Genomic DNA, 72,089 nt, shown 5'->3' with positions numbered 1-72,089 from the left:
GTTCTGGACTTGGGGACTGTGAAGAGACCACTTGTGGCATGTCTTGTGTGGTATGCACAAAACAGTAGGTACACACAAAACAAGGGTTGTTTGGGAAGGGTGATGGCTCTATGTGGAACCATGCTGACCCAAAGAACCCTTGGAGCCCTTCAATGCTTCTTTGCAGTTCAGAAAAGGGTTATTTCCTCTTTTAGTGAGCATTTAAATGTAGGGGTGGTGGCTCATTAGAATAATTTGTGGCATGGTTTAGACACAACTTTTTTTGTGCAACCGTGAGTGAGAGAGAGTCATTCCAGTTGAGTTAATCTGTTGTGTTATGCTAAATCATGTTATATATGACTATTGCTAGTGAAGGTGTATTGTGAAAGACCCAAGCATGGCTTTGGGTCAGTTGTGAATGGTTTACTAACTTAAGTCAGTAGTTCTCAATTCTCTCCTCAGGGGGACCCCCTGCTATTTCAGAGCTAACACACATGATTCAACTTGTTAATAAACAACAATACAACCTATAGAATTTGAACAATATAATATGGTTATGAAACCAGAATTAAACAGCCTGTATGGTTCTACAAAGAACCTTTGATATTGAGAAAAGTTCTTAATGAAACCATTCTCCATAAAGGATAAGTAAAGAACCATAAAAAAGGGTTGTAACCATAGCAGAACCCTATTTTTTTGGTTCTATATAGAACCTTTTTTTAATGGCTCTTTATAGAAGCTTATTAAATGGTTCTTTATAGCACCATTCAGGTTCCATTTAGAACCTGATGAGCATGGTTCCTTATAGAACAAATAAAAATATAGTTACAAGCAAACTAACCTTTATTTGGCACTCTATAGAACCATTTGTTTTTAGTGTGTACTAGGGAAGCTTTAACAACCACACCACTTACTGTAACCACTCCTATGGTGGAGCAATCATACTGTTAGAGTTTTGTTTAAATGCACCATGAGAAGACCAGTAGTGACCCTTATAAATAAGAGTTGTCCACGCTTTGTGTCTTTGTCTCCATGTTCTCAACCCAGTGTCTCCAATGGGTGTGTCTCCTGGTTCTTTGTTGTTTGAGTTGTACTCCATGTCCATGTTGTCATCCCTCAAAGACTGAAGGCAGGCACTTTCAACTTTCCAGGTCTGTCATGTTTTTGTGTAGTGGTGATGCAGTAAAAAATACAACATTTAAAAAACGACATATGTACACTAGCGTTCAAAAGTTTGAGGTCACTGTTTTTGAAAGAAAAGCACTTTTTTTTGTTCATTAAAATAACATAAAATGGATCAGAAGTACAGTGTAGACACTGTTAATATTGTAAATGACTGTTGTAGCTGGAAACAGATGATTTTTTATGGAATATCTAGCCTTCATTTCTCAGAACAAGAATAGATTGACGAGTTTCAGAAGAAGTTGGTCATTTTGAGCCTGTAATAGAACCCACAAATGCTGATGCTCCAGATACTCAATTAGTCTAAAGAAGGCCAGTTGTATTGCTTCTTTAATCAGGACACAGTTTCCAGCTGTGCTAACATAATTGCAAAAGGGTTTTCAATTTGCCTTTTAAAAATATAAACTTGGATTAGCAAACACAACGTGCCATTGGAACACAGGAGTGATGGTTGCTGATAATGGGCCTCTGTATGCCCATGTAGATATTCCATTAAAAATCTGCCGTTTCCAGCTACAATAGTCATTTACAACATTAATTAACAATGTCTACACTGTATTTCTGATCAATTTTATGTTATTTTAATGGACAAAGAATGTGCTTTTCTTTCAAAAACAAGAACATTTCTAACTGACCCCAAACTTTTGAACGGTAGTGTACATATTTATATATGCTGTATAATTCCTAATGAAAGTTTACACACACTTTGCACAGTTCTCCCATTTTGCTGCCGTAAATTAAAATCTAAAAAAGGATTAAGTAAAACAAAATCCCACTGATCTACACAACTTACTCCACATTCTTAAATACCATTTTATAAATTAAAAATGAAAAAATAAGTAAAAGATGACTCGATTGACACAGCAAATTTGAGATCAGAATTGTAATGTCCACATCGTTCTATTGAACACTTTCTTAGAAATTAAGTGCCCCACAGAAATAGTTTTAAACAAAAATCTTTCAGTGTTCACAAACTCACACCCCTAGAGTGTTGGTCCCTAACACCGCGGGTGTTGCAAATTCCGACTTAAATGAACGCTTTATTAGAGTTGACGCTGACACACTTTTTTACTGTTAGGAAATAACACACGCAGTTTTACACAGCTTGTTTTAATACTGCAGGTTGTAAAGTCACATTTGCATAATTGTGCAGCTGTTAAACAAAACTCTATCCCCAGGTTAAGTCTTCAGAAGACTGGGGCATGTTTTCCTCTAAGTTTTTACCTGGACTTTGTTCCTTCCATATTTATTTTTTCCTGTTGGTGACAAGCAGACCCATAACAAGATGCTGCCACCACAATACTTGAAAACACATAGGGTTTCACTCTGATGTGTTGTATTGGATTAGACCCAAACCTGAAGTTGTCATTTAGGCCAAAAAGTGAATTTATTGGCCATGTTGTCTTGCAGTATTATGGGCATTGTTGCAAACAGGATGAATGATTAACTTTGTCATATAGGCCAGTAATGTGGAGTGAATGCAATGTTGTTGATCCATGCACAGCTCTTTCACCTCAGCCATTACATTCTGTGGCTGTTTTAAAATTATCTTAAGCATCATAGTGATATCCCTGAGCAGTTTCCATTATCTCCCGCAGCTCATTTAGGAAGGATGGCCAGATCTTTTCAGTGTCTGGATGATATGATACACCATCCACAGATGAATTACCATACTGAAAGGGATATTCAGTGGGATATTTTATTTGACCTCCCCTGATCTATTCCAAACTAAATGTATCCCATACATACTTGCAAGGCTCATTGGTGGCTCTGAGGTTGTATGTACAGTATGAGTTATTCTTAAATCATGACAACTACTACTTCTGATAACATATGGACTTCATTCAACAAATTGTGTGATTTTGTTTCTGAAAATATTATCACCTGAACATATCTAGAAGTGCCACAGCAATGGGTGGGAAGACCTTTTCAAAAAGCACTTATTTGTTTTATTCATTTCGGAACATTTCTATAGTTTTTAGATCAGTGGAAGAAAACCCCAGTTGAATCCCTTTTTAGATTGGAATTTAAGGCAGCCAAATGTGAAAATTGTGCCAGGGTGTGTAAACTTTGAATAGGCACTGTATGTAACGGTTGAATTTCAGATTATGTTTAAAATTAATAATCTTTCTGAATCATTTAACTCCCTCCAGTGATATTTATATGGAATATTGGCAAGGTATATTTTGAATGCTTTCATTTTTCATGGTTTGATGTTACATTATAGAGACTGAGAGCCAAAGTGGCATTGCATTGTTCCTGCCCAAGGGCCTTTTCTGCCCTGTGTTTTACAGAATCATTTATTTGATTTTCAAATAGTTAGATAGTATGTCTGAGTCCAAAATGGCAGGGTATGATGACAACACTTTGTCCCTCAATGTGGTGCAGTGTAATCTTAGTGTGTGCTTTGAATAACTGTTTTGTTAAAATAGTGGCATTTAATTAAAAAGGTTTGATCAGGCATTAACAATATTCTTCTGACAGAGCAAAGATTTAAAAAATAGTGTCTCGAAATTCATTGGACCAATGAATGATATATGACAAAATGTAAGACATATTCAGTGCGTATCATAAGTAAGTATTCTCCCGTTGGATTTTATCCCATTTTGTTGACTTACAAAGTGGGATTGAAATACAGAATATTTCATTGTGATTTGTCATTGATCTACACATAATACTCCATAATGTCAAAGTGAAAAGAAGATTCAACACATTTTCACAAATTAAAATATTGTTGTTGCATCAGTATTCATCACCTTTGTTTAGGCAAGCCTAAAATAGTTCAGAAGTAAAACTTGGTGTGACAGATCACATAATAAGTTACATGGTCTCAATCTGTGTGAAATAATAGAGGTTGATATGAATTTTGAATGACTACACCTTCCTCTGTCCCCGATTGAACAACATCTGTAAGGTCCTTCAGTCAAGTATTGAATTTAAGCACAGATTCAATTACAAAGACCAGGGAGCTTTTCGAAAGCCTCAAAGAAAGGCAGTGATTGGTACATGGTTAAAATGAACAAATCAGACACTGAATATCTCTTTAAGCATGGCCAAGTTAACAATTATGCTGTGGATGATAGGGATGGTGCAAGGTTTCCTCCAGATGTGACGCTTGGCATTCAGGCCAAAGAGTTCAATCTTGGTTTCATCAGATCAGAGAATCTTGTTTCTCATGGTCTGAGACCTATATGGGCCTTTTGGCAAACTCCAAGCAGGCTGTCATGTGCTTTTTACTGAGGAGTGGCTTCCGTCTGACCACTCTAACATAAAGGCCTGATTAAGTGCTGCAGAGATGGTTGTCCTTCTGGAAGGTTCTCCCATCTCCACAGAGGAACTCTGGAGCTCTGTCGGTGTGACTATCTGGTTCTTGGTCACCTCCCTGACCAAGGCCCTTTTCCCCCGATTGTTCAGTTTGGACGGTTTGCCAGCTCTAGGATGAGTCTTGGTGGTTCCAAACTTCTCCCATTTAGGAATGATGGAGGCCACTGTGTTCTTGGGGACCTTCAATGATGCAGACACTTTTTGGTACCCTTCGCGGATCTGTGCCTCAACAAAATCTTGTTTCGGAGATCTACGGACAATTCCTTTGACCTCGTGGCTTGGTGTTTGCTCTGACACTGTCAATTGTGAGACCTTATATAGAGAGGTGTGTGCCTTTCCAAATCATGTCCAATCAATTGAATTTACCACAGGTGGCCTCCAATAACATTGTAGAAACATCTCAAGGATGATCAATGGAAACATGAAGCACCTGAGCTCAATTTCGAGTCTCATAGCAAGGACTATGAATAATTATGTAAATAAGATATTTCAGTTGAAAATGTTTTGGTTTTTTTTAACTGTTTTTTCTTTGTCATTATGGGGTATTGTGTGTAGATTGATGATGGAAAAACATTATTTAATCCATTTCAGAATTAGGTTGTAACCTAACAAAATGTGGAAAAAGTAAATTGGTCTGAATACTTTCCGAATGCACTGTAAAGTCCTTTTTACATCAGCAGATGTCACAACGTGTTTATACAGAAACCCAGCCTCAAACCCCAAACAGCAAGCAATGCAGATGTAGAAGCACAGTGGCTAGGGAAAACTCACTAGAAAGGCAGGAACATAGGAAGAAACCTAGAGAGGAACCAGGCTCTGAGGGGTGGCCAGTCCTCTTCTGGCTGTGCCAGGTGGAGATTATAAGAGTACATGGCCATTTAGGCCAGATTGTTTTTCAAGATGTTCAAATGGTCATAGCTGACCAGCAGGGTCAAATAATAATCACAGTGGTTGTAGAGGGTGCAACAGGTCAGGACCTCAGGTGTAAATGTCAGTTGTCTTTAGTTTTTTACATTTGCCAGGTCAAGGTTTGACTTTTTCAGGAGAGGCGTTTTACTGCCACTTTTAGTGGGTCTGGTACAAATCCGGAGGATAGGGAGCTGTTTATTATGTTCAACATAGGAGGGCCAAGCACAGGAAGTAGCTCTTTCAGTAGTTAAGTCGGAATAGGGTCCAGTAGGCAGCTGGAAGGTTCAGAGGCCATGACTATTTTTGTGAATGTGTAAGGAGATATAGAATTCAAAAACTTGAGTGTCTCCATTGATCTTAGGTCCTGGCATTCTGCGAATCCTCAGGACAACTGAGTTTTGGAGAAATACACAGATTGAAAGAGGAGTCCGTAATTTGCTTTCTAATGAAAATTATATTTTAGAATATACTTTAGAAGTGTTTAATGATTATTATTTTATAAACTGTCCAATTAAATCAATTTAAATCCCACTTTGTAACACAGTAAAATGTGAAGAAATCCAAGGGGGATGAGTACTTACGATACCTACTGTAATATCAAAAAATCTGATTGATTGATCTAATATGTTGGTCAGAATTTGTCCACATGGTTTTTATAAAGATGTATATAGATCAGGGGTGGGGAAAAACGTTTTGACTCACTGTTGAATTTCTGAATCCCAAAGTGGCCCCCAAATTATCTCCCATCTATGATGCTCATGTGCAAATAGGTTATGCATGTATATGTTAATGATTCTCTCTCTCTCTCTCTCTCTCTCTCTCCAGCTATGTGGTATGACCCTTTCGATGTGTCTGTATAGATGGACCAGCCTGGATTACAGCATGCTGATGCAATACTCAAAGTAGGACAGAGTGCTGCATAAACATCTGTGAATGATATAATTGGTGTTTCTATGTTTATAAAGCGAAATAAAAAATAGATAGTTGCATTATTCATTGTTAAAATTTGAGTGTACTTAATTAATCGATTGCTTTGATATAACCCCTTCATTCTTGATAATTTCTTCATTCTTCATCACTTTATTTTTTGTATTGATACATTACATTGCTGTGTCTATTACTACTATTTCATAACCATAAGTGCTTCAAGACAAGCAAGTACGCACATTTACTTCGGTTAATGTGCTTTTGTAGTTTATAGCTAAATTCATCGCAGATTATAGAAGCTTCAAATCATGCATCAGTGGTAGTAGTATTGATGGTAGAAGTAGTAAAGGTTTTAATAGGGTTTTCAGAGGCTATGTGTTAGCTATAGTGACCTATTTTGGGCTGGTTTGTAAGTACTATATCATCATAAGCCGTAGAATGTTTTTTAAGCTCTCAAAATTTGGAACATTCTGAATGTTTGTGGCAGTGATTTCAGTTCAGAATGTTGAAGATTGCATTCCGCCATTAAAATGTATGGGATACAACAAGCTTTATAGTTTATGGAATATGAATGGTAGCAAAAAGCTGTGTTGAATCAATTTTAGTTGAATCAGTCTCCACATTTCAACGTTGGGTTGGTGTTTGCAGCTTTGAAGCCTATAGAGATTTAAACACATTTAATATGGTTATCGTTCAAAAAGTACAATCGTATCAAAAATAATTTGAAAAACATTGTAAGTTGAGTTAGTCTGCACATGTTAACGTTGGGTTGGTGTTAGTATCTGAAATGGATCAAGAGCAGTGTTGAATCCACATTTTGCCTTAGAAGTGTATGGAGCTTTTATGCTAGTTTAAAATGTTTATATTTCAAAAGTACAAATAGCATCACAATCTTTTGACAAGCAATCTAAGTTGAGTCAATTTGAACATGCCAACATTGGTTTGGTGTTTGTAGATTTAACTGTTCAAGAGAATTAGCGAATCCAAATACTTCCCATTCAAGCCTATGGGGCTTTTATGAACATTAAAAATGGTTCTAGTTAAAAAAGTATCAATGGTATCAAAAAGCTTTATACAAGCACACCATTATAAACCGGTCTGTACGTTTGAATGGCGTTTCTAGTGAAGCCCTTTCATGCAGTCAAATGACCTAGTGGCTTCATGGGTGGAATGTTAATCATATTCTTCATAATTTCATAATTAATAAACATTATTTTTTTGAAGATGCAGAAAATCCGGTGTTTCTATGTTAAACAGTTTTGTTATATTTCAGTGTTCTGTCAGGTATATCAAGTTTAATATTAGGATGCAAACTAAAAATGTAAAACATTTCAACACTATATCTGACATGTTACAAGTGTCTTCTTTTTATTTAGCCAATAACCATGCCTGTGAGGTATATACTTTTGTTTCAAAGTAAAGTTGTTTAAGACTACCAAGAAAGACTCTGATTTAGCCGATGTTGGGATTTGTTTCCTTGTCAATCATTGGCTCATTGGTGAAATTAGCATTATGTCAATATCTTTAATGAAATCATTCAAAACCTTTATTAATGCAATTGCAGACAGAAGTTGACAACAGGAACATTATTACGCATGTTTCCAAGTAAGTTCTGTATCAAAGAAAATGTCCCATGTTATTTTATTAAACCCGAAGTCCAGCCCTAGTGATGTCACTGCCTACGTCATTACCTTCTACTCATGAGACCAAAACCATGCCAACACAGCTATATAAACAATACTTTTAGTGTTATCTAAAATCATAGGAGTAAATGTCCAAGTTGATTTATAGTGGAATGTCTGACTAGTCTCCTATCTCTTACACTCCCCTGCAGAGTTCTGTCTTCACAGTCACACATTTCTCAGACAGTTTCTTCATAAGAGGCAGAGAGCCTAGAAAAGGACTGTGGAACAATATTAAACCTCATAATGTATATATATTGTTAATCTGTTGTCTAGGACCCTATAAATGTAAGGAGGGCGGGGTCTTATAACCCCTCCCCTTCTATTAATACAACATAAGCATAATCAATTATTCTAATACATTAAACATTTGGTAGAGCCCCAATCATGACCCCTAGGTGAACCTCTAACACCCACTGCAGTAAAAGATAAAATGATTGAAGACTAGTTATGACCAGAATATTTACCATTCATGTCTATGGCCATTGAAATGCATAGGGATTTATGCAAATATGGTTGTAGTGTGAAAAGTACAAGTAGTATCAAATAATTGTATTCAATCAACCTGATCAGTGGCAGTATTGGTGTTTTAAAGTTGTTTTGGTGTTAGTAGCTTTTATGGTTTTGGCGCTACAGGTAGCAGTGGAAGGAGAATAAGAAGAAGACGAAGTATGAACAATTTCCAAAGTTCAGCAAGCACGCCTGATAAATGCACTATAAATAAAGTCCACCATTTTGTCCCTAATCTTCTGTGGCTTAACTATTGTTCCAATTTTTTTGCTCTGATTGTAAAATGCACACATGCTGCATGCTGCTCTCTGCTGGCTACATGCTGCTGTCTGCTTGCTGCTGGCTGCTTTCTGCTGGATGCTTTCTGCTGGCTGCATGCTGCTGGCTGCTTTCTGCTGGCTGCTTGCTGCTGGCTGCATGCTGCTGGCTGCTTTCTGCTGGCTGCTTTCTGCTGGCTGCATGCTGCTTTCTGCTGGCTGCATGCTGCTTTCTGCTGGCTGTTTTCTGCTGGCTGCTTTCTGCTGGCTGCTTTCTGCTGGCTGCTATCTGCTGGCTGCTTTCTGCTGGGTGTTTTCTGCTGGCTGCATGCTGCTGGCTGCATGCTGCTGGCTGCATGCTGCTTTCTGCTGGCTGCTTTCTGCTGGCTGCATGCTGCTGGCTGCTTTCTGCTGGCTGCTTTCTGCTGGCTGCTTTGCTGCTGGCTGCATGCTGCTTTCTGCTGGCTGCATGCTGCTGGCTGTTTTCTGCTGGCTGCTATCTGCTGGCTGCTTTCTGCTGGCTGCTTTCTGCTGGCTGCATGCTGCTTTCTGCTGGCTGCATGCTGCTTTCTGCTGGCTGCATGCTGCTTTCTGCTGGCTGCTTTCTGCTGGCTGCTGCTGCTGCTTTCTGCTGGCTGCTGGCTGCTTTCTGCTGGCTGCATGCTGCTTTCTGCTGGCTGCATGCTGCTGGCTGCATGCTGCTTTCTGCTGGCTGCATGCTGCTTTCTGCTGGCTGCTTTCTGCTGGCTGGATGCTGCTGGCCACTTTCTGCTGGCTGCATGCTTCTGGCTGCTTTCAGCTGGCTGCTTTCCGCTGGCTGTTTTCTGCTGGCTGTTTCCTGCTGGCTGCATGCTGCTGGCTGCATGCTGCTTTCTGCTGGCTGCATGCTGCTGGCTGCTTACTGCTCGCTGCTTTCTGCTGGCTGCATGCTGCTGGCTGCATGCTGCTTTCTGCTGGATGCATGCTGCCTTCTGCTGGCTGCATGCTGCTGGCTGCTTTCTGCTAGCTGCTTTCTGCTGGCTGCATGCTGCTTTCTGCTGGCTGCTTTCTGCAGGCTGCTTTCTGCTGGCTGCATTCTGCTGGCTGCATTCTGCTTTCTGCTGGCTGCTTTCTGCTATCTGCTGGCTGCTTTCTGCTGGCTGTTTTCTGCTGGCTGCATGCTGCTTTCTGCTGGCTGCTTTCTGCTGGCTGCTATCTAATGGCTGCTTAATGCTGGCTGCTTTCTGCTGGCTGCTTTCTGCTGGCTGCATTCTGCTGGCTGCTTTCCGCTGGCTGCATGCTGCTGGCTGCTTTCTGCTGGCTGCATGCTGCTGGCTGCTTTCTGCTGGCTGCATGCTGCTTTCTGCTGGCTGCTTTCTGCTGGCTGCTATCTGCTGGCTGCTTTCTGCTGGCTGCTTTCTGCTGGCTGCATGCCGCTGGCTGCTTTCTGATGGCTGCTATCTGCTGGCTGCTTTCTGCATGCTGCTTTCTGCTGGCTGCATGCTGCTTTCTGCTGGCTGCATGCTGCTGGCTGCATGCTGCTGGCTGCTTTCTGCTGGCTGCTATCTGCTGGCTGCTTTCTGCTGGCTGCATGCTCTCTGCTCGCTGCATGCTCCTGGCTGCATGCTGCTGGCTGCTTTCTGCTGGCTGCTTTCTGCTGGCTGCATGCTGCTGGCTGCTTTCTGCTGGCTGCTTTCTGCTGGCTGCTTTCTGCTGGCTGTTTTCTGCTGGCTGCATGCTGCTTTCTGCTGGCTGCTTTCTGCTGGCTGCTTTCTGCTGGCTGCATGCTGCTTTCTGCTGGCTGCTTTCTGCTGGCTGCTATCTAATGGCTGCTTAATGCTGGCTGCATGATGCTGGCTGCTTTCCGCTGGCTGCATGCTGCTGGCTGCTTTCTGCTGGCTGCATGCTGCTTTCTGCTGGCTGCTTTCTGCTGGCTGCTATCTGCTGGCTGCTTTCTGCTGGCTGCTTTCTGCTGGCTGCTCTCTGCTCGCTGCATGCTCTCTGCTCGCTGCATGCTGCTGGCTGCATGCTGCTGGCTGCTTTCTGCTGGCTGCTTTCTGCTGACTGCATGCTGCTGGCTACTTTCTGCTGGCTGCTTTCTGCTGGCTGCTATCTGCTGGCTGCTTTCTGCTGGCTACTTTCTGCTGGCTGCATGCTGCTTTCTGCTGGCTGCTTTCTGCTGGCTGCTTTCTGCTGGCTGCATGCTGCTGGCTGCAGGCTGCTGGCTGCTTTCTGCTGGCTGCTTTCTGCTGGCTGCATGCTGCTGGCTGCTGGCTGCTTTCTGCTGGCTGCTACTCTAATGGCTGCTTAATGCTGGCTGCTTTCTGCTGGCTGCATGCTGCTGGCTGCTTTCTGCTGGCTGCATTCTGCTGGCTGCTTTCCGCTGGCTGCATGCTGCTGGCTGCTTTCTGCTGGCTGCATGCTGCTTTCTGCTGGCTGCATGCTGCTTTCTGCTGGCTGCTTTCTGCTGGCTGCTATCTGCTGGCTGCTTTCTGCTGGCTGCTTTCTGCTGGCTGCATGCCGCTGGCTGCTTTCTGATGGCTGCTATCTGCTGGCTGCTTTCTGCATGCTGCTTTCTGCTGGCTGCATGCTGCTTTCTGCTGGCTGCATGCTGCTGGCTGCTGGCTGCATGCTGCTGGCTGCTTTCTGCTGGCTGCTATCTGCTGGCTGCTTTCTGCTGGCTGCATGCTCTCTGCTCGCTGCATGCTCTCTGCTCGCTGCATGCTCCTGGCTGCATGCTGCTGGCTGCTTTCTGCTGGCTGCTTTCTGCTGACTGCATGCTGCTGGCTGCTATCTGCTGGCTGCTTTCTGCTGGCTGTTTTCTGCTGGCTGCATGCTGCTTTTTCTGCTGGCTGCTTTCTGCTGGCTGCTTTCTGCTGGCTGCATGCTGCTTTCTGCTGGCTGCTTTCTGCTGGCTGCTATCTAATGGCTGCTTAATGCTGGCTGCATGATGCTGGCTGCTTTCCGCTGGCTGCATGCTGCTGGCTGCTTTCTGCTGGCTGCATGCTGCTTTCTGCATGCTGCTTTCTGCTGGCTGCTTTCTGCTGGCTGTTATCTGCTGGCTGCTTTCTGCTGGCTGCTTTCTGCTGGCTGCATGCCGCTGGCTGCTTTCTGATGGCTGCTATCTGCTGGCTGCTTTCTGCATGCTGCTTTCTGCTGGCTGCATGCTGCTTTCTGCTGGCTGCTTTCTGCTGGCTGCATGCTGCTGGCTGCATGCTGCTTTCTGCTGGCTGCATGCTGCTTTCTGCTGGCTGCTTTCTGCTGGCTGGATGCTGCTGGCTGCTTTCTGCTGGCTGCATGCTGCTGGCTGCTTTCTGCTGGCTGCTTTCCGCTGGCTGTTTCCTGCTGGCTGCATGCTGCTGGCTGCATGCTGCTTTCTGCTGGCTGCATGCTGCTTTCTGCTCGCTGCTTTCTGCTGGCTGCATGCTGCTGGCTGCATGCTGCTTTCTGCTGGATGCATGCTGCCTTCTGCTGGCTGCATGCTGCTGGCTGCTTTCTGCTAGCTGCTTTCTGCTGGCTGCATGCTGCTTTCTGCAGGCTGCTTTCTGCTGGCTGCATTCTGCTGGCTGCATTCTGCTGGCTGCATGCTGCTTTCTGCTGGCTGCTTTCTGCTGGCTGCTATCTGCTGGCTGCTTTCTGCTGGCTGTTTTCTGCTGGCTGCATGCTGCTTTCTGCAGGCTGCTTTCTGCTGGCTGCTATCTAATGGCTGCTTAATGCTGGCTGCTTTCTGCTGGCTGCATGCTGCTGGCTGCTTTCTGCTGGCTGCATTCTGCTGGCTGCTTTCTGCTGGCTGCATGCTGCTTTCTGCATGCTGCTTTCTGCTGGCTGCTTTCTGCTGGCTGCTATCTGCTGGCTGCTTTCTGCTGGCTGCTTTCTGCTGGCTGCATGCCGCTGGCTGCTTTCTGATGGCTGCTATCTGCTGGCTGCTTTCTGCATGCTGCTTTCTGCTGGCTGCATGCTGCTTTCTGCTGGCTGCATGCTGCTGGCTGCATGCTGCTGGCTGCATGCTGCTGGCTGCTTTCTGCTGGCTGCTATCTGCTGGCTGCTTTCTGCTGGCTGCATGCTCTCTGCTCGCTGCATGCTCTCTGCTCGCTGCATGCTCCTGGCTGCATGCTGCTGGCTGCTTTCTGCTGGCTGCTTTCTGCTGACTGCATGCTGCTGGCTGCTATCTGCTGGCTGCTTTCTGCTGGCTGTTTTCTGCTGGCTGCATGCTGCTTTCTGCTGGCTGCTTTCTGCTGGCTGCTTTCTGCTGGCTGTTTTCTGCTGGCTGCATGCTGCTTTCTGCTGGCTGCTTTCTGCTGGCTGCTATCTAATGGCTGCTTAATGCTGGCTGCATGATGCTGGCTGCTTTCCGCTGGCTGCATGCTGCTGGCTGCTTTCTGCTGGCTGCATGCTGCTTTCTGCATGCTGCTTTCTGCTGGCTGCTTTCTGCTGGCTGTTATCTGCTGGCTGCTTTCTGCTGGCTGCTTTCTGCTGGCTGCATGCCGCTGGCTGCTTTCTGATGGCTGCTATCTGCTGGCTGCTTTCTGCATGCTGCTTTCTGCTGGCTGCATGCTGCTTTCTGCTGGCTGCATGCTGCTGGCTGCTTTCTGCTGGCTGCTATCTGCTGGCTGCTTTCTGCTGGCTGCTCTCTGCTCGCTGCATGCTCTCTGCTCGCTGCATGCTCCTGGCTGCATGCTGCTGGCTGCTTTCTGCTGGCTGCTTTCTGCTGACTGCATGCTGCTGGCTACTTTCTGCTGGCTGCTTTCTGCTGGCTGCTATCTGCTGGCTGCTTTCTGCTGGCTACTTTCTGCTGGCTGCATGCTGCTTTCTGCTGGCTGCTTTCTGCTGGCTGTATGCTGCTGGCTGCTTTCTGCTGGCTGCATGCTGCTGGCTGCTTTCTGCTGGCTGCTTTCTGCTGGCTGCATGCTGCTGGCTGCTTTCTGCTGGCTGCATGCTGCTGGCTGCTTTCTGCTGGCTGCATGCTGCTTTCTGCTGGCTGCTTTCTGCTGGCTGCATGCTGCTTTCTGCTGGCTGCATGCTGCTGGCTGCTTTCTGCTGGCTGCTATCTGCTTTCTGTTGTCTGCTTTCTGCTGGCTGCATGCTGCTGGCTGCATGCTGCTGGCTGCTTTCTGCTGGCTGCTTTCTGCTGGCTGCATGCTGCTGGCTGCATGCTGCTGGCTGCTTTCTGCTGGCTGCTTGATTTCTGCTGCTTTCTGCTGGCTGCATGCTGCTGGCTGCTTTCTGCTGGCTGCTATCTGCTGGCTGCATGCTGCATGCCGCTTTCTGCTGGCTGCTATCTGCTGGCTGCATGCTGCTTTCTGCTGGCTGCTTTCTGCTGGCTGCTTTCTGCTTGCTGCATGCCGCTGGCTGCTTTCTGATGGCTGCTATCTGCAGGCTGCTTACTGCATGCTGCTTTCTGCTGGCTGCATGCTGCTTTCTGCTGGCTGCTTTCTGCTGGCTGCATGCTGCTGGCTGCATGCTGCTGGCTGCTTTCTGCTGGCTGCATGCTGCTTTCTGCTGGCTGCTTTCTGGGGCTGCTTTCTGCTGGCTGCATGCTGCTGGCTGCATGCTAAATCGCGATCGGTTGACTAGTATTTACTTCCTTCATAGTGGCATTCAGCGTTCGGTTTACAAGGTGATGTAATAGTGAAATAGGATTATTCAACCTCCTAGGTCCATTATTGTGTCAAAACTGTCAAGAGGCTCTCCAGGGGCAGACTATTGTTAGACAGACAATACATGACCTGGAATCTGTTCCAAAGATGTGTCGATACTGACTTGTTATTTCGGTTATCTTATTGTTCTACTGTGTATTTCTCAAGCTATTCTATTTACCAGCTCAGACATTTTAGTTGCAACCAGTTCTCAGAAGTGGGACAGCTTTTGTCAGGAGATGTGGAACACATGTTTAAGCTTAAACAGTGCTGTATAACTATAATGCTAAAATAAATGTAAGATAAGCAACTATTATTCACTAAAATGTTTTATAAACCTGGCCTACTATTTTTAACAGTCCACACGTGAAGGGAAAAAGTGAAAGGGGGAGAACGCGTAGATACTAGAAAAATTATACAACGAGCAAAGTGATCATGCTGTTTCTATGTGCTTGCTATGAAAGTGAACTGTGTTTGCGTGTGATCAGGTGTGTATTCATTATGTTTCAAAAACGAATCCTAGAGGGAATGAAATGGAATGAAACAGTGATAAACATACCTGAATTTGTCCAATAGAAACTCTCGTTTACAACTGTTGGACTAACGATTACAACCTAGATCGGCTGGATGCAGGTAAGAGCTGCAAAGCTGTATTGAATGTGTCACTGTCACCTTGATTACTCAATTATTTTCTCTCTACCTGTGCACCTACATTGTAAACTTTCATTCATAGGCTAGGTTGGAGCAACCTCATGATAGGGAAAATGTGAGTATAATGTAGTAGTCTAAACCTATCTATGTTACATTGAGCTGGGTGAATGGGAATATGAACGACAATCATCCAATATGTCATATAATTTATTTTTAATTTGAACCTTTATATAACCAGGCAAGTCAGTTAAGAACAAATTCTTATTTTCAATGACGGCCTAGGAACAGTGGGTTAACTGCCTGTTCAGGGGCAGAACGACAGATTTGTACCTTGTCAGCTCGGGGGTTTGAACTTGCAACCTTCCGGTTACTAGTCCAACACTCTAACCACTAGGCTACCCTGCCGCCCTGCTCATAAAAAATGTAACATTTCACCAACTGCCACTGGCCTGCAGCATGATGGTGAACTGAGCACGTCTCCAGAGCCACTGAGCTGGAGGAGCGAGTATTAATCCTGCTGTAGAATTCATTGCAGTCACTCAGAAAAAACAATAATGAAACTCGAGAATAAAAAGAGTAGTTAAAAAAAGAATGAATCGTTAGCGAACTGCACATCACTTCTTCACTCACGTAGTAGCCTATTCCTGAACAAAAGCCTGTGACTTGTCTGATAACGTGATTTTGTTTCACTGAATCTCCATCTGTATAGTTGGTTAATTTTTCTCTGAATGGGCAAATAAGCGGAGGTGGTAGCTCATCTAGTCGGCCGCTCATCTATCACTGATCAGAAACATTTAGCATGCCATAATGTAGCCTAAATCAAGATTATTATTTTGCTATGGACTCGCGGATATGTAAAAGAGTTAAGAACGTACCAAAAGTTCACTCCACAGCTAGCTTGAAATGTTGCCGATGGAGCTATCAAATTTTAGATTTTTCAAAAGCTCAAACTGTTGGTACGTTGTAAAAGAGGGCGGTCATGTGTGCTAGCAAGGCAGAGGTCCCAGGTTTGAGGCTCGGTGTGAGCTAAGCAAGCAGCGTGATATCTGTAACACATCGTAGGCAACTCCAAACGCCCGCTGAGTTTGGAAATTATGAACACCAGACTCACATGCTTTTGAAAATATAGATTGCTATTATTTTCTACAGGTATCATGATGAAGGTAGTCCAAATTAAACACCCTACGCCTGCTCCCTACTAGGCGTAGAATTTACACCCAGGTGTGCTCATAGAAGGCTTTTGCCGAGGTGGTGCAACGGGTAAAATTCTTTGGTCTTCATTCTTAGCATCGAGCGCATTTTAGTATGGCACCCGGCCAGTAATGCTTGATGTACTATCTAATATTAACCCCCTAAGGTCGATGTCTGCGCCTCTACAGAAATCTATTTAGCATAACACAAAAATCCCCATACAAATCTGTGAGATGAAGCTAGAGATATGCATCTCAATCCAGCGCATCTGCCTACGTCGCACTTCCTCATCTGCGTTGAATGGCGACAAGCTAGAGAAGTGTCTGTCAGACCACGCGACAGCACAAAATGATCTGTAGTGTCCAAAACGGTTTGGCCTACAAACTGTTATGACCCCTCTATGGAAAGATGAGACTCTCATGAACAAGACGGAGTTCTCCGTTTTGCTCTCCGACCCGTCTGAAGTCAGGATAGCCGATCTGCCAATTTCTGTCTGTAGCGTCCGAATAGTTTGGGCTACACACTAATACCCCTTCGTGCACAGGCGAGACTCTCACGAACACGTACATGTCGGTTGTTCTGCTCTAGGATGCCCACAAGGCCTCACACGACCAGTTGAAAACATGTATGGAAGTATACAGTGCATTCGTAAAGTATTCAGACCCCTTGACTTTTTCCAAATTTTGTTAAGTTACAGGCTTATTCTTAAATTGATTCAATCGTTTTTTTCCCTCATCAATATACACACCATACCTTATAATGACAAAGCAAAAACAGTTTTTTAGAATTGTTGCAAATGTACTAAAAATAAAACACTGAAATATCACATTTACATCAGTATTCAGACCCTTTACTCAGTACTTTGTTGAAGCACCTTTGGCAGCGGTTAGACCCTCGAGTCTTCTTGGGTATGATGCTACAAGCTTGGCACATATGAATTTGGGGAGTTTCTCCCATTCTTCTCTGCAGATCCCCTCAAGCTCTGTTAGGTTGAATGGGGAGCATCGCTGCACAGCTATTTTCAGGACTGGGATACTAGTCAGGATCGAGGCAAAGAAAAACGGAGCAAAGTACAGAGAGATCCTTGATGAAATCCTGCTCCAGAGCGCTCAGGACATCAGACTGGGGTGAAGGTTCACCTTCCAATAGTACAACGACCCTAAGCACACAGCCAAGACAACGTAGGAGTGGTTTTGGGACAAGTCTCTGAATGTCCTTGAGTGGCCCAGATAGAGCCCGGACTTGAACCCAAACGAACATCTCTGGAGAGACCTGAAAATAACTATGCAGCGACGCTCCCCATCCAACCTGACCGAGCTTCAGAGGATCTGTGGAGAAGAATGGGAGAAACTCCCCAAATACAGGTGTGCCAAGCTTGTAGCGTCATGTGCGTAATGTAAGTGACAGGTGTGTGTAATGATGGGCAGCCTGGCGCCCTCAAGCACCAGGGAGGAGGAGCGGGAGCAGGCGTGACAGAGAGATGTATTATTTTGACCGAACAAGTTAAAAAGATCTGAGTCGGTATAAAGAGTCGAACTTGCCATTGCTAAAGTGAATAGCAAAATAATCCAGTTGTTTTAGGCTATATAACATGCTAGAAAAATGGTCTGATCAGTGTTCATACACTCTAAAAAATGCTATGTTGTTTGGTTGACCCAACTGCTGCGTTTGATCACTTAGTTGGGTTGTTTTCTTTAAAAACTGCTGGGTTATTGATGCTGGGTGCTGGAATATTGGTACTGGGTTATTGAGATATTACCCAGCGGGTCAGACCAGAAGATTGGAGGTGTGGTTTAGTTGTGGTGTGGCATTCAGCTACTTCTTTTAAGCTACCCATCTGTTCTGATGCATAGTTATCACGTCTAGGTAGCTTCAATGACACTTACAGAAGTGTGAGTTTCCTAAAAGCTGTATGGTGGAGATTTTCTAGGGTTGTTTCCTTTTCTCTACTCTCTCTCTCTCCTATCCTTTTCTTTGAACGGACCAGGAGGCAGCAACAGTAACAGTGGCTTAATTAACAGCGGCTGGCGGTGCCTTTCTGGTCCAGTGGAAAGGGCAGAGAAGGCCTGAAGGACTGGGAAATATGGAAGGGTAACAGTGTCCTGTCTTGCCCGACCTGGCTCTTCAGTCCCCCAGACAACTCGGAACTCCCCAGCATCCAGAACCAGCAACGTACCAGCTGCCTAAGGAGGAGACGACGGACTGCAGGCCTTAAGGGGAGAGGACAGCGCCACCAATCGCCAGAGAGGTATGAGCTTTGTGCCGTCTGACCTGAACTTCCTGGTGAAAGCCCCAGGGCCACAGGAATCATTTGAAGCCAGTTTCAAGACCCCACAGTTGCAAGAACAGTTTTGGTCAAAATTCAGAACATGCAAAGATTCAGCCCTGTTTAACAAACTCCAAGCATTCCTCCTTTCTGACACATTCTCCACTTATGTGAGAATGCTATTCATTGACTACAGCTCAGCGTTCAAGACCATAGTACCCTCAAAGCTCATCACTAAGATAAGAATCCTGGGACTAAACACCTCCCTCTGTAACTGGATCCTGGACTTTCTGACGGGCCGCCCCCAGGTGGTGAGGGTGGGTAGCAACACAGCAACATGCTAATCCTCAACACTGGAGCTCCCCAGGGGTGCGTGCTCAGTCCCCGCCTGTACTCCCTGTTCACCCACGACTGCATGGCCAGGCATGACTCCAACACCATTAAGTTTGCAGACGGCACAACAGTGGTAGGCCTGATCACCGACAACGATGAGACAGCCTATAGGGAGGAGATCAGAGACCTGGCCGGATAGTGCCAGAATAACAACCTATCCGTCAACGTAACCAAGATTAAGGATATGATTGTGGACTACAGGAAAAGGAGGACCAAGCACGCCCCCATTCTCATCGACGGGGCTGTAGTGGAGCAGGTTGAGAGCTTCAAGTTTCACATCAGTGTCCACATCAACAACAAACTAGAATGGTCCATAAACATCAAGACAGTCGTGAAGAGGTTAACATCTTTAGGGCACAGGCACTAACCAACTTGGTCACCATCATTCATAAGACCGACAAGAAAGTTTAACCCGTGCAACTGGCCCCAGTATGCCTCACACCCTACACCCTATAACTGTCCCAACCCCCCTACCCGTGCACTTTGAATAGATTGACACACAGCCTCATTTCATAAATGCATTTAAGCTACACTAGATGACAAAAAATATATGGACACCTGCTCATTGAACAACTCATTCCAAAACCATGGGCATTAATATGGAGTTGGTCCCCCCCTTGCTGCCATAACAGCCTCCAGTCTTCTGGGAAGGCTTTCCACTAGATGTTGGAACATTGCTGCAGGGACTTGCTTCCATTCAGCCACATGACCATTAGTGAGGTCGGCCACTGATGTTGGGAGATTAGGCCTGGCTCACAGTCGGCATTCCAATTCATCCCAAAGATGTTTGATGGAGTTGAGGTCAGGGCTCTGTGCAGGCTAGTCGAGTCAAGTTCTTCCACACTGATCTTGCAACCGAGGACAGACGATTTTAATGTGCTACGGCTTCAGCCCTCAGCTGTCCTGTTCTGTGAGCTTGTGTGGCCTACCACTTTGTGGCTGAGCCGTTGTTGCTCCTAGAGGTTTCCACATCACAATAACAGCACTTACAGTTGACTGGGGCAGGTCTAGCAGCGTAGAAATTTGCCAAACTGACTTTGACATGGATTTTTTTCAAAAAAAAACTCATTACAGAAAATATGTCTTCAAGACAATCATATTGTCAACAAAGCAGCATGACAGAAATATTATGGCAACAGTTTAATTTGCAGTGTACAAACTTACCATGATGAACAGGAATGACATTTACTCTCACAAGTGGCCAAAACAAACTAGCTGAAAGCTATGCCCCCAATAGGCCACACCTTCTAACAATAAACGGATTATAGAAACATTGGTTAATTTAAACGTCTGTTACGCTTAATTGGTGCAACTGGCCCCAGTATGACTCATGCCAAACACTATTACCGTACAGGGAGATAGGGACATGGAAATATAATAGGTTGACGCAGACTCATTTCATAAATGCATTTAAAATATAGATTAATTAAAACATTTTAAAAAGCATTTCAAAAAGATCATTACAGAAAATTTGACTTCAAGACAATCATATTGTCAACAAAGAAGCATGACTGAAATATTATGCCAAGTTTTCAAACAACCGGTAGTTTCTTTAGAAAAATATATAAAGCGACCTGTGCATTTGGACAACAGCATAAACACACCTATTTCACTTTTGCTTCACCATTGCTGCACTGCCCCAGTTTTTCTGAATGTTTCTCAAAACGACTGTAACTGGCTAATTAATGGTATCATGTTTCGTGATAACCAGCTTTTATCCAGTTTAAGTCCACACATGTCGTCCACTAGCTAGTGTATCACTCTGTCCTTCGACTGTTGTTGGATATGGATGTTCAGTATATCAGGTCCCAGGCTCCCAATGACTGTCATTGATTATTTGTATTATTTAAATATTATAACAAAGTGGTAATTCTCCCAACATTGGAATATGCATAGGCACTTGAAGAACTCATACTCTTGTGTAAGCCTCATAAAAGCTTCCAAAATGTTAGTGCACATCCTCAACATGTGATGACAATACGACAGAATATGAACCTGAATTACCTAACATTATTATTTAGAAATGTAAAAAGCATCTATGTTTGACATGGCTTAAACACATATCTGAAACGTAATCCATAGGTCATTTTCTAGAGGTGTGGCCTATTGGGGGCGTGGCTTTCATTTACATTACTGTCCCTAGAATTTCTGAACAGCTGGAGGTAGGGCTTTCTCCTATAGAGCTTCATTTTTATGGAATGGTCTGCCTATCCATGTGAGAGACGCAGACTCGGTCTCAACCTTTAAGTCTTTATTGAAGACTCATCTCTTCAGTAGGTCCTATGATTGAGTGTAGTCTGGCCCAGGAGTGTGAAGGTGAACAGAAAGGCACTGGAGCAACTAACCGCCCTTGCTGTCTCTGCCTGGCCGGTTCCCCTCTCTCCACTGGGATTCTCTGCCTCACTGGCTTACTGGTGCTCTTCCATGCCGTCCCCAGGATGGGTGCGCCACTTGAGTGGGTTGAGTCACTGAGATGATCTTCCTGTCCGGACTGGCGCCCCCCTCTTGGGTTCGTGCCGTTGGGGAGATCTTCGTGGGCTATGCTCTGCCTTGTCTCAAGATAGTAAGTTGGTGGTTGAAGATATCCCTCTAGTGGTGTGAGGGCTGTGCTTTGGCAAAGTGGGTGGGGTTATATCCTGCCTGTTTGGCCCTGTCCGGGGGTATCGTCGGATGGGGCCACAGTGTCTCCCGACTCCTGCTGTCTCAGTCTCCAGTATTTATGCTGTAATAGTTTATGTGTCGGGAGGCTAGGGTCAGTCTATTATATCTGCAGTATTTCTCCTGTCTTATCCGGTGTCCTGTGTGAATTTAAGTATGCTTTTTCTAATTCTCTCTCTCGGAGGACCTGAGCCCTAGGACCATGCCTTAGGACTACCTGGCCTGATGACTCCTTGTTGTCCCCAGTCCACCTGGTGGTGCTGCTGCTCTAGTTTCAACTGTTCTGCCTGCGGCTATGGAACCCTGACTTGTTCACCGGACGTGCTACCTTGTCCCAGACCTGCTGTTTTCAACTCTCCAGAGACAGTAGAAGAGATATATTCTGAAAAAGCCAACTGACATTTACTCCTGAGGTGCTGACCTGTTGCACCCTCTACAACCACTGTGATTATTATTATTTGAACCTGATGGTCATCTATGAACATTTGAACATCTTGGCCATGTTCTGTTATAATCTCCAGACGGCACAGCCAAAAGAGGACTGGCCACCCCTCATAGCCTGGTTCCTCTCTAGGTTTCTTCCTAGGTTCCGGTCTTTCTAGGGAGTTTTTCCTAGCCACCGTGCTTTTACACCTGCATTGCTTGCTGTTTGGGGTTTTAGGCTGGGTTTCTGTACAGCACTTTGTGACATCAACTGATGTAAGACGGGCTTTATAAATACATTTGATTGATTGAAATTTGATATAGTTATTGTTTGCCACCCGTGAGTGTGAATCTCATTCCTGTTCATCATGTTATATTTCTACACTGCAAATTTCCATCAATATTTTTAAACGTTTCATATTTTAATATATTTTAATATAAATGTAATAGCATTATTTAAGTATTATAACAAAGTAATAATTATCCCACCATTAGAATATGCATAGGCCCTTTGGTAACTCATAATCTGGTTACAAAAGTCCTTAAAGTTAATTGTTTTTTTTTAAAGTCAGTGCTAAACCATTCATATTTGATGACAATTCAACAGAACAGATTAACCCGGAATGATTTTTACTCTCACGGGTGGCCATAAGGAACTAGCTGAAAGCCCCTACTAAGCCACGCCTCCAGTCTTCAAAGACAACAACCCAACTAAATGATCCAACTGGCTGGGAAAAAACTAAATAACGTGTGTTCTGTCCATCATTTACCCAGCGATGTGTTGTTTTTAACCCAGCATTTCTTAGAGTGTAGGTAAATGAACAGCGATTTTTGAACAATGTATTTTTGGAACAGTAAAATGGACACATTGACCACACTTTTATTAGCATTTTAAACATAATCCATGAATTCTATATTTATATACAATACCAGTCAAGTTTGGACACACCTACTCATTCAAGAGTTTTCTTTATTTGTACTATTTTCTACATAGTTTTGATGTGTTCACTATATATAAAACAATGAAATAACACATCATGTAGTAACCAAAAAAGTGTTAAACAAATCAGAAGGTATTTTATATTTTTCAAAGTAGCCACCTATTGCCTTGATGACAGCTTTGCACGCTCTTGCACTCTCTCAACCGGTTCAACCTGGAATGCTTTTCCAACAGTATTGAAGTAGTTTCCACATATGATGAGCAATTGCTGGCTTCTTTTCCTTCACCCTGTGGTCCAACTCATCACAAACCATCTCAATTGGGTCGATGTTGGGTGATTGTGGAGGCCAGGTCATCTGATGCAGCACTCCATCACTCTCCTTCTTGGTAAAATAGTCCTTACACAGCCTGGAGGTGTGTTGGGTCATTGTCCTGTTATTGTCCTGTTGAAAAACAAATGATAGTTTCACCATCACACCTCCTCCTCCATGCTTCACGGTGGGAACCACACATGCGGAGATCATCCGTTCACCTACTCAGCGTCTCACAAAGGCATGGCGGTTGGAACCAAAAATCTCAAATTTGTACTCATTAGACTAAGGGACAGATTTCCACTGGTCTAATGTCCATTGCTTGTGCTTCTTGGCCCAAGCAAGTCTCTTATTATTATTGGTGTCCTTTAGTAGTGGTTTCTTTGCAGCAATTCAACCATGAAGGCCTGATTCAGTCTCCTCTGAACAGTTGATGTTGAGATGTCTGTCACTTGAACTTTGTGAAGCAATTATTTGGGCTGCAATTTCTGAGGCTGGTAGCTCTAATGATCTTAGAGGTAACTCTGGGTCTTCCTTTCCTGTGGCGGTCCTCATGAGAGCCAGTTTCATCTTAGCGCTTGATGGTTTTGCAACTGCCTGATTGACTGACCTTCATGTCTTAAACTAAAGACGGACTGTCGTTTCCCTTTGCTTATTTGAGCTGTTCTTGCCATAATATGGACTTGGTCTTTTACCAAATAGGGCTATCTTCAGTATACCACCCCTATCTTGTCACAACACAACTGATTGGCTCAAAAGCATTAAGAAGGAAATAAATTCCACAAATGAACTTTTAACCAGGCACACCTGTTAATTTACATGCATTGGTGACTACCTCATGAATCTGTTGAGAGAATTCCAAGAGTGTGCAAAGCTGTCATCAAGGCAAAGGGTGACTACTTTGAACAAACTCAAATATAACATATTTTGATTTGTTTAACACTTTTTTTGGTTACAAGATGATTCCGTATCTGTTATTTCATAGTTTTGATGTCTTCACTATTATTGTACAATGTAGAAAATAGTACAAATAAAGAAAAACCCTGTAATGAGTAGGTGTGTCCAAACTTTTGACTGGTACTGTATATATATATTTTAAATGAAAACTATTATTTATTTATTTTTATCACAAGTAGGTCACCGACCCTAACGCCCTGATGGGCGGGCCGCCGCTGCCACATACACACCAATGCTTGCCAACAGCTTCAAAGATCTGGTAACAATACTAAGACAAGAGAATAGGACAAAGAAGCCACGTCATACAACTTTAGCCAGGAGCACTTCTTCTACATTGAGAAAGTGCACAGGAGAAGCAGAACAACAGGTGACCAACCCAAACAAGAAGTGTACAAAGCCGGCTGCCAAAAACCCTACATAATGTGAAGGTTGGATCAAATGCACAATATTCGAGGAATGGTACCATTAGCCCAGGGCTGAGAGAAATGGATAATGATTGAGGAATGGTACCATTAGCCCAGGGCTGAGAGAAATGGATAATGATTGTTAATAAACATTGTTGATTGTTAATTGTTGAAAAAAATGATATTCATAGTGAAGTGGCAAAGAAGCACCTTTTAATAAAAAAAACTACTGTCAAACCAAACAAGAAGTTCCACTTCACATTAAAAAAACTGACTGGATGAGAGAGTGGGTTTTGGTTTGTTTGTTTGAGGGAGTTTAACACAATTCGAGTGAGAAAATAGCTGTTTTATAGTCTCCTGAAGCATATACCAAAAATACTTTACCATACATATACACATATTCCACCGCATACCTCAGGGGTTGTCATTAGGCTGAAACAAAATCCAGATTCGGGGCTTTAAATCACATGCACAACACCATGGAGTCGGAGGCCAAAGCAAATATATGTGAGACGACTATTGGCTGAAACGGATGCCTGGGGTGAGGTTCAGATGCCATATATAAATGAAGGAGATGGTTGCTTTTGAACCATACATTCAAGTAGTCAGAGAGGTAAGAGTTCACTTTCCTCTGTATAAAAACCTTTATGGACTTTTCTTGACATTTAAGAATATTGAAGGTACTTTAAAGTCTTCTCAAACTTAGTACATTTTTTTGAAAAATGTTTGATACAGCATGTGAACTTTTAGTCTTGTTTTAGTGTTGTTAAGTATTGCTATTTTGTAAATGTTTTGAAGAATGTGGTTTTGGAATAGCTTAATACTACTTTATCTTATCATAATCCATAAAATGTATGTTGTAATTTTGATGTCTGTTAAGCATATTGTATGTATGTATCTTCACAAAAAATGGATGTTTAGGGCTATTTGCGATTGGAAAATATGTGACATCTCCTTATCTCCTTTAAGATGCAAGTCTTATCAAATGTTGGCTAAACAATTGTATTATTATAGACGTGACTATAGCAATGCATGTTGAAGAGAGTTTTTCGCCCTTATAATTTCTCAGTCAATATTCCATAGTACGGAACGTAATGTGGCACAGCGGTTGAGAGCTCAATTCCGCGGCAAGCTGATGGTGCCGCGATCAACTCTCTCATTTTCTTTCTTGAAGGATGTGTAGAAAATCTCTACAATGACATTTAAGAAAATCCACTAAATTGTCAACAGTGACACTCAAATGACAGAAAAAGATTACATAACAGAAGTGCCTTCATTTTGAATATCTGAGAAAGGTGTTGTTGATGTAATTAAAAACAATATTTTTTTCTGTTATCTTTTACAGCAAAGAATGAAGGTAAGCTAACTAAATTACATTGGGGCTAACAGGCTAATACTTAATTTTTGTTGAAGGAGAAACAGAAAAAAGACAGACAGAGTTAGGAATACAGATCATACAGTCTCATTCAAGTTGAGAAATGAGGCGTACCTTCATTGGAAATCTAAAAGGTCTATGTACCAAGTTGTGAAGCAAAACTGACACCTAGCCACTCTCTCCTAGCAACAGTAGCTAGCTACACACGTTTTTATCTAGATAACCTTACTTATATCCCGACAACATTGACACTCAATATATTTTTGTTCTCAGCCACATTCAAAATTGAATTCAAGCCAGATAGCTTACATGATTGAAATTGTATCTGTTTTGTTAGTTGATGTTGTAATGTCAGTTGTTAGGTACCTAACTCGCTTGCTAGCCAGGCTCCCGGGTTCACGTCTCGTCCGAACAGCCCACTTACGACATAAGTATACTAGCTGGCTAGCTAACTCATCGTATCTTGACAACATTAACCCTCTACATAATTATTGTGTTATATTATCTCAGCCATAGTCACAATTACATTCAAGACAGATGAACTATCTAACAGGCATGAGCTCAGATCAGCTACAAACATTACATTTGTTGAATCTAACCAACCTCTCCACCTTACGTAGCTAGCTAGTTAGCTACAATAGCTAATTAAAACAATTGTCAAATGACATAACAGCATAATGCCGTGACAGTTTTATCAAGCATAAGTAGAACGTTATGGCTATGTCTTACCTTGATTGTCGCAGTATTTGTTACTCTTTGGCCAGGATCGAGTTTGGGAAACATGTTGTATAAGATGACGCTGGATCTTGTGTCGAGTCTGTTGATTCCATCTTCTTTTGGTCATCCTCATCGTGGTACTCAGGGGCCTCATCGGTGTCACACTTTTTCCCCAGCCACAGCTGACACACCTGATTAAACTAGTGCTAATGCAAACCAGTATATCTTCCTCCACTGTCCCACACTGGTCTCAAACCAGTATATCTTCCTCCACTGTCCCACACTGGTCTCAAACCAGTATATCTTCCTCCACTGTCCCTGTCCCACACTGGTCTGAAACCAGTATATCTTCCTCCACTGTCCCTGTCCCACACTGGTCTCAAACCAGTATATCTTCCTCCACTGTCCCACACTGGTCTCAAACCAGTATATCTTCCTCCACTGTCCCTGTCCCACACTGGTCTCAAACCAGTATATCTTCCTCCACTGTCCCACACTGGGCACAAACCAGTACATCTTCCTCCACTGTCCCTGTCCCACACTGGTCTCAAACCAGTATATCTTCCTCCATTGTCCCTGTACCTCACTGGGCACAAACCAGTATATCTTCCTCCACTGTCCCACACTGGTCTCAAACCAGTATATCTTCCTCCACTGTCCCACACTGGTCTCAAACCAGTATATCTTCCTCCACTGTCCCTCATCTCAAACCAGTATCTCTTCCTCCACTGTCCCTCATCTCAAACCAGTATCTCTTCCTCCACTGTCCTTCATCTCAAACCAGTATCTCTTCCTCCACTGTCCCTGTCCCACACTGGGCACAAACCAGTATATCTTCCTCCACTGTCCCTGTCCCACACTGGGCACAAACCAGTATCTCTTCCTCCACTGTCCCTGTCCCACACTGGGCAAAAACCAGTATATCTTCCTCCACTGTCCCTGTCCCACACTGGGCACAAACCAGCGATCCTCTGCTTGCAAACAAACGACTGTCCTCCTTGACAACATATCAATAGTCTGAAACACCCAAAAGGTACCAATTGGATGGCTCCATCCACAACATTTCAAGCTAGCTATGGAGTGATCTTACAGCAAGTTCTTAACCGGATTAAGCGTTTGTGTATGATCATGTATAAGTGTATGTATGTGATTCCTCTCGTGACCCACCTGCCCTCGACACTACTCATTAATGTTGCCTCTCTCTTAGACCATGGTACTGTACTCCTCAGTCTTGCCTTCATTCTTCAGTGAGATGAGGTGGTACTGGGGGGTTGCTTTCTCTCGGTCTCATTCATCCAAAACATGCTAGATGGTAAGGAGACAAAAATTGACATGGTCTTATCAGTAAGGTATACCAGTATAAATACAGGTATTCTGGTTGGAAATGAGGTAGTCTTGTCATTCTTCAGCAACATTGTACAGTAATGACTGTGCAGGTGCCTTATTTTGCATAGAAGGGACCTCCTTTTTGTCTTTGCAAACAAATTGTGCACTAATGACAGTGAAGTTCTCCCCTTGCCGACATTACTCACCTCCTGCCCGATGTAGATCTTTCCCAGATATTGAAAGCAGTGCAGCGTATACAGTTATGCACACTCTCACTGTGTAACCTACTCCAAGTTGGCCAGAGGAGACTGATGAGGCTGCATTGATTCAGTGGAGTGATATAGGGTACATACCATTTTAAGATTATAATTATTATTTGTTTAATTATTTTTTATTTCACAAGGTAGGCCAGTTGAGAACAAGTTCTCATTTACAACTGCGACCTGGCCAAGATAAAGCAGTGCGACACAAACAACAACACAGAGTTACGTTTGGAATAAACAAACGTACAGTCAATAACACAAAATAAAAAATCACATAGCTATAATACAAACAGATTGTCAAAACTTAGCCACCATGCATTTAATGCTGTAGTATGAATCTGCAGGTAGCTAAAGCTAACCAACTAGGTTCAATGTTAGCTAGCTAGCTAACATTAGGCTATAACTAGCAATGTAAATGGATTTCTGAGATACAAATAATATTAATACACAGATCATACATGTAACGTTATCTAGCGAGCCAGCAATCTAACGTTAGCTAGCTAGCTAACCGTGTGCTTTAACTTACAATGAAAAAACCTTTCGGACAATATTTGAAACGTATATTATCTGAAAATGTAGCTAGACTCTTAACAGTATACATGGATGAACGCTTTACGGCAGCGTGTCTTTTCCATTTTGATTATAGCCCGTTTGGCCCGTTGTGTCAAGTCACTCCAGTTTACACTGACCATGTGCAGAAAGTAGTCAATCTCAACTTTTTGCCATCGACTTTTGGGGACTAAGCTCATGATTTATTTATTTTTAAATTTAAGTTAAATTCTTCAAGAATCAATGGGTGTTATATTTAAATAATTTAAAAGTTTTTTAAAATTATGAAGCAATCACAGATGGACCCTTTCAATCAGAGCCGCCGGAAACATGTTGCAAGACCGCATTTGCCCACTACTTCTCACCACTTTAAAAGAAAGCAGCAGCAGCAGCAACCGGGCCAGTTCTCAGTGCATTTCTGCGGTCCAGTTCAACATTTACCTGCTCTGTCGCAGTCTACTATAGAAAACCACCGAAGACTACATGCAGAAGCGCTGTGCTATGTGTATTTGAGCGATATGACTGGCTATTCATTCAAGCACCACTACACCCCCACGAGTGACAACTCGAGCAGTACAGAAGTTGATACGTTCACAAAGCACATGCAAGCTGTCCTGAGCAAAAAGAAGCGCCCATCAATCTGCTCGCTGAGCTTTTTTTTATTTTGGGGAAAGTAATTTACAAAAGTAAACCTTCAATAGTGAACATACTTGCAATGTGCTGGCTACTGTTGATAGTCGACAAAAAGAAAGCCACAACAATACACTGTAGCATTTGTCTTGTCTAGCATACTGTAGCCAGGTCAAATTCTCTTAAAGGAGCAGCGTCCTATTTTGAGATGTAAAAAAAAATATTATCTAAATGACATAATTTAGAAACAAAAATAAAAGCAATTAATAAAATGCAATTCTAAAGAATAGAGTAACGACTTACATTGCTAAATTATATTAAACAGCTTCATAATAACCAACGGTGGCAGCAGGTAAGAGCATTGGGCCAGTAACCGAAAGGTTACTTGTTTGAATCCACTGGCCAACAAGGTGAGAACTCTGTTGATGTACCCCTTGAGCAAGGCACTTAACTCTAATTGCTCCAGGGTTGCCTTTAATAATGGCGGACACTGGCTGTGACCCCACTCTCCGATGGTGTCTCAGGGAGAGTTGTGATATGCATAAAACACATTTCCAATTCACACATGCGTATTAATACACACTTGTACATGTGTGAAAAATATAAGCACCCACCAAATTATTTGTATTTATTCATTATAAATATAGCCTGTTAAAGAGAAAGAGAGAGAAAGAGAAATAGAGAGAAAGCATGCCAGCCTAGAGGCCCTGCATGACCCCAATGCATTGAAAACTATACCATGTCCTTGCCAGTAGAAATTCTGTTCGGGCCATTAGATTTTTGTCCAACTGGTCCGGTCATGACAGTAAGAAAACCTATTAGCGTTGGACCCTGTCCTAGCCTACGAATAGGACCCAAAGTTTTACCCGACCAGGTGATGAAATCAGGAAAAACTCCAGGCCCCAGAAAGACATGTACAACTTTTGCCACACCACTTTTGAACCTGTGGTGCCACCTAAGCTTTAAGTATGATAACTTATAAATGTCTCTAGCATAGCTGTCTTACCCTATCATTACTCAAAATATAAGGTTGCATTACTCCATTCTTTATAACGGAAACATGAAAAATGTCAAATAAGTTAAAACGGTGTCCAATACCTTGTCTATTTCCCATCCGAGTAAGCTTATGTTTTAAGCTAGGTCAAATATAGGGTTAAAGAGTGGTTTCGAGGACACAGATTACACCTCGTCCTGGAGTATATTAATCTTGCTTTTTAATCCATGACTAGGCTTAATCTTTGTCCGGGCAAACCTCCCCATAATGTTTAAAACACGTTTACATTATTAGGGTAAACCTACTCTAAGAGTAAGTATTAGACTGTTTGAGAGGTTGGAACCCTAATCCACCCATCCAATGTGTGCACATCTGTTAGTGAAGTACAGTAGATCAATAAAGCTACAGTACTCTAGCAGTCGTCAAGCTGCTGATGCTGAAAAGCCTTGGTGCATAGGTCAAATGAGCTTTTACATGTCTTGTCTTTTTCAGCTTCAGACAATAGCTAATATTTTACTTAAAACATATGTTTTCGTATTATTATAATACACAAGGAAAGAATGTGTAGCAACAGTGGGCTGAAATAATTTTTGCTATATTTAATATTCTGAAATCTATGTCTAACAATAACTACCGTATACGTTTCTGCTTGATTTAGGTCAATACAATGGCATCCCTGACACTTGCTTTAACAGTGCTTGTTGCAGTATTCTGTGGTGAGTTGAAAGTCATCCATGAAAACATTCTACATATTATTCTAGATTGGTTGTAGTAGAATAGCATTGTTATTGGGAATGGGTCAACTGATATCAGAGCAATCAGTACACTTTCGACTGCATCTTTAACATGAATGTGCTATATAAATGTTATACTTTAAGATCGTACCTCTCTTAAAAACCTCTTAACAAATAATTACCTTTGTTAAAGAATTATTTCTGTTTCTTCCATGTTGGCAGTATCACACAAAACAATGCAGTTCAGGATTACCAGAGACACAAATGTCTCACCTTTTAACAATGTCTCTCTTTATGACCTGTGTTGTTCTCTCCTTGAATATGTATTTCCTCAGGGACAGGGACTTGCTAAATCTAGCCCATGAAGATTTTATAGAACAAAAGCTAATGATATTTTTCACAAATACAGAAAATAACATTCACATTGTTTCTCCAACTCAGCTACTGTGGCACTGAAGTGTCACAAATGTACTACCATCAATCCAGACCATCCAACCTGCACCCAGACTGACATAACAGAGGTGGAGTGTGGTGTCAGTTTCACCCACTGTGGAAGAATTGTTTTCCACAAACCAGCCTGTAAGTGAACAAATTATTAGAACTTGCAAGCAAACCAATTGTTTTTAATGGAATTCTTCTTTCGTTCTTTCTTATTATTCTCCCACCTTTGTTGCAATATATCAGTGCACAACTGATAAAATAAATGATACTTTGCCAATATCAAAGTATATCTACACCGCTACCCAGACAGCAAAAACAACACAGATTGGCCAATATTTGGAGCTGTAATAAACATTCAGAGTCTAGGGCTCAGCCCCGCCGCCGCATTTGACTGATATTGCATTCGGAAAGTACTCAGACCCCTTGACTTTTTCCATATTTTGTTACGTTACAGCTTTATTCTAAAATTGATGAAATAAACACTTTTCTTCATTAAGCTACACACAATACCCAATAATGACTAAGCAAAAACAGGTTTAAAAAACAGAAATACCTTATTTACATAAGTATTCAGACCGTTTGCTATGAGACTCGAAACAGGTGCATCCTGTTTCCATTGATCATCCTTGAGATGTTTCTACAACTTTATTGGAGTCCACCTGTGGTAAATTCAATTGATTGGAGATAATTTGGAAAGGCACACACCTGTCTATATAACGTCAAACAGTTGACAGTGCATGTCAGAGCAAAAACCAAGCCATGAGATCGAAGGAAATGTCAATGGGCTCCGAGACAGGATTGTGTCAAGGCACAGATCTAGGGAAGGGTACCAATACATTTCTGCAGTTTTTAAGGTCCCCAAGAACACAGTGGCCTCCATCATTCTTACACTTCTTATGGCTTGAATCCCACTAACGGGATCGATATGACAACAGCCAGCGAAAGTGCAGGGCGCCAAATTCAAATATCTCATAATTAAAATTCCTCAAACATAGAGGTGTTTTACACCGTTTTAAAGATAAACTTGTTGTTAATCCCACCACAGTGTCCGATTTCAAAAAGGCTTTACGACGAAAGCACACCAAACGACTTTGTTAGGTCTGCCCCCAGTCACAGAAAAACACAGCCATTTTTCCAGCCAAAGAGAGGAGTCACAAAAAGCAGAAATAGAGATAAAATGAATCACTAACCTTTGATGATCTTCATCAAATGACACTCATCGGACTTCATGTTACACAATACATGTATGTTTTGCTCGATAAAGTTCATATTTATATCCAAAAATCTGAGTTTGCATTGGCGCGTTATGTTTAGTAGTTCCAAAACATCCGGTGATTTTGCAGAGAGCCACATCAATTTACAGAAATACTCATAATAAACATTGATAAAAAGATACAACTATTATGCATGGAATTATATATACACTTCTCCTTAATGCAACCGCTGTGTCAGATTTCAAAAAAGCTTTACCGAAAAAGCACACCATGCAACAATCTGAGTACAGCACTCAGACAACAAAATCAAGCCATACAGATATCCGCCATGTCGTGGAGTCAACAAAAGTCAGAAATGGCATTATAAATATTCACTTACCTTTGATGATCTTCATCAGAATGCACTCCCAGGAATCCCAGTTCCACAATAAATGTTTGATTTGTTCGATAAAGTCCATTTATGTCCAAATGCCTCCTTTTTGTTCGCGCTTTTAACCCAGTAATCCAAATTCATGACGCGCGGGACAGACGAAAAGTCAAAAAGTTCCGTTACAGTCCGTAGAAACATGTCAAACGATGTATAGAATCAATCTTTAGGATGTTTTTAACATTAATCCTCAACAATGTTCCAACTGGAGAATTCCTTTGTCTGTAGAATTGCAATGGAAAGCAAGCTAACTCTCACGTGAAGGCGCGTGGTCAGCTCATGCCTCTCTGGCAGACCTCTGACTCAATCCCCTCTCATTCACTTCACAGTAGAAGCATCAAACAAGGTTCTAAAGACTGTTGAAATCTAGTGGAAGCTGTATGAAGTGCAATATGACCCCATAGACACTGTGTATTCGATAGGCAATGAGTTGAAAAACTACAAACCTCAGATTCCCCACTTCCTGGTTGGATTTTTTCTCATGTTTTTGCCTGCCATATGAGTTATGTAATACTCACAGACATCATTCAAACAGTTTTAGAAACTTCAGAGTGTTTTCTATCCAAATCTACTAATAACATGCATATATTAGCAACTGGGCCTGAGTAGCAGACACTTTACTCTGGGCACCTTTTTCATCCAAGTTACTCAATACTGCCCCCAGCCATAACAAGTTAAATGGAAGAACTTTGGAACCACCAAGACTCTTCCTGGAGCTGGAAGCCCCGGCCAAACTGAGAAATTGGGGGAGAAGGGCCTTGTTCAGGGAGGTGACCAAGAACCCAATGGCCACTCTGATAGAGCTCCAAACTTCCTCTGTGGAGATGGAAGAACCTTAAAGAAGGACAACCGTCTCTGCAGAACTCCACCAATCAGGCTTTTAGGGTAGAGTGGCCAGTCGGAAGCCACTCCTGAGTAAAAGACACATGACAGTCCGCTTGGAGTTTGCCAAAAGGCACCTAAAGGACTCTCAGACCATGAGAAACAAGATTCTCTGGTCTGATGAAACCAAGATTGAACTCTTTGGCCTGAATGCAAATGTCACTTCTGGAGGAAACCTGGCACCATCCCTATAGTGAAGCATGGTGGTGGTAGCATCACGCTGTGGGGATGCTTTTCTGCGGCATGGACTGGGAGACTAGTCAGGATTGAGGCAAAGATGAACAGAGCAAAGTACAGTGAGATCCTTGATGAAAACCTGCTCCAGAGTGCTCAGGACCTCAGAGTGGGGCAGCGTTTCACCTTCTAACAGGACATTGACCCTAAGCACACAGCCAAGACAATGCAGGAGTGGCTTCGGGACAAGTCTCAGAATGTCCTTGAGTGGCCCAGCCAGAGCACGGACTTGAACCCGATCGAACATCTCTGGAGAGACCTGAAAATAGTTGTGCAGCAACACTCCCCATCCAACCTGACAGAGCTTGAGATGATCTGCAGAGAATCATGGGAGAAACTCCTCAAATACAGGTGTACCAACCTTGTAGCGTCATACCCAAGAAGACTCGATGCTGTAATCGCTGCCAAAGGTGCTTCAACAAAGTACTGAGTAAAGGGCCTGAATACTTATGTAATTGTGATATTTTTTTTTATACATTCGAATACAATTCTAAAAACCTGTTTTTGCTTTGTTATTATGGGGAACTGTGTGTAGATTGATGAGGGGGAAAAACTATTTCATCAATTTTAGAATCGGGCTGTAACAACATAATGTGGAAAATGTCAAAGGGTATGAGTAATTTCTGAATGCACTGTGTAACACTCAGAACACTTTTTACATTAACAACGAGATTTTAACACACATTTGCTGTGTAGGAAGGTGTATGCCGACTGAAGCAAGTCTTGATATCTTTAAAAAAAAACATGGAAACAGCAAGCAATTCAGTTTGTGAACCTCAAAACTGTTAGCATTTATTTAAATGCTAAAAAGATATCAGCTCCGCCGCCCTGTTACACATACAACAACAAAACTTGATGTGTTTTAGCTTAAGGAACACATTTGCATCATATACCTATGATTTCCTTCATATTGGATTTTCCTTCATATTAGATTTTTTTTATCAAGGCTCCAAAAATGGTGTTCTCATGAACAGTACATCTGATTGACTTGAAACTCAGAAAGTATGTTCATCATGTCAGCCTCTACTAAGTCCAAATGTGGAAGAGAAAATGGTAACATTGTAAAAAATATATATTGCATCTGAAATCAAACTGTAATAGCTTCACTTCTCTTCACTTGACAACTTGAAACTCACATGTAGTGTTTTGAATTGTTACAAGAACACAAGCGAGGAGGATGTATAGTACCTCCATGCAACTGTTTATTTCAGCCTGCTCATAAGCCAGCACCCCGTTTGTAGCTATATTTCATTTTGCTTTAGTAATTCTAGCACATTACACTGCATCTATTGGTAGTCCAAATACTATATGATGCCACAACTGTAAAAATCGAAACACAACTGGAGCCAGTTTGGAGTCAGGAAGTACGAGGCGATAGCTAACTAACTGTACGTAGCTCTGTTAACTGTGGGGCATAATAATTATCTTATTTGAAGTTTTTTTTCAATTGTTTATCAATTACTTAAAGGGGCAATCTGCAGTTGCTACATCCATTTTTGGACTTATACATTAATGATATGTACCCATTTATTCTCAAAGAATATAATTTATAAATACCTCATGAGCTTAGTTTAACTGTTGAACCCCATCAAAACTAAAAAATATAAGCTTATTTTTACTCCAATGATTGCAAACAAACATTATAAAGCCTCAAAACATTTGGATATCATGGATGGTCAGTCCTTGCATCCATAACTCTGTCTATGAAGTTGAGAGTAGTTAGATTTCTCCAGCCCAATCTCTAGGCTTTTTACTGAAACAGGGGAGTAGAGAACGCTTTGTTACTGTTTCAACTGCTGATTTCTGCTTTAACTGATGCACCTACTTTCCTATCAACAATTTCCTCTTATTGTTTAGTATTTTTGATTGTGTATCTATTTGTTATGACATTGTACAGAACGATTGGGCATTTGTATATTTCTCCACTAGGACCCCCATTAATGTGTGTGCCTTCAATTTCAGATGGTGAGGTGAGAAAATGTGCTACTGAAAATGAATGTAATGTCAAGTCGCAAAGAAGTGTGGTGACGGAATGCTGCACAACTGATCTCTGCAACTGACCCAAGCTGGGAGAACCTGACTCACACCTGCAAATGGAGTAATATCAGAAAGGAACAATTTTGTAATTGAATCAACATACTGAAAACAATTTAGTTTTCAATTGATAGCTAAAAATTATTACGTTATCACATTCCCATGTAGTCAAATGAAAAAATATGTATGTCATTTCTCCAATTTCTGAAATGCTGTTAAAATATTATTTTCATATCATAAGCTTTGTGGACTGATTATTATAGGAATGTCTGGTAGGACCTGTGGTCAAAGTTGAAGATTGGTGAATAGAATTGTAGACAATTTTAATACACCTCCTGACATCATTTCCCAAGCCTTCACCCAAAAGGACCAATGCAAAGAAAAGCCCTCCTTTCATGTGTGTTTTCACTAGCGCCCCATTGTGTACATTTTATAATGGTGCGGAACTGTAATTTTCTAATTTGCTATATTTAGGAGAGGCTGAAGAAAATTCCCACACAGCTCCTGACATCATTACCCTTCAACCAAAAGGATACAATTTTTTAAATATAAGGCCCTTTTTTGACCAGCCCCCCATTGCACTACCACCCACCCACTCCAGAATCAGAAAAGGGGTATATATTTTATAAGCTCATAGGTGATGCCTTTACATTGAAACCCACTATTCCAACCTATCATTTTTTTTATTGTCACATACACCAGATAGGTGCAGTGAAATGTGTTGTTTTACAGGCTTAGCCATAGTAGTACAGTGCTACTGTAGTAAATTAGGGTTAAGTGCCTTGCTCAAGGGCACATCAGACATTTCACGTTGTCTGGTTTTCAAACCAGTAACTTTTCAGTTACTGGCCCAACACTCTAACCGCTAGTCTACCTGCCACCCTTAGTAGGGCCCTGTAAAATGTATAATACAGAAAACGGGGATGAAATCACAGAATCCAGACATTAAAATAGAATTAAACAATTTAAAACTTGTATTGAACATGTATTAAATGTATTGAAGTTAGTTAAATTCCATTAGTTTCTCATAATTCATAATAATGCATCAAGTAGAAATATTTCTTGCAAGGTAATGATATGGAAATGTGCCTGTTAGTGTTGTGTAGCCAGTTAGCATGCTGAAATAGTAATTTCTTTCTCAAAAAATCTTCCCAATGTAATGGTGGGTGAGTGATGGGTGAGGAGTCAAACGCAGAGAGCAAAGTAAACGGGAAAAAACACTTTAATGTCCTTAACAAAGTAACAGGTCCAAACATGGGTGAAGCCCTAAAACACAGGTGCAAAAACAAACCCAAAACCTAGTTACACAAACCCGGACAGAGAACGCCTAAAACCTAGTTACACAAACCCAAAACCTAGTTACACAAACCCGGACAGCGAACACCCAAAACCTAGTTACACAAACCCGGACAGAGAACACCCAAAACCTAGTTACACAAACCCGGACAGCGAAAACCCAAAACCTAGTTACACAAACCCGAACAGCGAAAACCCAAAACCTAGTAACACAAACCCGGACAGAGAAAACCCAAAACCTAGTAACACAAACCCGGGCAGAGGAAACCCAAAACCTAGTTACACAAACCCGGACAGCGAAAACCCAAAACCTAGTTACACAAACCCGGACAGAGAAAACCCAAAACCTAGTTAAACAAACCCGGACAGAGAAAACCCAAAACCTAGTTACAAAAACCCGGACAGAGAACACCCAAAACCTAGTTACACAAACCCGGACAGAGAACACCCAAAACCTAGTTACACAAACCCGGACAGAGAAAACCCAAAACCTAGTTACACAAACCCGGACAGCGAAAACCCAAAACCTAGTTACACAAACCCGGACAGAGAAAACCCAAAACCTAGTTACACAAACCCGGACAGAGGAAACCCAAAACCTAGTAACACAAACACGGACAGCGAAAACCCAAAACCTAGTTACACAAACCCGGACAGCGAAAACCCAAAACCTAGTTACACAAACCCGGACAGCGAACACCCAAAACCTAGTTACACAAACCCGGACAGAGAACACCCAAAACCTAGTTACACAAACCCGGACAACGAACACCCAAAACCTAGTTACACAAACCCGGACAGAGAAAACCCAAAACCTAGTAACACAAACCCGGACAGAGAAAACCCAAAACCTAGTTACACAAACCCGGACAGCGAAAACCCAAAACCTAGTTACACAAACCCGGACAGCGAACACCCAAAACCTATTTACACAAACCCGGACAGAGAACACCCAAAACCTAGTTACACAAACCCGGACAGAGAAAACCCAAAACCTAGTTACACAAACACGGACAGCGAAAACCCAAAACCTAGTTACACAAACCCGGACAGAGAAAACCCAAAACCTAGTTACACAAACCCGGACAGAGAAAACCCAAAACCTAGTTACACAAACCCGGACAGAGAAAACCCAAACCTAGTAACACAAACCCGGACAGAGAGAAAAAACCCCAAAACCTAGTTACACAAACCCGGACAGCGAAAACCCAAAACCTAGTTACACAAACCCGGACAGCGAAAACCCAAAACCTAGTTACACAAACCCGGACAGAGACAACCCAAAACCTAGTTACACAAACCCGGACAGCGAAAACCCAAAACCTAGTTAGACAAACCCGGACAGCGAAAACCCAAAACCTAGTTACACAAACCCGGACAGAGAACATCCAAAACCTAGTTACACAAACCCGGACAGAGAAAACCCAAAACCTAGTTACACAAACCCGGACAGAGAAAACCCAAAACCTAGTTACACAAACCCGGACAGAGAAAACCCAAAACCTAGTTACACAAACCTGGACAGAGAAAACCCAAAACGTAGTTACACAAACCCGGACAGCGAAAACCCAAAACCTAGTTACACAAACCCGGACAGAGAAAACCCAAAACCTAGTAACACAAACCCGGACAGCGAAAACAAAAAACCTAGTTACACAAACCCGGACAGAGAAAACCCAAAACCTAGTTACACAATCCCGGACAGCGAAAACCCAAAACCTAGTTACACAAACCCGGACAGAGAAAACCCAAAACCTAGTAACACAAACCCGGACAGAGAAAACCCAAAACCTAGTAACACAAACCCGGACAGAGGAAACCCAAAACCTAGTTACACAAACCCGGACAGAGAACATCCAAAACCTAGTTACACAAACCCGGACAGCGATAACCAAAAAACTAGTTACACAAACCTGGACAGAGAAAACCCAAAACCTAGTAACACAAACCCGGACAGAGAAAACCCAAAACCTAGTTACACAAACCCGGACAGAGAAAACCCAAAACCTAGTTACACAAACCCGGACAGAGAACACCCAAAACCTAGTTACACAAACCCGGACAGAGAAAACCCAAAACCTAGTTACACAAACACGGACAGCGAAAACCCAAAACCTAGTTACACAAACCCGGACAGAGAAAACCCAAAACCTAGTTACACAAACCCGGACAGAGAAAACCCAAAACCTAGTTACATAAACCCGGACAGAGAAAACCCAAACCCTAGTAACACAAAACCGGAGAGAGAAAACCCAAAACCTAGTTACACAAACCCGGACAGCGAAAACCCAAAACCTAGTTACACAAACCCGGACAGCGAAAACCCAAAACCTAGTTACACAAACCCGGACAGAGACAACCCAAAACCTAGTTACACAAACCCGGACAGCGAACACCGAAAAACTAGTTAGACAAACCCGGACAGCGAAAACCCAAAACCTAGTTACACAAACCCGGACAGAGAACATCCAAAACCTAGTTACACAAACCCGGACAGAGAAAACCCAAAACCTAGTTACACAAACCCGGACAGAGAAAACCCAAAACCTAGTTACACAAACCCGGACAGAGAAAACCCAAAACCTAGTTACACAAACCCGGACAGAGAAAACCCAAAACCTAGTTACACAAACCCGGACAGCGAAAACCCAAAACCTAGTTACACAAACCCGGACAGAGAAAACCCAAAACCTAGTAACACAAACCCGGACAGCGAAAACAAAAAACCTAGTTACACAAACCCGGACAGAGAAAACCCAAAACCTAGTTACACAATCCCGGACAGCGAAAACCCAAAACCTAGTTACACAAACCCAGACAGAGAAAACCCAAAACCTAGTAACACAAACCCGGACAGAGAAAACCCAAAACCTAGTAACACAAACCCGGACAGAGGAAACCCAAAACCTAGTTACACAAACCCGGACAGAGAACATCCAAAACCTAGTTACACAAACCCGGACAGCGATAACCAAAAAACTAGTTACACAAACCTGGACAGAGAAAACCCAAAACCTAGTAACACAAACCCGGACAGAGAAAACCCAAAACCTAGTTACACAAACCCGGACAGAGTAAACCCAAAACCTAGTTACACAAACCCGGACAGAGAACACCCAAAACCTAGTTACACAAACCCGGACAGAGAAAACCCAAAACCTAGTTACACAAACCCGGACAGCGAAAACCCAAAACCTAGTTACACAAACCCGAACAGCGAAAACCCAAAACCTAGTTACACAAACCCGGACAGAGACAACCCAAAACCTAGTTACACAAACCCGGACAGCGAACACCCAAAACCTAGTTAGACAAACCCGGACAGCGAAAACCCAAAACCTAGTTACACAAACCCGGACAGAGAACATCCAAAACCTAGTTACACAAACCCGGACAGAGAAAACCCAAAACCTAGTTACACAAACCCGGACAGCGAAAACCCAAAACCTAGTTACACAAACCCGGACAGAGAAAACCCAAAACCTAGTTACACAAACCCGGACAGAGAAAACCCAAAACCTAGTTACACAAACCCGGACAGAGAAAACCCAAAACCTAGTTACACAAACCTGGACAGAGAAAACCCAAAACGTAGTTACACAAACCCGGACAGCGAAAACCCAAAACCTAGTTACACAAACCCGGACAGAGAAAACCCAAAACCTAGTAACACAAACCCGGACAGCGAAAACAAAAAACCTAGTTACACAAACCCGGACAGAGAAAACCCAAAACCTAGTTACACAAACCCGGACAGCGAAAACCCAAAACCTAGTTACACAAACCCAGACAGAGAAAACCCAAAACCTAGTAACACAAACCCGGACAGAGAAAACCCAAAACCTAGTAACACAAACCCGGACAGAGGAAACCCAAAACCTAGTTACACAAACCCGGACAGAGAACATCCAAAACCTAGTTACACAAACCCGGACAGCGATAACCAAAAAACTAGTTACACAAACCTGGACAGAGAAAACCCAAAACCTAGTAACACAAACCCGGACAGAGAAAACCCAAAACCTAGTTACACAAACCCGGACAGAGTAAACCCAAAACCTAGTTACACAAACCCGGACAGAGAACACCCAAAACCTAGTTACACAAACCCGGACAGAGAAAACCCAAAACCTAGTTACACAAACCCGGACAGCGAAAACCCAAAACCTAGTTACACAAACCCGAACAGCGAAAACCCAAAACCTAGTTACACAAACCCGGACAGAGACAACCCAAAACCTAGTTACACAAACCCGGACAGCGAACACCCAAAACCTAGTTAGACAAACCCGGACAGCGAAAACCCAAAACCTAGTTACACAAACCCGGACAGAGAACAACCAAAACCTAGTTACACAAACCCGGACAGAGAAAACCCAAAACCTAGTTACACAAACCCGGACAGCGAAAACCCAAAACCTAGTTACACAAACCCGGACAGAGAAAACCCAAAACCTAGTTACACAAACCCGGACAGAGAAAACCCAAAACCTAGTTACACAAACCCGGACAGAGAAAACCCAAAACCTAGTAACAAAAACCCGGACAGCGAAAACCCAAAACCTAGTTACACAAACTCGGACAGAGAAAACCCAAAACCTAGTTACACAAACCCGGACAGAGAAAGCCCAAAACCTAGTTACACAATCCCGGACAGCGAAAACCCAAAACCTAGTTACACAAACCCGGACAGAGAAAACCCAAAACCTAGTTACACAAACCCGGACAGAGAAAACCCAAAACCTAGTTACACAAACCCGGACAGAGAAAACCCAAACCCTAGTAACACAAAACCGGAGAGAGAAAACCCAAAACCTAGTTACACAAACCCGGACAGCAAAAACCCAAAACCTAGTTACACAAACCCGGACAGCGAAAACCCAAAACCTAGTTACACAAACCCGGACAGAGACAACCCAAAACCTAGTTACACAAACCCGGACAGCGAACACCCAAAACCTAGTTAGACAAACCCGGACAGCGAAAACCCAAAACCTAGTTACACAAACCCGGACATAGAACATCCAAAACCTAGTTACACAAACCCGGACAGAGAAAACCCAAAACCTAGTTACACAAACCCGGACAGAGAAAACCCAAAACCTAGTTACACAAACCCGGACAGAGAAAACCCAAAACCTAGTTACACAAACCCGGACAGCGAAATCCCAAAACCTAGTTACACAAACCCGGACAGAGAAAACCCAAATCCTAGTAACACAAACCTGGACAGAGAAAACCCAAAACGTAGTTACACAAACCCGGACAGCGAAAACCCAAAACCTAGTTACACAAACCCGGACAGAGAAAACCCAAAACCTAGTTACACAAACCCGGACAGAGGAAACCCAAAACCTAGTAACACAAACACGGACAGCGAAAACCCAAAACCTAGTTACACAAACCCGGACAGCGAAAACCCAAAACCTAGTTACACAAACCCGGACAGCGAACACCCAAAACCTAGTTACACAAACCCGGACAGAGAACACCCAAAACCTAGTTACACAAACCCGGACAACGAACACCCAAAACCTAGTTACACAAACCCGGACAGAGAAAACCCAAAACCTAGTAACACAAACCCGGACAGAGAAAACCCAAAACCTAGTTACACAAACCCGGACAGCGAAAACCCAAAACCTAGTTACACAAACCCGGACAGAGAAAACCCAAAACCTAGTTACACAAACCCGGACAGAGAAAACCCAAAACCTAGTTACACAAACCCGGACAGAGAAAACCCAAAACCTAGTTACACAAACCCGGACAGCAAAAACCCAAAACCTAGTTACACAAACCCGGACAGCGAAAACCCAAAACCTAGTTACACAAACCCGGACAGAGAAACCCAAAACCTAGTTACACAAACCCGGACAGCGAACACCCAAAACCTAGTTAGACAAACCCGGACAGCGAAAACCCAAAACCTAGTTACACAAACCCGGACAGCGAAAACCCAAAACCTAGTTACACAAACCCGGACAGAGAAAACCCAAAACCTAGTTACACAAACCCGGACAGAGAAAACCCAAAACCTAGTTACACAAACCCGGACAGAGAAAACCCAAAACCTAGTTACACAAACCCGGACAGCGAAATCCCAAAACCTAGTTACACAAACCCGGACAGAGAAAACCCAAAACCTAGTAACACAAACCCGGACAGAGAAAACCCAAAACCTAGTTACACAAACCCGGACAGCGAAAACCCAAAACCTAGTTACACAAACCCGGACAGAGAAAACCCAAAACCTAGTTACACAAACCCGGACAGAGGAAACCCAAAACCTAGTAACACAAACACGGACAGCGAAAACCCAAAACCTAGTTACACAAACCCGGACAGCGAAAACCCAAAACCTAGTTACACAAACCCGGACAGCGAACACCCAAAACCTAGTTACACAAACCCGGACAGAGAACACCCAAAACCTAGTTACACAAACCCGGACAACGAACACCCAAAACCTAGTTACACAAACCCGGACAGAGAAAACCCAAAACCTAGTAACACAAACCCGGACAGAGAAAACCCAAAACCTAGTTACACAAACCCGGACAGCGAAAACCCAAAACCTAGTTACACCAACCCGGAAAGCGAACACCCAAAACCTAGTTACACAAACCCGGACAGAGAACACCCAAAACCTAGTTACACAAACCCGGACAGAGAAAACCCAAAACCTAGTTACACAAACACGGACAGCGAAAACCCAAAACCTAGTTACACAAACCCGGACAGAGAAAACCCAAAACCTAGTTACACAAACCCGGACAGAGAAAACCCAAAACCTAGTTACACAAACCCGGACAGAGTTACACAAACCCGGACAAACCCAAAACCTAGTAACACAAAACCGGACAGAGAAAACCCAAAACCTAGTTACACAAACCCGGACAGCGAAAACCCAAAACCTAGTTACACAAACCCGGACAGCGAAAACCCAAAACCTAGTTACACAAACCCGGACAGAGACAACCCAAAACCTAGTTACACAAACCCGGACAGCGAAAACCCAAAACCTAGTTACACAAACCCGGACAGCGAAAACCCAAAACCTAGTTACACAAACCCGGACAGAGAACACCCAAAACCTAGTTACACAAACCCGGACAGAGAAAACCCAAAACCTAGTTACACAAACCCGGACAGAGAAAACCCAAAACCTAGTTACACAAACCCGGACAGAGAAAACCCAAAACCTAGTTACACAAACCCGGACAGAGAAAACCCAAAACCTAGTTACACAATCCCGGACAGCGAAAACCCAAAACCTAGTTACACAAACCTGGACAGAGAAAACCCAAAACCTAGTTACACAAACCCGGACAGCGAAAACCCAAAACCTAGTTACACAAACCCGGACAGAGAAAACCCAAAACCTAGTTACACAAACCCGGACAGCGAAAACCCAAAACCTAGTTACACAAACCCGGACAGAGAAAACCCAAAACCTAGTTACACAAACCCGGACAGAGAAAACCCAAAACCTAGTAACACAAACCCGGACAGAGGAAACCCAAAACCTAGTTACACAAACCCGGACAGAGAACATCCAAAACCTAGTTACACAAACCCGGACAGCGATAACCAAAAAACTAGTTACACAAACCAGGACAGAGAAAACCCAAAACCTAGTAACACAAACCCGGACAGAGAAAACCCAAAACCTAGTTACACAAACCCGGACAGAGTAAACCCAAAACCTAGTTACACAAACCCGGACAGAGAACACCCAAAACCTAGTTACACAAACCCGGACAGAGAAAACCCAAAACCTAGTTACACAAACACGGACAGCGAAAACCCAAAACCTAGTTACACAAACCCGGACAGAGAAAACCCAAAACCTAGTTACACAAACCCGGACAGAGAAAACCCAAAACCTAGTTACACAAACCCGGACAGAGAAAACCCAAACCCTAGTAACACAAAACCGGAGAGAGAAAACCCAAAACCTAGTTACACAAACCCGGACAGCGAAAACCCAAAACCTAGTTACACAAACCCGGACAGCGAAAACCCAAAACCTAGTTACACAAACCCGGACAGAGAAAACCCAAAACCTAGTTACACAAACCCGGACAGCGAACACCCAAAACCTAGTTAGACAAACCCGGACAGCGAAAACCCAAAACCTAGTTACACAAACCCGGACAGAGAAAACCCAAAACCTAGTTACACAAACCCGGACAGAGAAAACCCAAAACCTAGTTACACAAACCCGGACAGAGAAAACCCAAAACCTAGTTACACAAACCCGGACAGAGAAAACCCAAAACCTAGTTACACAAACCTGGACAGAGAAAACCCAAAACGTAGTTACACAAACCCGGACAGCGAAAACCCAAAACCTAGTTACACAAACCCGGACAGAGAAAACCCAAAACCTAGTAACACAAACCCGGACAGCGAAAACAAAAAACCTAGTTACACAAACCCGGACAGAGAAAACCCAAAACCTAGTTACACAATCCCGGACAGCGAAAACCCAAAACTTAGTTACACAAACCCAGACAGAGAAAACCCAAAACCTAGTAACACAAACCCGGACAGAGAAAACCCAAAACCTAGTAACACAAACCCGGACAGAGGAAACCCAAAACCTAGTTACACAAACCCGGACAGAGAACATCCAAAACCTAGTTACACAAACCCGGACAGCGATAACCAAAAAACTAGTTACACAAACCTGGACAGAGAAAACCCAAAACCTAGTAACACAAACCCGGACAGAGAAAACCCAAAACCTAGTTACACAAACCCGGACAGAGTAAACCCAAAACCTAGTTACACAAACCCGGACAGAGAACACCCAAAACCTAGTTACACAAACCCGGACAGAGAAAACCCAAAACCTAGTTACACAAACCCGGACAGAGAAAACCCAAAACCTAGTAACACAAACCCGGACAGCGAAAACCCAAAACCTAGTTACACAAACTCGGACAGAGAAAACCCAAAACCTAGTTACACAAACCCGGACAGAGAAAGCCCAAAACCTAGTTACACAATCCCGGACAGCGAAAACCCAAAACCTAGTTACACAAACCCGGACAGAGAAAACCCAAAACCTAGTTACACAAACCCGGACAGAGAAAACCCAAAACCTAGTTACACAAACCCGGACAGAGAAAACCCAAACCCTAGTAACACAAAACCGGAGAGAGAAAACCCAAAACCTAGTTACACAAACCCGGACAGCGAAAACCCAAAACCTAGTTACACAAACCCGGACAGCGAAAACCCAAAACCTAGTTACACAAACCCGGACAGAGACAACCCAAAACCTAGTTACACAAACCCGGACAGCGAACACCCAAAACCTAGTTAGACAAACCCGGACAGCGAAAACCCAAAACCTAGTTACACAAACCCGGACAGAGAACACCCAAAACCTAGTTACACAAACCCGGACAGAGAAAACCCAAAACCTAGTTACACAAACCCGGACAGAGAAAACCCAAAACCTAGTTACACAAACCCGGACAGAGAAAACCCAAAACCTAGTTACACAAACCCGGACAGCGAAATCCCAAAACCTAGTTACACAAACCCGGACAGAGAAAACCCAAAACCTAGTTACACAAACCTGGACAGAGAAAACCCAAAACGTAGTTACACAAACCCGGACAGCGAAAACCCAAAACCTAGTTACACAAACCCGGACAGAGAAAACCCAAAACCTAGTAACACAAACCCGGACAGCGAAAACCCAAAACCTAGTTACACAAACCCGGACAGAGAAAACCCAAAACCTAGTTACACAATCCCGGACAGCGAAAACCCAAAACCTAGTTACACAAACCCGGACAGAGAAAACCCAAAACCTAGTAACACAAACCCGGACAGAGAAAACCCAAAACCTAGTAACACAAACCCGGACAGAGAAACCCAAAACCTAGTTACACAAACCCGGACAGCGAAAACCCAAAACCTAGTTACACAAACCCGGACAGAGAACATCCAAAACCTAGTTACACAAACCCGGACAGCGATAACCAAAAAACTAGTTACACAAACCTGGACAGAGAAAACCCAAAACCTAGTAACACAAACCCGGACAGAGAAAACCCAAAACCTAGTTACACAAACCCGGACAGAGTAAACCCAAAACCTAGTTACACAAACCCGGACAGAGAAAACCCAAAACCTAGTTACACAAACCCGGACAGAGAAAACCCAAAACCTAGTTACACAAACCCGGACAGATAACACCCAAAACCTAGTTACACAAACCCGGACAGAGAAAACCCAAAACCTAGTAACACAAAACCGGAGAGAGAAAACCCAAAACCTAGTTACACAAACCCGGACAGCGAAAACCCAAAACCTAGTTACACAAACCCGGACAGCAAAAACCCAAAACCTAGTTACACAAACCCGGACAGAGAAACCCAAAACCTAGTTACACAAACCCGGACAGCGAACACCCAAAACCTAGTTACACAAACCCGGACAGCGAAAACCCAAAACCTAGTTACACAAACCCGGACAGAGAAAACCCAAAACCTAGTTACACAAACCCGGACAGAGAAAACCCAAAACCTAGTTACACAAACCCGGACAGCGAAAACCCAAAACCTAGTTACACAAACCCGGACAGAGAAAACCCAAAACCTAGTTACACAAACCCGGACAGAGAAAACCAGAAACCTAGTTACACAAACCCGGACAGTGAAAACCCAAAACTTAGTAACAAAAACCCGGACAGCGAAAACCCAAAACCTAGTTACACAAACCCGGACAGAGAAAACCCAAAACCTAGTTACACAAACCCGGACAGCGAAAACCCAAAACCTAGTTACACAAACCCGGACAGAGAAAACCCAAAACCTAGTTACACAAACCCGGACAGCGAAAACCCAAAACCTAGTTACACAAACCCGGACAGAGAACACCCAAAACCTAGTTACACAAACCCGGACAGAGAAAACCCAAAACCTAGTTACACAAACCCGGACAGAGAAAACCCAAAACCTAGTTACACAAACCCGGACAGAGAAAACCCAAAACCTAGTTACACAAACCCGGACAGAGAAAACCCAAAACCTAGTTACACAATCCCGGACAGCGAAAACCCAAAACCTAGTTACACAAACCCGGACAGAGAAAACCCAAAACCTAGTTAGACAAACCCGGACAGCGAAAACCCAAAACCTAGTTACACAAACCCGGACAGAGAAAACCCAAAACCTAGTTACACAAACCCGGACAGCGAAAACCCAAAACCTAGTTACACAAACCCGGACAGAGAAAACCCAAAACCTAGTTACACAAACCCGGACAGAGAAAACCCAAAACCTAGTTACACAAACCCGGACAGAGAAAACCCAAAACCTAGTTACACAAACCCGGACAGAGAACACCCAAAACCTAGTTACACAAACCCGGACAGCGATAACCAAAAAACTAGTTACACAAACCCGGACAGAGAAAACCCAAAACCTAGTTACACAAACCCGGACAGAGAAAACCCAAAACCTAGTTACACAAACCCGGACAGAGAAAACCCAAAACCTAGTTACACAAACCCGGACAGAGAACACCCAAAACCTAGTTACACAAACCCGGACAGAGAAAACCCAAAACCTAGTTACACAAACCCGGACAGCGAAAACCCAAAACCTAGTTACACAAACCCGGACAGCGAAAACCCAAAACCTAGTTACACAAACCCGGACAGAGAAAACCCAAAACCTAGTTACACAAACCCGGACAGAGAACACCCAAAACCTAGTTACACAAACCCGGACAGCGAAAACCCAAAACCTAGTTACACAAACCCGGACAGAGAAAACCCAAAACCTAGTTACACAAACCCGGACAGAGAAAACCCAAAACCTAGTTACACAAACCCGGACAGAGAAAACCCAAAACCTAGTTACACAAACCCGGACAGCGAAAACCCAAAACCTAGTTACACAAACCCGGACAGAGAAAACCCAAAACCTAGTTACACAAACCCGGACAGAGAAAACCCAAAACCTAGTTACACAAACCCGGACAGAGAAAACCCAAAACCTAGTTACACAAACCCGGACAGAGAACACCCAAAACCTAGTTACACAAACCCGGACAGAGAAAACCCAAAACCTAGTTACACAAACCCGGACAGAGAAAACCCAAAACCTAGTTACACAAACCCGGACAGAGAAAACCCAAAACCTAGTTACACAAACCCGGACAGAGAAAACCCAAAACCTAGTTACACAAACCCGGACAGAGAAAACCCAAAACCTAGTTACACAAACCCGGACAGCGAACACCCAAAACCTAGTTAGACAAACCCGGACAGCGAAAACCCAAAACCTAGTTACACAAACCCGGACAGAGAACACCCAAAACCTAGTTACACAAACCCGGACAGAGAAAACCCAAAACCTAGTTACACAAACCCGGACAGCGAAAACCCAAAACCTAGTTACACAAACCCGGACAGAGAAAACCCAAAACCTAGTTACACAAACCCGGACAGAGAAAACCCAAAACCTAGTTACACAAACCCGGACAGAGAAAACCCAAAACCTAGTTACACAAACCCGGACAGCGAAAACCCAAAACCTAGTTACACAAACCCGGACAGAGAAAACCCAAAACCTAGTTACACAAACCCGGACAGCGAAAACCCAAAACCTAGTTACACAAACCCGGACAGAGAAAACCCAAAAACTAGTTAGACAAACCCGGACAGCGAAAACCCAAAACCTAGTTACACAAACCCGGACAGAGAACATCCAAAACCTAGTTACACAAACCCGGACAGAGAAAACCCAAAACCTAGTTACACAAACCCGGACAGAGAAAACCCAAAACCTAGTTACACAAACCCGGACAGAGAAAACCCAAAACCTAGTTACACAAACCTGGACAGAGAAAACCCAAAACGTAGTTACACAAACCCGGACAGCGAAAACCCAAAACCTAGTTACACAAACCCGGACAGAGAAAACCCAAAACCTAGTTACACAAACCCGGACAGCGAAAACCCAAAACCTAGTTACACAAACCCGGACAGAGAAAACCCAAAACCTAGTTACACAATCCCGGACAGCGAAAACCCAAAACCTAGTTACACAAACCCGGACAGAGAAAACCCAAAACCTAGTAACACAAACCCGGACAGAGAAAACCCAAAACCTAGTTACACAAACCCGGACAGAGAAAACCCAAAACCTAGTTACACAAACCCGGACAGAGAAAACCCAAAACCTAGTTACACAAACCCGGACAGCGATAACCAAAAAACTAGTTACACAAACCTGGACAGAGAAAACCCAAAACCTAGTTACACAAACCCGGACAGAGAAAACCCAAAACCTAGTTACACAAACCCGGACAGAGAAACCCAAAACCTAGTTACACAAACCCGGACAGAGAACACCCAAAACCTAGTTACACAAACCCGGACAGAGAAAACCCAAAACCTAGTTACACAAACCCGGACAGCGAAAACCCAAAACCTAGTTACACAAACCCGGACAGAGAAAACCCAAAACCTAGTTACACAAACCCGGACAGAGAAAACCCAAAACCTAGTTACACAAACCCGGACAGAGAAAACCCAAAACCTAGTTACACAAACCCGGACAGCGAAAACCCAAAACCTAGTTACACAAACCCGGACAGAGAAAACCCAAAACCTAGTTACACAAACCCGGACAGAGAAAACCCAAAACCTAGTTACACAAACCCGGACAGAGAAAACCCAAAACCTAGTTACACAAACCCGGACAGCGAAAACCCAAAACCTAGTTACACAAACCCGGACAGAGAAAACCCAAAACCTAGTTACACAAACCCGGACAGAGAAAACCCAAAACCTAGTTACACAAACCCGGACAGAGAAAACCCAAAACCTAGTTACACAAACCCGGACAGCGAAAACCCAAAACCTAGTTACACAAACCCGGACAGAGAAAACCCAAAACCTAGTTACACAAACCCGGACAGCGAAAACCCAAAACCTAGTACACACAAACCCGGACAGAGAAAACCCAAAACCTAGTTACACAAACCCGGACAGCGAAAACCCAAAACCTAGTTACACAAACCCGGACAGAGAACACCCAAAACCTAGTTACACAAACCCGGACAGAGAAAACCCAAAACCTAGTTACACAAACCCAGAGAAAACCCAAAACCTAGTAACACAAACCCGGACAGAGAAAACCCAAAACCTAGTTACACAAACCCGGACAGAGAAAACCCAAAACCTAGTTACACAAACCCGGACAGAGAAAACCCAAAACCTAGTTACACAAACCCGGACAGAGAAAACCCAAAACCTAGTTACACAAACCCGGACAGAGAAAACCCAAAACCTAGTTACACAAACCCGGACAGAGAAAACCCAAAACCTAGTTACACAAACCCGGACAGAGAAAACCCAAAACCTAGTTACACAAACCCGGACAGAGAAAACCCAAAACCTAGTTACACAAACCCGGACAGAGAAAACCCAAAACCTAGTTACACAAACCCGGACAGAGAAAACCCAAAACCTAGTTACACAAACCCGGACAGCGAAAACCCAAAACCTAGTTACACAAACCCGGACAGAGAAAACCCAAAACCTAGTTACACAAACCCGGACAGAGAAAACCCAAAACCTAGTTACACAAACCCGGACAGAGAAAACCCAAAACCTAGTTACACAAACCCGGACAGCGAAAACCCAAAACCTAGTTACACAAACCCGGACAGAGAAAACCCAAAACCTAGTTACACAAACCCGGACAGAGAAAACCCAAAACCTAGTTACACAAACCCGGACAGCGAAAACCCAAAACCTAGTTACACAAACCCGGACAGAGAAAACCCAAAACCCAAAACCTAGTTACACAAACCCGGACAGCGAAAACCCAAAACCTAGTTACACAAACCCGGACAGAGAAAACCCAAAACCTAGTTACACAAACCCGGACAGAGAAAACCCAAAACCTAGTTACAAAACCTACAGTAGTTACACAAACCCGGACAGAGTTACACAAACCCGGACAGAGAAAACGCAAAACCTAGTTACACAAACCCAGACAGAAACCCAAAACCTAGTTACACAAACCCGGACAGAGAAAACCCAAAACCTAGTAACACAAACCCGAAAACCCAAAACCTAGTACACAAACCCGGACAGAGAAAACCCAAAACCTACACAAACCCGGACAGCGAAAACCCAAAACCTAGTTACACAAACCCGGACAGCGAAAACCCAAAACCTAGTTACACAAACCCGGACAGAGAAAACCCAAAACCTAGTTACACAAACCCGGACAGACCCAAAACCTAGTTAACACCCAAAACCTAGTTACACAAACCCGGACAGAGAAAACCCAAAACCTAGTAACACAAACCCGGACAGAGAAAACCCAAAACCTAGTTACACAAACCCGGACAGCGAAAACCCAAAACCTAGTTACACAAACCCGGACAAGCGAACACCCAAAACCTAGTTACACAAACCCGGACAGAGAACACCCAAAACCTAGTTACACAAACCCGGACAGAGAAAACCCAAAACCTAGTTACACAAACACGGACAGCGAAAACCCAAAACCTAGTTACACAAACCCGGACAGAGAAAACCCAAAACCTAGTTACACAAACCCGGACAGCGAAAACCCAAAACCTAGTTACACAAACCCGGACAGAGAAAACCCAAAACCTAGTTACACAAACCCGGACAGAGAAAACCCAAAACCTAGTTACACAAACCCGGACAGAGAAAACCCAAAACCTAGTTACACAAACCCGGACAGCGAAAACCCAAAACCTAGTTACACAAACCCGGACAGAGAAAACCCAAAACCTAGTAACACAAACCCGGACAGAGAAAACCCAAAACCTAGTAACACAAACCCGGACAGAGGAAACCCAAAACCTAGTTACACAAACCCGGACAGCGAAAACCCAAAACCTAGTTACACAAACCCGGACAGAGAACATCCAAAACCTAGTTACACAAACCCGGACAGCGATAACCAAAAAACTAGTTACACAAACCTGGACAGAGAAAACCCAAAACCTAGTAACACAAACCCGGACAGAGAAAACCCAAAACCTAGTTACACAAACCCGGACAGAGTAAACCCAAAACCTAGTTACACAAACCCGGACAGAGAAAACCCAAAACCTAGTAACACAAACCCGGACAGCGAAAACCCAAAACCTAGTTACACAAACCCGGACAGAGAAAACCCAAAACCTAGTTACACAAACCCGGACAGCGAAAACCCAAAACCTAGTTACACAAACCCGGACAGAGAAAACCCAAAACCTAGTAACACAAACCCGGACAGAGAAAACCCAAAACCTAGTAACACAAACCCGGACAGAGGAAACCCAAAACCTAGTTACACAAACCCGGACAGCGAAAACCCAAAACCTAGTTACACAAACCCGGACAGAGAACATCCAAAACCTAGTTACACAAACCCGGACAGCGATAACCAAAAAACTAGTTACACAAACCTGGACAGAGAAAACCCAAAACCCAGTAACACAAACCCGGACAGAGAAAACCCAAAACCTAGTTACACAAACCCGGACAGAGTAAACCCAAAACCTAGTTACACAAACCCGGACAGAGAACACCCAAAACCTAGTTACACAAACCCGGACAGAGAAAACCCAAAACCTAGTTACACAAACCCGGACAGAGAACACCCAAAACCTTGTTACACAAACCCGGACAGAGAAAACCCAAAACCTAGTTACACAAACCCGGACAGCGAAAACCCAAAACCTAGTTACACAATCCCGGACAGCGAAAACCCAAAACCTAGTTACACAAACCCGGACAGACAAAAACCCAAAACCTAGTTACACAAACCCGGACAGAGAAAACCCAAAACCTAGTTACACAAACCCGGACAGAGAAAACCCAAAACCTAGTTACACAAACCCGGACAGAGAAAACCCAAAACCTAGTAACACAAACCCGGACAGAGAAAACCCAAAACCTAGTTACACAAACCCGGACAGCGAAAACCCAAAACCTAGTTACACAAACCCGGACAGAGAAAACCCAAAACCTAGTTACACAAACCCGGACAGAGAAAACCCAAAACCTAGTTACACAAACCCGGACAGAGAAAACCCAAAACCGATGATACACCACAAACGTAACAAACACAACAAGCCCGCACAAACACCAGCGGGCAAAACTAACTTAAATAACACCCATCCCAAAACCCCTACAAGGAACAGGTGAAAACAATTAGACAAAAACAAATGAAAAGGAAAAAGGGGTCGGTGGCAGCTAATAGACCGGCGACGACGACCGCCGAGCGCCACCCGAGCAGGAAGGGGAGTCACCTTCGGTGGTATTCGTGACACCCAATTAAATGTTGACTGCAAAGCAGGTCTACCTGGCAGAATTATATCATGATGATTTGTATCAATCGGGTGGGCATTTGTTTAGAAAACTCTGCCATCACATGTGCAGCACAGAAACACAGCTAGATAAACACAACAGTCCCTTAATTGGTGTGCTCTTGAATTAAAGGGGTCTCCTTGTGTGTTTTAGGCCTTGATTTGGACTTAGAACATCCCATTTAGTTTTTTTTTTTTATGTGTGATTTTGAGGGTGAAAACTTTAATAAACTGGGAAAAATCAGAAACCTGAAAAAACTAAATGGAGTTTTTGAAGGGCCCTAAACTAGCCCCGGGGGAGGGATATAGCTCATTAGCGCACCATCACAATGTTGTATGTCAAAGTGCACAAATCTTCAGTGGTGATTTTAACATGTACATCTTGGTAGGGCAAAGTCTTATTTTTTTTAGATGCATGCCATTGAAGACACTACACAACACTACACATTTATTAATGCACAATAACGGTGACATAAGCTGACCATGGAGTTAATCCTAACCACAGCTACACCTGGTCGTCAGGGAGCCGACTCCGGCAGCCTAGCTGATATGGCTGACTAGCTTAAAGGTCCCGAACAGTGAAAATGATGTTTTTCAAGAAATGTGATGATATTTGGATGAAACCATCATTTCTCTCACCCATCTACACACAATACCCCACAATGACAAGGTGAAAACATGGTTTTAGAAATATTTGCAAATGTATTGAAAATGAAATAAAGAAATATCTATTTTGCATAAGTATTCACACCCCTTGTCAATTCTTTGTAGAAACACCTGTGGTATCCCGGGAGGTCTACCCCGGGGGTTAGTGAGAGAGGGGAGGTATGTGCCGCGACGTTGGCTCCCTCTGCTGGGAGTACTTGGGCTGGGCACCCCGACGCTGACTGCTCCAAGTAGAGGTAATTAGGGGAGAGTGCCAACTAGCCGTGCAGGCCACATAAAGGGATCACCGTGGCACACCGCGAGGAGGAACAGAGAGAATGACATGGAGCAGAACCTGAGAAGAAGGTACGAGCCAAACCTATGTTATTTTGTTGCCTAGTAAAGTTGTGTTTTCTGACTAGAACTTCCCTGTCTCTGTGTTAATATCTGCACGCTAAACCCAACACCCAACGGTTTACCACACACCTTTGGCAATGATTGCAGCTGTGAGTCTTTCTGAGTAAGTATCTAAGAGCTTTCCACACCTGGATTGTGCAACATTTGTCCATTATTCTTTTCAAAACTCTTCAAAGTCTGGGAAATTGGTTCTTGGTCATTGCTAGACAACCATTTTCAGGTCTTGCCATAGATTTTCAAGCATATTTAAGTCAAAACTATCTCGACCACTCAGGAACATTCACTGTCTTCTTGGTAAGCAACTCCAGTCTAGATTTTAACTTGTGTTTCAGGTTATTGTCCTGCTGAAAGGTGAGTTAATCTCCTGTGGAAAGCAGACTGAACCAGGACTAAACAGGTTTTCTTTTTTATCCTGAAAAACTCCTCAGTCCTTAACCATTACAAGCATACTCATAACACAATGCAGCCACCACTACACTTGGAAATATGGAGAGTGTTACTCAGTAATTGGTATTGGATTTGCCCAAACATAAGACTTTGTATTCAGGACAGAAAGCGAATTGCTTTGCCACATTTTTTGCAGTATTACTTTAGTGCCTTGTTGCAAACAGGATGCATGTTTTGGAATATGTTTCACTCTGTCAGATGTTTTTTTATTTTTTATTTCACCTTTATTTAACCAGGTAGGCTAGTTGAGAACAAGTTCTCATTTACAATTGTGACATGGCCAAGATAAAGCAAAGCAGTTCGACACATACAATAACACAGAGTTACACATGGAGTAAAACAAACATACAGTCAATAATACAGTAGAAAAATAAGTCTATATACGATGTGAGCAAGTGAGGTGAGATAAGGGAGGTAAAGGCAAAAGAAAGGCCATGGTGGCGAAGTAAATACAATATAGCAAGTAAAACACTGGAATAGTAGATTTGCAGTGGAATAATGTGCAAAGTAGAAATCATGGGGTGTAAAGGAGCAAAATAAATACAGTAGGGGAAGAGGTAGTTGTTTGGGCTAAATTATAGATGGGCTATGTACAGGTGCAGTAATCTGTGAGCTGCTCTGACCGCTGATGCTTAAAGCTAGTGAGGGAGATAAGTGTTTCCAGTTTCAGAGATTTTTGTGGTTCGTTCCAGCCATTGGCAGCAGAGAACTGGAAGGAGAGGTGGCCAAAGGAAGAATTGGTTTTGGTGGTGACCAGAGAGGTATACAGTATAACTGGGCAAGTCAGTTAAGAACAAATTCTTAGTTACAATGACGGCCTAGGAACAGTGGGTTAACTGCCTTGTTCAGGGGGAAAATATAATAATATATACACACACACAAATGTGGACACCCCTTCAAATTGATGGATTTGGCTATTTCAGCCACACCCATTGCTGACAGGTGTATACACTTGAGCACACAGCAATGTAATCTCCATAGACAAATGTTACTGAAGAACGTGGCACGTTCATGGGATGCCAGCTTTTCAACAAGTCAGTTGATAAAATGTCGGCCCTGCTAGAGCTGCCCCAGTCTAGGAGCAAAAATAGCTCAGCCGCGAAGTGGTAGGCCACACAAGCTCACAGGATGGGACCGCTGAAGCGCGTGGCACGTAAAAAATTGTCTGTCCTCGGTTGCAACACTCACTACTGAGTTCCAAGCTGCCACTGAAAGCAATGTCAGCACAAGAACTGTTCATCAGGGAATGTCATGAAATGGGTTTCCATTGCCAAGCAGCTGCACACAAGCCTAAGATCGCAATGCCAAGTGTCGGCTGGACTGGTGTAAAGCTCATCGCCATTGGACTCTGGAGCAGGGGAAATGTTTGGTGGAGGAGGTATAATGGTTTGGGGCTGTTTTCATGGTTCAGACTAGGCCCCTTAGTTCCAGTGAAGGGACATCTTAATGCTACAGCATACAATGACATTCTAGACGAACAGTTTGAGGAACACCCTTTCCTGTTTCAGCATGACAACGCCCCCTTGCACAAAGTGAGATCCATACAGGAAAGGTTTGTCGAGATCGTGTGGAAGAACTTGACTGGCCTGCACGTAGCCCTGACCTGATTTAGAATTACTCCTACTCTGAGACGCTTGATCCACCCTGAATTTCCGATACTTTCAATACAGATTGTGTTGGAAAAACTCACAAAGAAATAAACTATGAAATAAGCAAATAAGGCTTACAAAGCACATGGTGGTGGTGAGAGAAGAGGCTGGTGCAGTAACACAGAACGACACACACTACAGCTGTGGATGCCAAAAGCATTTTGCACATACATGACAAGGGGGGGTTGTGGTATTGGCTATAGAACAACACGAAACAAACACAGGCTACAGTACACAATACCAACAACTCACTCTAGTAGACCTGAACAGAACCCACAGAGGGAAAGAGGGAGGTTGTGGTAATGGCTATAGAACAACACGAAACAAACACAGGCTACAGTACACAATACCAACAACTCACTCTAGTAGTCCTGAACTGAACCCACAGAGGGAAAGATCGAGGTTGTGGTAATGGCTATAGAACAACACTAAACAAACACAGGCTACAGTACACAATACCAACAACTCACTTTAGTAGTCCTGAACAGAACCCACAGAGGGAAATGATCCTCATCATTACTGATAATGGAAGCCTGGTACCATCACACCTGTCGGCCCATAAACACATTAACCCCCCCAGCATGGGTAATGACCTCGCTCCCCACTCCCCACCCCCTCTGTGGCAGACAGGCGAGGTGTCCTCACTTCTCACCTCCACTTCCCTTCCACCCCACTGGCTGCCTTTCATCCCTCTCTCCAACCCCCCACAAATGGACAAGAAAAACAACAACTACAACAACATTCAGCCTCTCTCTCCCTCTTCCCCCTAAATGTGTTACTTTGGCCTGCCATGAATGTCTGCTAATTAGCCCCTTTGTGACTAGATTTAATTCCTATTTTTTTTATCTATTTGCTTTTTATTTGACATTTGTCATCTGCATCTGCGTTTACTGTTACATTCAGAGTTAGCACATTCAGGGTGAACACAGATGGCAACAACCTGATTTGATTAAAAGCCAATAAAGACGTAAAAATGAGTTCATTTTAGTGATAACGGGGATATATGCACTTAGCAGACGCTTTTATCCAGTGACTGACTTGAGTGAATATACTTTGTCATGCAGGAATAAAACACACAACGAACCAACTGAACCACATTGGTTTGGCTTTTACCTGTATTTGAGCCCGTGCTTAATTTGAGCCAGATCCTGCCAGATCAGGATCCGGCTCCTTTTTGTTTTGGGCAATGTTTCCGCAAGCTATTTGGCCAGATCCGGTATCTATAATTGCATGATTTTTTTCCTTCACTTTTTGCAATGTAAAAATTACAATAAAAGTGATCAAATGTAATGTGAAAAGTGATTTTCAGCATGGGTCTAGTATTCTAAGAGTTGATTAGGGTTGTGCGGCCCGGGTTTATGGTTTGAGCAACATTGTAACCTATGTTTGAGACCAACACGTGGCAGTGGCCTTGTGAGAAGCATGCCAGTATCTCTCTCCCTCTCTGCCCTGATAGACATGAGCCCTGCAACTCTCATCTCTCCAGCGTTGCAGGTCATTTGTTTCCTAATAGAATCATAGCCGCCTGAAGCGTTCTGAAGGAACTGCGAGCATCACTGATAAATGAAAATACATTTTCCAAAGAATTACTGCTGTCTGTTCAGAAATGAATGTAGTCATTCAGAATTTTCCACTACTGTACACCATGAGAAAGCCTATAATATAGCCACATATGATCAATAGTTTCTTTTTAAAAAATAGCCTAGCTGTGGATTGTAGCCCAATAAGAAGGAATAGCCTACATTCGTGAACACACGCAAATCATCAGTGAAAAAGACAACACTCAGACAAAACAGGCCTTTAGCAATATTTCAAATACAATCGAGGAAAACACCGGATGGAAAGCAAATGTTTCCTAATGAAAATAGAAGACTCTAAAATATAGGCTACCAAAATATTTGATCAACTTCCAAATATTGTTTTACACAATATTTTTTACCCCACTCTCACTTTTTGTTCCGGTACCTCAAAACTCCCCAGATCCCCCCCACTCTCACTTTTTGTTCCGGTACCTCAAAACTCCCCAGATCCCCCCCACTCTCACTTTTTGTTCCGGTACCTCAATACTCCCCAGATCCCCCCCACTCTCACTTTTTGTTCCGGTACCTCAAAACTCCCCAGATCCCCCCACACTCTTACTTTTTGTTCCGGTACCTCAAAACTCCCCAGATCCCCCCCAATCTCACTTTTTGTTCCGGTACCTGAAAACTCCCCAGATCCCGCCCAATCTCACTTTTTGTTCCGGTACCTCAAAACTCCCCAGATCCCCCCCAATCTCACTTTTTGTTCCGGTACCTGAAAACTCCCCAGATCCCCCCCAATCTCACTTTTTGTTCCGGTACCTGAAAACTCCCCAGATCCCCCCCAATCTCACTTTTTGTTCCGGTACCTGAAAACTCCCCAGATCCCCCCCAATCTCACTTTTTGTTCCGGTACCTCAAAACTCCCCAGATCCCCCCAATCTCCCACAATCCCCCCCCCCCCCCCCCCCCCCAGTTTCACTTTTTGTTCCGGTACCTCCTGATTAACCAATGAAGCACTGATTTGAGCACGTTGTATGATGGGGAAATCTATACTGAAAAACAACACATATAAACCCAACATGTAACACGTTAGATGATGGGGAAATCTATACTGAAAAACAACACATATAAACCTGACATGTAACACGTTAGATGATGGGGAAATCTATACTGAAAAACAACACATATAAACCTGACATGTAACACGTTAGATGATGGAGAAATCTATACTGAAAAACAACACATATAAACCAGACATGTAACACGTTAGATGATGGGGAAATCTATACTGAAAAACAACACATATAAACTCAACATGTAAAGTGTTGGTCCCATGTTTTATGAGCTGAAATAAAAGATCACAGAAATTGTCCATATGCACTAAAAGCTCACTTCTCTCAAATGTTGTGGACAAATGTGTTTACATTCCTGTTAGTGAGCATTTCTCCTTTGCCAAGATAATCCATCCACCTGACAGGTGTGGCATATCAAGAAGCTGGGGGCAATAAAAGGCCACTCTAAAATGTGCAGTTTTGACACCAACACAATGCCACAGATGTCTCAAGTTTTGAGGGAGCATGCAAATGACATACTGACTGCAGGAATGTCCACCAGAGCTGTTGCCAGAGAATTGAATGTTCATTTCTCTACCATAAGCTGCCTCCAACATCGTTTTAGAGAATTTGGCAGTACGTCCAACCGCAGACAACGTGTAACCACACCAGCCCAGGACCTTCACATCCAGCTTCTTCACCTGCTGGATTGTCTGAGACCAGCCACCCGGACAGCTGATCAAACTGAGGAAAAAATCATTGTGATTGGCTGAGCCTGGCTCCCCAATGGGTGGGCCTATACCCTCCCAGGCCCACCAATGGCTGCGTCCCTGCCCAGTCATGTGAAATCCATAGATTAGGGCCTCATTTATTTATTTCAATTGATTGATTTCCTTATAGGAACTGTAACTCATTCAAATCGTTGAAATTGTTGCATGTTGCATTTATATTTTTGTTCGGTATATATTCAACGAATCATGGATAAATCAGCATGGATGAATGTTGACAAAATAGTAAAATAGTAAAACAGGTCAAATTGAGGATCATACTGAAAATAGATTTCGGTCCAAAATTGCAATGGAATGCAAAACTGTTATGATGACAGTTCAACACCTCCAAATATCAATTTAACCCCTGTCTAACCAGCACTCACTAAACTTAACTGAGGAATGTGCTGTGATCCTGAACAATCAGCATATGTCGAACTGCATCTATGGAAATGTATGGACTGCATTTCTGAGCATAACTGATATCACCTCCATTGTTATTACAGCCATTAATAACCTAGCATTAATTAACCATTAATTGAACTAGCAAATAAATGCTTTGAATTTAGTTCTGATGAAGACAATCGGATCAAACCGTTGTAAATCAGCTGAAACGTTCATCAGTCTGCGGGTATTGATTATTTCACAAATTTCAATTCTTACACCATGCTTCTTTTTAGAATTCTAGAGACTTCTAGACATCCTAGTTTATGTAAAGACCAAACTGGCAGCCCAGGACCAAACTGCCTCTGTCCAAGTCTTCCACCTGCATACGACCCCTGGTCTCCTACTGGGAGAGGGTGACAGGGAGTCCCAGAGAGGAAGACTAAAGCAATCAAATGACCACAGGGAACCCGCCAGTAGCCCCCCAATATAGGCATGTGTGTGACAGGGGGGGGGGGGGGGGGGGGGTGTTGACAGTGATGGGCAGTATTTTATAGATCATTTTGATTATTGTTTTTATTTAACTTGGTCCCCACACCCCCTCAATGGTCATTCCCTCCCCATCAACAGTCTTTACTCTGCCTCCATCCCCCCCACACCCCACACCCCATGGACATGTATTTATTAAACACTGCTACAGTTATGATGTATATAGTGCTATTAATACATTTATTTTTATTAGATTTTTTTCATTATTTTATTTCACTTAGTCCTGCATGTTGTAGCTTGGAGCCTAAGCTATTCGCTGTACCCTGCAATTACACCTGCACCTCTGTACATGTGACTATTAAACACTCTGAATCTGAAAACATGTTCACTGCTGGTTCATCACTAGGGGAAAGTATTGGTACTAATGTCAGTGATATCTGTCCTTTTACTGTGACAAACCCTTTTGACAGATGGATTAAGGTACAGAGGTGAGAGACAGTTCAGGGGCTGTATGCATGTCACAAATACATCTAAGATGACAACCAAGTTAATATTTCAGTAATGAAAAGGTAAAATGACGGTAAAAAAATGATATACATACACCATATACACCAAAATACAGTTGAAGTCAGAAGTTTACATACACTTAGGTTGGAGTCATTTAAACTAGTTTTTCAACCACCACACAATTCTTGTAACAAACTATAGTTTTGACAAGTCGGTTAGGACATCTACTTTGCATGACACAAGTAAGTTTTCCAACAATTGTTTACAGACAGATTATTTCACTTATAATTCACTGTATCACAATTCCAGTGGGTCAGAATTGTACATACACTAAGTTGACTGTGCTTTTAAACAGCTTAGAAAATTCCAGAAATTTGTAATGGCTTTAGAAGATTCTGATAGGCTAATTGACATAATTTGAGCCAATTGGAGGTGTACCTGTGGATGTATTTCAAGGCCTACCTTCAAACTCAGTGCCTCTTTGTTTGACATCATGGGAAAATCAAAAGAAATCAGCCAAGACCTCACAAAAAAAATAGTAGACCTCCACAAGTCTAGTTCATCTTTGGGAGCCATTTCCAAACGCCTGAAGGTACCTCGTTCATCTGTACAAACAATAGAATGCAAGTATAGACACCATGGGACCACACAGCCATCATACCGTTCAGGAAGGAGAAGCAGTCTCCTAGAGATGAAAGTACTTTGGTGTTAAAAGTGCAAATCAATCCCAGAACAACAGCAAAGAACCTAGTGAATATGATGGAGGAAACAGGTACAAAAATATCTATATCCACAGTAAAACAAGTCCTACATCGACATAACCTGAAAGGCCTCTCAGCAAGGAAGAAGCCACTGCTCCAAAACCGCCATAAAAATGCCAGACTACGGTTTACAACTGCACATGGGGGGCAAAGCTCATACTTTTTGGAGAAATGTCCTCTGGTCAGATGAAACAAAAATAGAACTGTTTGGCCATCGTTATGTTTGGAGGCGAAAAAGGGGGAGGCTTACAAGCTGAAGAACACCATCCCAACCGTGAAGCACGGGGGTGGGAGCATCATGTTGTGCGGGTGCTTTGCTGTAGGAATGACTGGTGCACTTCACAAAATAGATGGCATCATGAGGATGGAAAATTATGTCGATATATTGAAGCAACATCTCAAGACATCAGTCAGGAAGTTAAAGCTTGGTCGCAAATGAGTCTTCCAAATGGACAATGACCCCAAGCATACTTCCAAAGTTGTGGCAAAATGGCTTAAGGACAACAAAGTCAAGGTATTGGAGTGGCCATCACAAAGCCCTGACCTCAATCCCATAGAACATTTGTGGGCAGAACTGAAAAAGAGTGTGCGAGCAAGGAGGCCTCCAAACCTGACTCAATTTCACCAGCTCTGTCAGGAGGAATGGGCCAAAATTCACCCAGCTTATTGTGGGAAGCTTGTGGAAGGCTACCCGAAATGTTTGACCTACGTTAAACAATTTATAGGCAATGCTACCAAATACTAATTGAGTGTATGTAAACTTCTGACCCACTGTGAATGTGATGAAAGAAATAAAAGCTGAAAAAAATTCTCTCTACTATTATTCTGTCATTCCACATCCTTAAAATAAGACAGGGAATTTGTACTCGGATTAAATGTCAGGAATTGTGAAAACATGAGTTTAAATGGATTTGGCTAAGGTATATGTAAATTTACGACTTCAACTGTATGTGGACACCCATTCAAATTAGTGGATTCGGCTATTTCAGCCACACCCGTTGCTGACAGGTGTATAACATCGAGCACACAGCAATCTCCATAGATTAACATTGGCAGTAGAATGGCCTTACTGAAGAGCTCAGTGACTTTCAATGTGGCACCGTCATCATAGAACTTCCAACAAGCTAGAGCTGCCACGGTCAACTGTAAGTGCTCTTATTGTGAAGTGGAAACATCTACAATGTGGTAAGCCACATAAGCTTGCATTACGGGACCACCGAGTGCTAAAGTGTGTATGCGTGTAAAAATCGCCTGTCCTCGGGTGTAACACTCACTGCCAAGTTCCAAACTACCTCTGGAAGCCCAATAACTGTTCATCGGCTGTAGTATTCTTATGCTCGCCGCCAATGGACTCTGGAGCAGTGGAAATGCGTTCTCTGGAGTGAGAAATCACGCATCACCATCTGGCAGTCCGAAGGACGAAACTGGGTTTGACGGATGCCAGGAGAACGCTACCTGCCCCAATGCATAGTGCCAACTGGTAAGATTGGTGGAGGAGGAAAAATGGTCTGGTGATGTTTTTCATGGTTCGGGATAGGCCCCTTTGTTTCAGTGAGGGGAAATCTTAACACTACAGCATACAATGACATTCTGGACGATTCTGTGTTTCTAACTTTGTGGCAACAGTTTGGGGAACACCCTTTCCTGTTTCAGCATGACAATGCCCCCGTGCAGAAAGCCAGAGTAATGGTTTGTGGAGATAATTGAATCGCCCAACCTTACTAATGCTCTTGTGGCTGAATGGAAGCAAATCTACAAAGCAATGTTCTAAACAACTAGTCTTCCCAGAGAGTAGAGTCTGTTATAGCAGCGAAGGGGGGACCAACTCCATATTAATGCCCATGATTTTGGAATGAGACGTTTGACAAGCAGGTGTCCACATACCTAGGTCATGTAGTGTATATATACAGTGCCTTCTGAAAGTATTCAGACCCCTTGACTATTCCACATTTTGTTAGGTTACAGACTTTTCCCCCTAATCAAACTACACACAATACCCCATAATGACAAAGCAAAAACAGGGTTTTAGAATAAAATAAAAAATACAAAAAAAAAATATGACATTTACACAAGTATTCAGACCCTTAACTCAGTACTTTGTTGAAGCACCTTTGGCAGCAATTACAGCATTGAGTCTTCTTGGGTATGATGCTAAAAGCTTGGCACACCTGTATTTGGGGAGTTTCTCCCATTCAGAAACTTGTACCAAAGCTACTCCTGCGTTTTCTTGGCTGTGTGCTTAGGATAGTTGTCCTATTGGAAGGTGAACCTTCGCCCCAGTCTGAGGTCCTGAGGGCTGTTGAGCAGGTTTTCATCAAGGATCTCTCTGTACTTTGCTCCATTCATCTTTGCCTTGATACTGACTAGTCTCACAGTCCCTTCCCCTGAAAAACACATCCACAGCATGATGCTGCCACCACCATGCTTCACAATAGGGATGGTGCCAGGTTTCCTCCAGACGTGACGCTTGGCATTCAGGCCAAAGAGTTCAATCTTGGTTTCATCAGACCAGATAATCTTGTTTCTCATGGTCTGAGAGTCTTTAGGTTCCTTTTGACAAACTCCAAGCAGGCTGTCATGTGCCTTTTATTGAGGGGTGGCTTCCATCTGACCACTCTACCATAAAGGTCTGATTGGTGGAGTGCTACAGATATGATTCTCCATCTGGAAGGTTCTCCCATCTCCACAAAGGACCTCTAGAGCTCTGTCAGAGTGACCATCGAGTTCTTGGTCACCTCCCTGACCAAGGCACTTCTCCCCCGATTGCTCAGTTTGGCCGTGGCTTCCAGCTCTAGGAAGAGTCTTGGTGGTTCCAAACTTTTTCCATTTAAGAATGACGGAGGTCATGCTGTTCTTGGGGACTTTTAATGCTGCAGAAATGTTTTGGTACCCTTCCCCAGATCTGTGATTTGACACAATCCTGTCTCGGAGCTCTACGGACAATTCATGGTTTGGTTTTTGCTCTGACACGCAGTCAACTGTGTGACTCTGAAAGGTCTGTACCTTTCAGAGTCATGTCCAATCAATTGAATTTACCACAGGTGGACTCCAAACTAGTTGAAGAAACATCTCAAGGATGATCAATGGAAACAGGATGCACCTGAGCTCAATTTCAAGTCTCAAAGCAAAGGGTCTGAATACTTACGTAAATAAGGTATTTCTGTTTTTACTAAATTTGCAAAAAATTGTGACTTTAATTCTAAATAAATCACTGACAGTGTCACTAGCAAAGCCCCTCCACATCATCATACCTCCTCCTCCATGCTTCACGATGGGAACCACACGTGCAGAGATCATCCGTCTCACAAAGACACAGCGTTTGGAACCAAAAATCTCAAATTTGGACTCATCAAACCTAAGGACAGATTTCCACCGGTCTAATGTCCATTGCTCGTGTTTCTTGTCCCTAGAAAGTCTATTCTTATTGGTGTCCTTTAGTAGTGGTTTCTTTGCAATAATTTGACCATGAAGGCCTGATTCACACAGTCTCCTCTGAACAGTTGATGTTGAGGTGTGTCTGTTACTTGAACTCTTTGAAGCATCTATTTGGGCTGCAATATCTGAGTCTGGTAACTCTAATGAACTTATGCTCTGCAGCAGAGGTAACTCTGGGTCTTCCTTTCCTGTGATGGTCCTCATGAGAGCCAGTTTCATCATAGAGCTTGATAGTTTTTGTGACTGCACATGAAGAAACTTTAAAAGTTCTTGACATTTTCCGGATTGACTGACATTCATGTTGTTTCTCTTTACTTATTTGAGCTGTTCTTGTCATAATATGGACTTGGTCTTTTACCAAATAGGGCTATTTCTACTTTGTCACAACACAACTGATCGGCTCAAACGCATTAAGAAGGAAATAAATTCCACAAATTAACAAGGCACACCTGTTAATTGAAATGCATTCCAGGTGACTACCTCATGAAGCTGGTTGAGAGAATGCCAAGAGTGTGCAAAGCTGTCATCAAAACAAAGGGTGGCTTCTTTGAAGAATCTAAAATCTAAAATATATTTTTATATGTTCAACACTTTTTTGCTTACTACTTGTTGTTTCATAGTTTTGATGTCTTCACTATTATTCTACAATTTATTTATTTTTTCTAAAAATAAAGAAAAACCCTTGAATGAGTAGGTGTCTAAACTTTTGACTGGTACTGTGTGTATATATATATATATATATATATATATATGTGTGAGTGTGTGAGTGTGTGTGTGTGTGTGTGTGTGTGTGTGTGTGTGTGTGTGTGTGTGTATATAACTGGCCTTATTTCTTGATGTAAACACGCTGCTCTGTGCTGTTTTTGTATTGGTCAGCTGTCTGTTTAGAGAATGAGAACAGAGAGGGGGCCTGCAGCCTGCAGGTTGGTCCTAGGGAGAGTTAAAAAGAAGGAAGTGTGAAAACCATTTGGCCCGACGTGTGAAGCCTCACTCACCTATATAACACATAGGCCCTGAGCGAGAGGGACACTTAAAGAAGAGAAAGAGAGAGGGACAAGACAGACAGAGTGAAGGGGGAAAAAGAAGAAATACCATAGCCAAAAAGAAAACTCAGAGAATACTACAAGGACAAGATCGAAACATCAAGGACAAATCGCACTGGAGAACAAACACACTGATTGGCAGTAAATGGACAGAGAGAGAAAGAGAAATAGAGTGAGTTACTGAGCAAGGGAGAGGAAAGGGAGAGAAAGAGAGGTATAGCGAGAACGAAGAGATGCTGAGTGTGGAGATGTACCCCAGTTTGGCCCTTGGGCACCAAAGAGTGGGAGACTGCTACTATAGAGGCGAGTGTGTGCATCTGTCTGTCTGTGTCAATGTGCATTTGAGAGAAAGCATCAGTGTGTGTTGTGCATGTCATGTGGTGCTTTACAATTCATGGTTAATCCTTTGAAATACTGTTATAATTACCCAGTCCAATTCAGATCATGGTTAAAGTTGACCTTGTCAAATTTGTCAATCGTTACCATTGTTTTATGATAAGATCTGATCAAATGTATTAGTATGAATGTCAGAGTATTAATATTATGTGGTAATGCTTATCTCAATGCCAAAATGGTCATTGATCAACACCAAACTCAGGATTGGAATTACTTATTTACTTATTGTGGTGTCATTTGTTATGACTATGCCACCAATGCTACAAATTGAAATGGGGATACCCTGGCCCCTTAAAAATTTCACCCAAAAATTATCTTTTGGTATTTATTTCATTAGTCCAATGTTGATATAGTCCCAAAATATTTTGCATGTCAGCAATCAAGTTTTCAAGACATAAAACTTTCAAAATACAGAAATAGAGCCAATAAGATGCATTTTGCATCATACCGGTGGCATTCCTGTTTTTGGGTGGAAATTTCCTTTAATTTAGGTGTTAGGTTGCACAGCACTCCCATGCTTACTTGAATTTTAACTGAAGCTAATTAATTATAATTATACGCCCCCCCTACCAGATAGGGAACCTCCTGCCCACATGGCCCTCTACCCCTCCTCCTATGACATGGCTGCCGGGGCTATGACCTCTCACCCTCTGGCCCCACCCCCCGCCCCCAGCGAGTCAACCTGTAAAGGCCAGCAGGACAGCGTCAAGATGGAGCTGGAGAACGGTTCACTGTGGAAACATTTCTGCTCCGTGGGCACAGAGATGATCATCACCAAGAAGGGCAGGTGAGTGCTGTCCATCTGTGACCCATGTTGCGATTTTTTTTCAATAAAGTTTGATTTAAATGTATCTCCACTGCTAAAAGGTCAAAGGTTAATAAAGGAAATTCATTTACTGGGAAATGCCTTCTCAAAATGATTATATTTATCAATCTCTCTCTCTCCCACTTCTTATTTCTTTCTCTCTCTATCACCCTTCTGTTTCTTTCTCTCTATCTCCCTTCCTTTCCTTATATCCCTCTCTCTCTCTCTCTCTTTCTTTCCCTTTTCTTCTTTCTCTCTCCATCTTTTCCTCTCTTCCAATGTAATGTGTAAATTGAATCAAATAATTCAGCCTAGCTGCCATTGATATGTTGTAATGCTTCTAAAATTGTGTAATAAAACCATTATCTTTCCCTCTCTTTCTCCCCCACCTGATTTCTGTCTCCCTTCGTCCACTCTTTCCTCCCTCCTCCAAGGCGGATGTTCCCCCAGCTGAGGGTAAAGCTGTCAGGCCTGAACCCGGCGCTGCGCTACATCCTGCTGCTGGATATGGTGGCCATGGACACCTCTCGCTACCGCTTCCAGGGTGACACCTGGCAGGTGGTGGGTGGCGCTGAGGCCCGCTTACCCGACCGGGTGTTTATCCACCCAGACTCGCCAGCCACGGGTGCCCACTGGCAGAGCAGGAGCATCTCCTTCCACCGCGCCAAGCTCACCAACAACACGCTGGACACACAGGGATATGTGAGTATAGTGGGAGAAAGAAAGTATGACAGTGAGTGTGTGTGTGGGGGGGGGGGGGGTTGATGTGTGTGTGTGTGTGTGTGTGTGTGTGTTGTGTGTTTGTGTGTGTGTGTGTGTTAATAGGTGTGAATCTAGGCATATCTATTTCTTAAAAACAAAAATGATCATGTCATACCCAACTTTTTATAATGACAATAATAATGACTTTCTTCCTTCCTCGCTCTCTCTTCTTTCTCGTAGATCATCCTCCACTCCCTCCACCGTTACCAGCCACGGGTACACGTGATTGAGGCCAGGGACGTGCTGAGGTGGGGGGGAGGGCAACACTCCTTCATCTTCCCAGAGACCCAGTTCCTCACCGTCACCGCCTACCAGAACAATAAAGTAAGGGAAGGAAGGGTGAAGGGTGTGTGTGAGAGAGAGAGAACGAGTGACAGTATATATGCATAAAATATCAAATGGGTAAAAGATAATATAGTTTCTCAGAGAATGTTTTTATACACTTCTAACATACTTTCAATTCTTCTCATAATGGTTACTGACTGTGTGACTGATTGGCAGATCACTGAACTGAAGATCCAATCCAATCCCTTCGCTAAGGGCTTTCGAGAGGATGGCATGAATAGCAAAAGGTATAGCACACACAGACACACATGCTCACACACACACACACATGCACGCACATCCACACACACTAATATTTCCACATACACTCACCTATCTATATTTTTATTTTCTTCCAGACAGAGGGACGTGAGGCAAAAGCGGAAGCTAAATGAACCTCTAGATATTGGTGAGTTTAATAATATTACTCAAATTTCATTCAACTTGTTCATTCCTTTTCCATCCAACAATCATTCATTGCAATGATGATGCTTTTCTGACCATTTTCTGTGTCCTCCTCAATGATTTGATTTATGCATATGCTTTGTTTATTGTTTTTAAAATGATCAACTAAAATCCTATTTTACTCTATTTTCTGTCCCTCTATTTTCTATCTACTTCCTCTATCCTCTCTCTCAGTGAGCTGTGACCCGTGTGACTCCACTGAGCTCCTGTCTCAGTACTCCTCTTCCTCCTCCTCCTCCTCCTCCTCCGACCTCCAGAGCCTGGCCCTGGCATCTCTTCCATCCCTTCCCCCTCTCCCTGAGTCTGTGTGTGTGTATGGCTCCAACGAAACGCCTTTCCAGGAGAGCCCTGTTCCAGAGCAGCAGCAAGCTCTAGACCTGGTGGGCCAAACCTTCATTGCCTCCCAGATGACTGACATCACAGCTAACATCACGGCCGATATGACCAAGGGTCCACAAAATGCATCGGGCAACAAAGTCACCGATGGAATGATGGACAGGTGAGTTTTGGGTTTATAAACATTTAAGTTCACAATGGGTGCATGTTGATTGTCTAAAGTAAGGATCTGCGGCCAAGGTTAGCTCTTTGGGGCGGCAGGTAGCCTAGTGGTTAGAGCGTTGGGCCAGTAACCAAAAGGTTGCTGGAACAAATCCCCGAGCTGACAAGGTGCAGATCTGTCATTCTGCTCCTGAAAAAGGCAGTTTAACCCACTGTTCCCCGGTAGGCCATCAATGTAAATAATAATTTATTCTAAACTGACTTGCCTAGTTAAATAAAGGTTACATTTAAAAATATATATGCTTCATCTGCACTGATATGAAAATCCTGGCTATATAAAAGCAATGCGGAGATCGAGGATGCCTACCTGGACTTTGCTGGATTTCACCTGCAACCTCCTTTAATGTCAGTGAGTGCAGATGGAGACGAGGAGACAAAGACACTTTAGAGTATTGAGATGTACCCCATCCATATCTTTAAATAATTAACAAGTCATTGGTACAACACCTTTGGTCAGCTGTTATGTGTCAGTTACATTCACAGGTTGCAATAATGAGATTTGTATTTTATTTTTACCTTGCAGGTCCGTCACTATGAGTCTTTCCACTTACAATGGGACATATCCAGCCACTCCTCTTGGTTCTTCCTC

At 43.1% G+C, this 72,089-nt stretch overlaps 3 protein-coding genes and 1 long non-coding RNA gene across 5 annotated transcripts in view; 3 read left to right on the top strand and 1 right to left on the bottom strand.

The window, feature by feature from the left end:
• The window catches only part of LOC139376462 (CD37 molecule), a 23,893-nt gene extending 15,906 nt beyond the window's left edge, over positions 1-7,987 (top strand). For both annotated transcript variants that reach the window (XM_071119082.1, XM_071119081.1), the window contains exon 9: positions 6,220-7,987. In XM_071119082.1, the coding sequence (XP_070975183.1) occupies positions 6,220-6,300 (81 nt within the window). In that variant the 3' untranslated portion in view covers positions 6,301-7,987. The remainder of the gene's footprint in view (positions 1-6,219) is intronic.
• Positions 6,932-10,104, bottom strand: LOC139377109 (prophage side tail fiber protein homolog StfR-like). The gene is made up of 2 exons (XM_071120137.1): positions 9,456-10,104; positions 6,932-6,978 (listed from the first exon to the last, which is right to left on the bottom strand). The coding sequence occupies exons 1-2, from the start codon at positions 10,102-10,104 to the stop codon at positions 6,932-6,934; spliced, it is 696 nt and encodes a 231-aa protein (XP_070976238.1).
• A 15,818-nt stretch (positions 10,105-25,922) lies between these two features.
• On the top strand, positions 25,923-36,552 carry LOC139377475 (uncharacterized). The gene is made up of 4 exons (XR_011628005.1): positions 25,923-25,936; positions 31,092-31,149; positions 31,609-31,746; positions 36,328-36,552. It is a non-coding gene; the product is annotated as an uncharacterized lncRNA (long non-coding RNA).
• A 31,871-nt stretch (positions 36,553-68,423) lies between these two features.
• LOC139377474 (T-box transcription factor 6) overlaps positions 68,424-72,089 on the top strand; it is a 4,936-nt gene continuing 1,270 nt past the window's right edge. Inside the window, exons 1-8 of the mRNA XM_071120506.1 lie at positions 68,424-68,493; positions 69,160-69,373; positions 69,826-70,093; positions 70,334-70,477; positions 70,655-70,725; positions 70,837-70,886; positions 71,117-71,441; positions 72,024-72,089. The exon at positions 72,024-72,089 is cut by the window's right edge and continues 1,270 nt beyond it. Of these exons, the coding sequence (XP_070976607.1) occupies positions 68,424-68,493; positions 69,160-69,373; positions 69,826-70,093; positions 70,334-70,477; positions 70,655-70,725; positions 70,837-70,886; positions 71,117-71,441; positions 72,024-72,089 (1,208 nt within the window). The remainder of the gene's footprint in view (positions 68,494-69,159; positions 69,374-69,825; positions 70,094-70,333; positions 70,478-70,654; positions 70,726-70,836; positions 70,887-71,116; positions 71,442-72,023) is intronic.

This window comes from Oncorhynchus clarkii, chromosome 20 (genome assembly GCF_045791955.1).
Source record: "Oncorhynchus clarkii lewisi isolate Uvic-CL-2024 chromosome 20, UVic_Ocla_1.0, whole genome shotgun sequence".
In the NCBI taxonomy this organism is placed as follows: Eukaryota; Metazoa; Chordata; class Actinopteri; order Salmoniformes; family Salmonidae; genus Oncorhynchus; species Oncorhynchus clarkii.
The sequence above is the reverse complement of the archived record's forward strand: the minus strand, read 5'-3'. Positions and strand labels throughout refer to the sequence as shown.

Coding starts and splice junctions, on each gene's coding strand:
- LOC139377109 (XM_071120137.1), bottom strand. CDS start 10,104: ATGCAGCCAGCAGAAAGCAGCCAGCAGCATGCAGCCAGCAGAAAGCAG. Junction 6,979..9,455: donor AAAGCAGCATGCAGCCAGCA/GCATGCAGCCAG, acceptor AAATCTCTATAG/GCTTCAAAGCTGCAAACACC.